The sequence below is a fragment of the Nycticebus coucang genome, chromosome 18 (assembly GCF_027406575.1).
Source record: "Nycticebus coucang isolate mNycCou1 chromosome 18, mNycCou1.pri, whole genome shotgun sequence".
NCBI lineage: Eukaryota > Metazoa > Chordata > Mammalia > Primates > Lorisidae > Nycticebus > Nycticebus coucang.
The window spans coordinates 56,254,004-56,324,174 of NC_069797.1; the positions used below are offsets into that span (position 1 = coordinate 56,254,004).

Here is a 70,171-nt window from a genome sequence, read left to right on the forward strand (position 1 = left end):
TGGGGAGCTGTCAAGCACCAGAGAACAGAGGATGTGCACTTTGAGGAAGAACTCCACATCCTGAAGGAACATTGTCCCTACCTTGGCCACTTACCCACCCTTGGATTGGTGGGAATAACCTTGAAAACCCCCATTGCCACAGGGGTGTTAGGACTTCTGGCAAAGATGGGAGGGAGGTAGTGAGGACCTTGTGTCCGGCTGCGTCTCCCAGACCTGGGTGAACTTGAGAATCCAAGTCTTGAGTGCCCTGCCTTTCCAAGAAATATCATTCCCTCCCATGGCTTGGCTTGGAGCAGGGGACCAGATGGGGGCACTCTGCTTGCCCTGATCCCCAAGCTCAGTGGTGCTGATCTGCGTCAAGCATTTGGTTTCCATTTCCCAGCTCATTAGTGGAGATCAAGCCCTGATGTCCACTGAGGGTTGGGGGCTGGGTTTTCCACTGGCACGAAGGCAGAGTGGGGGTAGGGACTAAAGAGAGAGGGTTGGGGAGACTCCAGCCTTGTGGTGGGTCTCTGGAGAGCTGGTTCCAGCCACTGTTGTCCTTTAGTTCCTTCCAGGAAAAGTCCCCTTGTCAAAACCCCTCTGCCCTGTGGGTCCCATTCTGCCACCAGGCTGCTCCAGGAATGTTGCGAGGTTGTGCAGGACTTGGGGCGCCTGCTCAGACTTCCTTCAGGGTGGGGGGTTATATGGTATGTGGTAAATGATCCTGAAACACTGCCCTGAATTCCAGGCAGAGAAAGTCAAGGTGATGTGGTGAGATGGGGCTGGGAGGCAGGCTGGCTGCTGGGTCTCTAGGGTGGGGGAGAATGGGGCAATTTGCAAGTCAGGGGAGGATGACGGTGAGCAGACCTCTGGGCACACCCAAGGGGAGCAGACACGGGCTGGAGCCAATGAAGGTTCTAATTAGAGCCTCTCGAGTGACCTGTCCCCTCTGTTCTGAGGCCCCAGGGGCTGGGGAAGGCAGAGGTCAGGGAGTAGACATGGGAGGGGTGGCTGCAGATAATTAGAAACATGCTCCGTTGAGTGAGCAGGCGCCACCAGGACCGCTCCTCCCCTATCCTCCCCCCTCTTTTCCTCAGGTCCCAACCCCCTTCCCCACCACCTGGACAATTCCAGCCAGGCTGGGGAAGCCTGGCAGAGCCTGGGAGCAGCAATGGCTTCCCAGGCCCTCTCTCAAAGTGCAAACAACATATTTTCGCCATGCCATGGTATTTAATTACACATAAAAACAGAGCCATTAAACTGAAATTAAACCCTTGTTGGAATCACTTAATTCAGGGCATGACAAATTGCTTTCAGTGGAGGCGGCAGCAGCAGTCTCCTGGGGGGAAAGATGGAGATTAGCAGCTTCCATGCCTGGCTGGGTCCCTCTGTCCTCCCAGCCCCCTTGCCAGCTCTAAATTCTGAAATTGGGGTCAAAACCCTCTTCCTGAAGACCACTCAAGCCAAGGGGAGGTCTCTAGATCTGTTCAGGGTGACCATTACAAAAGGTTGGAGAATTACAGAATCACTATCCAACCCAGTTGTTGACAACTCAGTCTATTTTGTTGATGGGTAAGCTGAGGCCCAAATACCAAGGTAACCCAGAGTCAGGATTAGAACTCTGGCATCAAGCTATGAACAGAGGGGCTGTTTTTTCAGGGTTGTATCCACTCTGCCTGAAGACAGAGGTTGGGGCTGGGCATGTGAGGGTTGGGAACCAAAGTAGACCCCACATGGTGAGGGCAGGGTTCTCCGGAACCAGATTCCCACCTGGTGAAAGTCTGGAGACAGCTGGGCAGGCAACATGGCCTCAAGGCCTGGGAATCTGATGAACCCAGGTAAGACCTTTGTCTCCCAGGAGCCTCAGTTTTCCTTCTGTCAAGTGGGGATGGCAATTCCTACCCACAGTGTTGTGAAGACCAGTGGACACAATGTGTGGGCAGGGCTTGGAGTTGAGTTCAGTAATTTCTGTTAGACTTTCTTCTCTGGATTTCAGTTTCCCCATTGATAATAAGATCCAGCTGGGACTTGATGGTTTCTAGAAACTTCTCTTGATATCTTTATGTTTGCAGCCCTTTCTCTCCCTTGCAGCTCCTTCCTTTCCTTTAGTTTTCTTTTCTTCTTTCCTCTGTGGTTTGAATGTCTAACTATGGACAGAGGTCTGGGGTCTGCGGTCAGACTACCATTTGCCTGCCTCACTTGGTCTACCAGGGGCTGTGCGTGAGGTGGGAGGAGACCAAACGGGACAGGGCTGTGCTCTAGGGGAGGGGCGTGGGTGGCGGCCATGGTGAAGTCGAGCTGCTTGTTGTCCGTGGCCTCCCTGCCCCTGTCCTCTGTGATCTGGGAACCTGTTCTCCTGATTGGAACCAGATGGGTCTGCTGTGGCCAGAGGACTAAGCAGTCCACTCACTCAGTGTCCCCCACTAGGAGGGGAGAAGAGGGAATGACAGGGCAAGTGGAGGTATGTGTGGGGGCCCCTCTTCACTGGGGCTGGGAAGGACAGCCCTTCTTCCCTTTTCCCTACTTTCCAGGCTTGTGGCCTGGAGAATTTTGTGTTAGCCCATGGCGGTGGCCAGCTGAGGACCAATCTCACACAGGCTCAGGTGGGCAGTCTCTACCTTAGGATGATAACCTGTGGGAGCAAACACCTCCCTTCCCCCACCTCCCTACCCCCATCCTCGAAGCTCAGCTCAGCTGCGGGTTGCCAAGTGGGGGCTGACCATGCCTGTCCTCTGGTTTCCTGGAGTAGCCTCAAGGTCATCCACCCCCAGCCCCTCCTTAGCATCATAGAGGTTCCTGCACTGGTCGCTGGGTGCTGGGGTGGGAGGGCTGGGGCCCAGGGTTCCTGTCATTTTAGGACTGACAGCTACTGGATTGCAAATGGCTCCCCAGCCAATTGGCATCTTGCACAAATGTTCTGTAGCAACCCCAGCTCTATTGGCTTGTCCCAGAGAGCCTTGAGACAGAGGCGGGGAATCTAGAAGACACAGGGATGGGGGGTGGGGGGACACACGATGGAGGGCCAGGATGGGTAGGTGATGGGCCAAGACCGCAGTCCAGCAAACCCAGGGTGCTGAGAGTGAGAAGGACAAGGAAGCTTAAGCTCTAGAATAAGCTTCCAACTTGCAGGGGATGGGGAGGGGGCTTCTTGAGGAGGATAGCTGGGGGCTGCCAGGGTTTCTGCCTCCCTTCCTGGTCCTGATCTCTGAGCACAGCCAGAAACTTCCAAGTTGGGGCTGTAGGGAGGGGAGTTCAGCCTTGTCCCACCCAGGGGAAATTAGAACGGACTGCTCAGGGAATAAATTCAATTTTCCAGCATCATGGAAGGTTAGTCAGACAATAGAGGAGAAGAAAAAAAAAAACACAAAAAAACACATAAGAACAACAACATAAAAAGTCCAATTGCCTTTGGCTGAGCTTTTTCCCACCTTCATTTCTCAGATGCAGTTAACCCTAACTTCATTTCTCAGCCACAGTTTCAGGCTTCTCATTCAAAGTGACATGTGACTGTTGGGTGACCCTGGCCTGGTCAGCCGGCCTGGGAGGGGTCAGGCCAGGCCAGCACAGAACCAGTGCCAATCCCAAGGCCTGGGGCCACCCCCACTCTCAAAAGTTCTCTGGAGTGTGCTCTGGAGAAAAGCAAGGCCTACAAGGACCCTCTCTGGGCAGCCCAGCCAGCCCCTCACAACAGGGAGGGGCTGTGGTAGAAACAGAAACTTCCCCCAAAAGAGAGCAGGAATGCAGGGGCGATGATTCCTAAATCCCAAGCAGTGGGCCCAGAGGGGTTTATGTGCAAATATAAACTGGGGCCTTAAAAGCTTTGAAATTTTTCCTTACTTTTTGGGGAGGGAAGAGAGATTTGCTGTTAGGATGCAAACAGGCCTTGTAAATCCCTGCATGGGGAGGTTCTTGGGGCTCTAAGGAGGGGAGTGCTAAAGCCTGCCTCCAGTCGCATCCTTTCTGCAGATGGTGGCTGCAGAGGAAGGGAGGTCTGCACAATCTAAAGTGCAGGGTGGGTAGTGGTGTGTGTGTGTGGGGGTGAAGAACAGAGTATGCCAGGAGGCAGATCTGGAGGTTCTCGGCTGGGAGGTGAGAGAGGGAGGAAGACCACACAGGAGGCTCTGGGGAGAGCAGGGCAGGGTCAGACTGGAGAGGAGAGGAGAGAGTGTGTGTGTGGCGTGCGCACACATATACTCATGCCAGGGTGGAAAGGAGAGGAGAGCTCTAGTCTGGTGGCCAGGAAAGGCCATTCACAAGAAGACGAGGGCTGGGAACAGCAAGTTCTCCTCCTCTAGCAGACACAATATGAAGATGAGACACCAAGGCCAGGATGGGTCTGTGACTTGCTTGTCTGAAGGCCTTAAAGGAGCTGGTGGCAGAAGAAGGGCAATATTCTTTCCCCAACATTTCCTAGCAGGATTAGAGAAGGTCTTTGGGCACCCAACTAGGAAGGGACATTTTAGCTGCCAGAAAGGTGCAGCTAAGCCAGGGCTATCGTTTGGGAGGAAGGAAGGGGGGGTGCAATTTCTGGTGAGAAGAGCCATGATCCTATGTCAGGGGCATGGATGTGTGTGAGCACCAAGGGGCTAGGGAGTCAGGGTGGAGCGTGTGTGTGTGTGTGTGTGTGTGTGTGTGTGTGTACTCACCTGAGCGCAGGGCTAGAGGGAGGCAGCAGGAAGGAGTAGTCCAGAGGTTTCCCTTTGCCTATAAGGTTCGCTCTTCTCCAGCCCTTTATTAGGCCTCATGCCAGCCTCAGGGCCTTTGCACGTACTGTTCCTTCAGCCACAATCCCTCTTGTCCCTGCTCTTCCCAAGCCTTCAGGCAGTGTCACCTCCTATGAGGTGACAGAGAATCTTTTCCCTGACCATCCCAGGTAAAGTATCTCCCTCAATCTTACTTTTCTATTACACTTGTTTAATTTCTGGATTATGTTTTTCACAATTATTATTTTTTTCTGTTTTTCTAAAATACATGCCTGTCTCATTTCATTCCACTTGAATCTCCAGAGCCCAGCACACAGTAGGTGCTTAATGAGTGTTCGTTGAAGGAATAAATGAATGAAAAAGGAAACAGGAAGCAGCTGGGTAGAGGCAGTACTGGGTGGTTGCTGAAAGCCTCTGGTAAGGGGACTGGGGATCCTCTGCCCAGTGAAGTCTTTCTCCTCACTCTTTCTGTCCTGGCCTCGTGGGTCCTAAAGACAGCTGCAGTGGAAGGGCTCTGTGAGTCGGGAGATCTCAGTGAGGCAGGAAAGTCAACACGTAGACATCCTTCTCTCTGCCTCTTTCTGTGGGTTCCTAGGGCTCTGGTTCCATTTCTCTTATTTGGTCTCTATCTTTCAGTTCCCTCTGTCTTTCTGGCTTCTGCTCCCCTCTCTTTTCTTTTTCCCTCTCCATCTCCCTTTCTTACTATGTCATAAAAATGCCCCATATCAGGGTCTTCCACATACTCCTACCCGCCTGCTGTGAAGCCTCCGCCTGCTGCTCAGAACCTCAAGGTGCACCCTCCACTGCCACTACCATGGACCCTCTGCAGTGTAATAAGGGCTCTGTTACAAGTCCAAGGCTGCCTGGCTTTAGGGAGGAGAAGGGGTGGAGGAAGTAATGTTAGGTGCCAGTGATCTTCCCACACCCCTGCTCCCAACCAGATTGTCTGAAGGCTCAGGGACCACCAAAGCAAGGGCAGAGGTATGTGGTTTTCCATTCAACTTCTCTTTTCTGCCATGTTTGGTTTCCAGCTCAGTGGAAAGCATGATTGGTTGCCTCTGTCTGGGAGGATGGTCCTCATGAGTGTATCTCAGAGTCCTGCCTGGCTGGTGGGAGGGTTGGGTGGGGGTGGATGCAGGATCTAGACTCAGAACTCAGGATTCTCATCCCCATCCCAAGCTGGGTCCTTCTGGCTGTGCGCATTCCAGGAAAGGCATCCGGCATCATTCCTGTGGGCTGGAAACGCAGAGTCCTTCTAGATACCCTTCTCCCTCCCTTCTCACCCCCATTCTGTCTCCAAGTCCTGTTGATTTCATTCTCAGTATCATTCCCCTCAATCCTCTGCCCCCACTGTTTCCACTTTGCTCCCAGCCAGGTTCTAGCCCCAGCCTCCACCTTTGCTCCCCTTGCCTTCCCCCCTCCCCTTTCCTGTGGCCAATCTCAGCTTAGTCCCCAAGAAGTTCTTCCCAAAATACCAGGTAAGCTGGTTCCTATCAGCCTATTGCCTCCCTGGCCTCCCAGCTGTTCTTAGGGTAAAAACCAAAATCCTCAACGTGGGCTGGTGGCCCTGGTAGTCCTAGCCCCTTCTGTCTTCACCAGCCCTACTGCCCCTCACATCCCATTGCTCTCTGGGCCACCAGCCACACTGATTGCATTGTGCTCCTTCCCACCACTGGGCCTTTGCACATGCTGTCTCTTCTGCCTTTAATGTTCACAATGCCCTTCTCCACCACACATCTCTGACAATGGAATTTTCTTTGGTTCTCTTCTTAACCATCATCACCTCCTCAGGGAAGCCCTCTCTGACTTCCTTGAGTAGGTAAATTCTCCCCATTTTAGAGCTGTGTATCTTCTCAGCAGTAGAGCATTCAGTTAGGCACGCACAGGGCAATTATTCTGTATCTTTGTCCTTCATTTTTATAAGCTCCTGGAGGTCAGGAACCATGTCTGTTTTATTCCTCACTAGCTCTAGGCAGGGTTGTAAATAAAAACGCAGGTCATCCACAATTGCAAGAGGGACTTTACCTAACAAATGCAACCAGTGTAACCTGGCTTATTGTACCCTCAATGAATCCCCAACAATAAAAACAAACAAACAAACAAACAAACAAACAAACACACAGGTCATCTAATTACATGGGAATTTTGCATAAATGACAAATAATTTGTTAGCATAAGTATGTCTCACCCCTATCTCCAAGGCCTAGCACTGTGCTAGGTACACAGTAGGCCATCAGCAAATATTGAATGATTACTGAGTAAATACAGAAAGGGGCTTTCTGCCCTTCTTTTTGTGCTGACTACCCACAGATGCTTTTTTTCTGGGCTTGTGTGGGTGGGATCTAGTAGCCCCATTTCTCTGCTTTGGAAGAGAGAATATGTCTCTCTAGATTTGCCCTGGTTTGGGTCTCTCATCTCTTTCTCTGGGTTTCCCTCTTCTTGGATACTTCTTCTCCAATCTGTTTTTCCACGCTCTGTCAGTCTCTTTTTGTCTTCTCTTCCTTCTCCCTCTATTTCTCTGCCTTTCCTTCCCCCCCACCCCATCTATCCACAGCTGGGGGTTCCTTGGGGTTCCCTGTCCTTTCCAAGAAGGCTTCTCAGGTCTGCAAAGGAGGCTTGCCCTGGCAGGGCTAGTCGATAGACCCTGCAGGAGAAAGGAAATTTGCTTGGAGCATTTGGTTTTGATCCTTGGTCCTGATGGAAGATTCTGGGTGGGAGGTTACCAGGTTTCAGAGAGGAAGGTAGAAGGGTGACTTTTTCAATATCTTGAGCATTCTGGTCTAGGGATTCAGGTGGAGGGCAGGGGACCAAATCCCTGATGTGAAAAGATGGGTTTGGCAGAGATTCCAGAAGGAGGGACAGATAGCCCTGTCCTAGTGTGTATGGAGGCAGGGGATTGGATTTGATGATCTCTGGATTGGTAAACTCCAAATGTCTGCTACCACCTTCATCATCATCACCTTTATGGTGTGGGGTCCAAGTTGTTTGGGTTTAAATCCTACAGGACTGTGGGAAATTAACCTAATCTTCTCATCAATGGTTCTATATTCATTAAATGAGGATAAATAATAGTACTTAACACAGGGGCCAGGAGTGAGGGCTCATGCCTATAGTCCTAGCACTCTCGGAGGCCGAGGTAGATGGATCACTTGAGCTCAGGAGTTTGAGAGCAGCCTGAGCAAGAGTGAGAACCTATCTCCACTAAAAAAAAAAAAATCTGGCCAGGCGTTGTGGTGGGCACCTGTAGTTTTAGCTACTCAGGAGGCTGAGGCAAGAGGATCTCCAATGCCTAAGAATTTGAGGTTGCTGTGAACTATGATACCATGTCACTCATAGGGCAATAGAGTGAGACTCTATCTCAAAAAAAAAAAAAAAAAAAAAGTAGCACTTATAGTGTTGGTGTCAAGATTAAATAAGGTAACATGGGCCGGGTATAGTATAATTTCAGCCCTTTAGGAGGCTGAGGTGGGAGGATCACTTGAGGCCAGGAGTTTGAGGCCAGCCTGTCTAATATATGAGACCCTTTCTCTACATAAAAAAAATTAGTGGTGCGTGCCTCTAGTCCTAGCTATTTGGGAGGCCAAAGCAGGAGGATTGCTTGAGTCCAGGAGTTCAAGGCTACAGTGAGCTATGATGACACCACTGCTGTCCACCCTGGGTCTCTTAAAAATTAAAAGATATTGGCTCAGTGCCTGTAGCTCAGCAGCTAGGGTGCCAGCCATATACACCGAAGCTGGTGGGTTCGAATCCAGCCTGGACCTGACAAACAACGACAACTGCAACCAACAAATAGCCGGGCATTGTGGCGGGTGCCTGTAGTCTCAGCTACTTGGGAAGCTGAGGCAACAGAATTGCTTAAGCCCAAGAGTTTGAGATTGCTGTGAGCCGTGGTGCTACGGCACTCTACCCAGGGCAACATAGTGAGACTCTGTCTCAAAAAAAAGATATTATATGGTAACACTCCAAGCAGATCTTTGCTGCAGCCTAACCTTGTGCACCAGGGACTGTTCTAGGTGTTGGGGATTTGGAGGTGAATCTCATGGAGCTCTCATTCTGATGGTGCAGTGCTTGACATATGCTGTCCTTGTCCTGAGGAACATTTGTGCAGTGCTCCACAGGCTGTGAGGTGCATTCATGTTGGGTATACTTTTTAGGCTCTCTACAACCTTAATTTTGAGAGGTAGGTGTTATGATTGAGGAAACCGAGGCTCAGTGCCCAGAGAAGTGATTTGCCCCTAACTGTACAGCTAGCCGGTGGCTGAAGGAACCTGACACCCCAATCATCTGACCACACAGCCATCTAATTCTTGATACAGAAGAAGGAAGTTAAGTGTGTGTGTGTGTGTGTGTGTGTGTGTGTGTAGGAGTGGGGTGAACTGAGGACGCGTCCCATTTCAGTGTTCACAGAGCATCGAGTCTGACGTGGAGGAGAGAACATTGCTTCCTGGGGCACATGCAGGTCCCCTCCCCCGCCCAACCCCTGTCTGCCTCATTTTGCACGGGTCACATGGAGCTCAGCACGTATTTGTGGAACGCGTGAACAAGCGAGTGTGTGTCATTCCCCTTCTTCATCCTCCCCCTTCTTGTTCTCCCTCTTTGGTTCCCTTCTCCTGGCTTGTCTCCCCACCCCCAGGTCTGCTCCAAGCCAAGCTCTACTTGCCTCCCTTGGCTGGATCCAGTTGGGGAGAGGTGAACGGCTGAGATGCCTTCCAGGAACCAGAGAGTTACAAAACAAGCCCCTGGCTGGCCCCAAGAGTGTGAGTCGGGAAGAGGAGGGTCTGCAGGCTCCAGCCTGGCCAAGACTTGGGGTGGGGGTGGGGGCAGGGGAACATGGCTGGAGTAGGCCTTGTACAGAGGGGTTCTATGGATTGAATTGTGTCCCCCCAAATCCACATCCCATCCACATGTTGAAGCCTTTACCCCCAATGCGACTGTATTTGGAGATAGGACTTTTCTGAGGTAATTAAGGTTAAATGAGTTTATGAAGGTAGGCCTGATGGCTTTAGAAGAAGAGAAAGAGGGGGATATTTCTGTCTGTCTCTCTCTCTTGGCATACACACAGGGGAAAGCCCACATGGACACACAGTGAGAAGGCAGCTGTCTGGAAGCCAGTCCTCACCAGAACCCAGCCATGATGGCACCCAGTCTTGGATGTCCAGCTTCCAGAACTGTGAGAAAATAAATTTCTGTCATTTAAGCCACCCAGTCTACGGGATTTGGTTATGGCTGCCCAAGAAGGCTAATGAATACAAAGGGGAATGGGGACCCCTGGTTGTGCTCTTTCCTACATGGTCCTTCCAAGTTCAGAAAGAACCAGGGACTTAGGCCCAGGTCAGGCAGACTCCTGCGCAAGACTATACCAGGCTGAAAGCCCTTCTTCTTAGACTCTTATCCTTTCTCAGGGTCTGTACTGCCAAGTCCTCATCCCTGTACCCTTCTCTCCACTCAACCTAGATCTCAGATCTTGTTTCCTGCCTCAACAGCCATATTTCTTTTCTTTTTTTTTTTTTTTTTTTGTAGAGACAGAGTCTCACTGTACTGCACTCGGTAGAGTGCCATGACATCACACAGCTCACAGCAACCTCCAGCTCTTGGGCTTACGTGATTCTCTTGCCTCAGCCTCCCGAGTAGCTATTTTTTTGTTGCAGTTTGGCTGGGGCTGGGCTTGAACCCACCACCCTTGGTATATGGGGCCAGCGCCCTACTCACTGAGCCACAGGCGCCGCCCACACAGCCATATTTCTAAAGCATAGATCTCGTCAACTCCTCAGCTGAAAAGCTTCTGATGTCTCCCCATCACTTACAGGGTGAAACCCAAGCAGGTTGCCGGGTATGACTGTGCATTGTGCAGCCTGAACAACTATACACAGTGGTCCTCAATTCAACCTCATTCATTGATTGATTGATACCTTTAACAGGTATTCATTTCTAGATATTCTCAGCTGGCACCCAGGGGTCTTTTTTTTTTTGCAGTTTTTGGCCAGGGCTGGGTTTGAACCCACCACCTTCGGCATATGGGGCTGGAGCCTTACTCCGTTGAGCCACAGGCACCAGCCCCCAAGGGTCTTCATGATCTTGCTCCTGCCTCTTTCTCCCTCCTGCTTCCTAGGGTACTATGTACTGTAGCCACACCAAACATGGTACCCCTTTTTATGCCAGTGTGTTTCACGTACACATTTTTCCTTCTGTTTTCTGTGAACGTTGGAGTAGTAAGATGGGGGTGGACTTGAAATCTTGTTTTTCTGCCATTTACTAGCTAGGTGAGTATGGGCAAGTTAACCCTCTGAACTTCAGCTTTCTAATCTGTAAAATGGGATTAGACACATATAATGTGCTTCACATTGCACTTAGCACACAGGAACCCCTTCGATAAAAGCTGGTTTTTCTTTTCTTTTTTTTTGAGACAGAGCTTCAAGCTGTTGCATTGGGTAGAGTACCATGGCATCACAGCTGACAGCAACCTCCAACTCCTGGGCTCAAGCGATTCTCCTGCCTCTGCCTCCCAAGTAGCTAGGACTACAGGCGCCTGCCACAACGCCCAGCTATTTTTTGGTTGTAGCCGTCATTGTTGTTCGGCAGGCCTGGGCTGGAGTTGAACCCGCCAGCTCAGTTGTATGTGGCTGGCACCTTTGCTGCTTGAGCCATAGGCGCCGAGCCTGGTTTCTCTTTTTCTTTGCATGCTAAATTCCTATTCACCCGCGAGAACCCAAATCAAATGTTACCTCCTTGGGAACACAGCCCTCGTTTCTTTCAAGTGGGTAAAGTTGATCTGTCCCTGTTTTTATTCTTCCTGTCACCTCTGCATGGCATTTACAAACTTCTGTTATAACACTATCATAGTTAGACATTTTCCAGTCTCACACAAAGCATGAGGCCAAAAAACGTTTGCTGCATGAGTCAAGGCATCAGCCTCTGGATTGGAAGCCCTTGACCCCCACCCCTTGCCCTGGTTCTAAGCCCTCAGATGATTGGATGGCACAAGAATTAAGGACCAGAGGCCAAAGACTAAACACCAGAGACAGTAGCCTCCGGGTCTCAGCGGGAGTGAGTGTGGGAGAGGTGGCTGGTCCGAAAGGGGCAGGGGCCAGGGCGCTTCAGCCTCCCGGGAAGGGCTTTATTGCCAGAGAGGAGGCAGGGCCTAAGAGTGTGGGAATCTGAGTTTGGAAAATGGTTGGCAGTGCAGGGGGCTGCCCTCCTCCTTTGCATCAGCTCCAGCAGCAGCTGGGCCTTGTGTCCAGCCCCCTGGGGCAAAGGGACAAAGGAATTAAATTGGAAAAGAGCAAGAGGGAGGGAAGGTTTCTCAGTAAAGAGAGACAGGGTGGACATGATGAGGAGAAGGGGAAAAGGAAGAAGGGGGAGGGGAGGGAGGTAGGTGGTAGGGGTGTACAGGGATACAGCAATGGAGAAATGGACAGGGAGGGACGGGAAGATTGGTGGGTGGAGATCCTGGAGCAGGGCCTGGGGCAGGGGTTCAGACCTGGAATCTGCTGGAGGGAAAACTCCTCAGGTATCCCGGTGTGGGTGTGAAGACCCCTCCCTTCCTGGGTCCTGGCTCTGCAGCCATCCTTCCTCTTCTCTGTCCTCCAGCCCTCCTACCTCTGCTGGGCCAGCTGCTCTGACCATCAGCAAAAGCCCAAGTCAACTTCTCTGCTAAATCTTACAGGAAAGATGAGCTGTGGCAAATGAAGCTGAGATAATTGCCTTCTATAGACTCTGTTGGGGGCCAGGGCAGGGGACCGAGAGGAGTACCAGTCTGGAACTGCAATTGGGCAGTGGGAGGGGATGCAGGGGTTACCCAACAGGGGCCCAAGGCCACTGGGGAGGTCTCTCCTCTGGTTCAGCTCCTGCCCCTGGGTCAAATGGCTCAGCCCAGGCAGAAGGAGGGTCCTTCACACTCCCTCTAAGAAGGACGACGGAGAGGGGCAGCGCCTGTGGCTCAGTGAATAGGGCGCTGGCCCCATATGCCGAGGGTGGTGGGTTCAAACCCAGCCCCGGCCAAACTGCAACAGAAAAATAGCCGGGCGTGTGGCGGGCGCCTGTAGTCCCAGCTACTTGGGAGGCTGAGGCAAGAGAATTGCGTAAGCCCAAGAGTTAGAGGTTGCTGTGAGCTGTGTGACGTCATGGCACTCTACCCAAGGGCGGTACAGTGAGACTCTGTCTCTACAAAAGAAAAAAAAATAGAAGGATGACGGAGAGCCCTGCAGCCCCTCCTGCAGCACTTGGTGAGACTGTCTTGCTTGGGGCAGGTCTGGAGGGGCATTACCCTGAGACTGGAGGGAGTGAGGAGTAGCCAGGGCTAGAACTCCCCAGGCCCAGGGTGGGATGAAGAGGACATTGTCCAATTGTTCAGGGCTGAGCTGGCATCTTGGGAGTTATTTTGGTGCAGGGACTCCTGTGGACTCCTCTGGAGCTGCTCAGGGAGGCTGAATTAGACCTTGGAACCCAGCAGGGGTGCAGGGATTCCACTGCTCAGGGAGGCTGAGCTAGACCTTGGAACCCAGCAGGGGTACAGGGATTTCACTGCTCAGGGAGGCTGAACTAGACCCTTGGAACCCAGCAGGGGTACAAGGATTTCACTGCTCAGGAAGGCTGAGCTAGACCCTTGGAACCCAGCAGGGGTACAAGGATTTCACTGCTCAGGGAGGCTGAGCTAGACCTTGGAACCCAGCAGGGGTACATGGAGACTACACACCTTCTCCTTAGGCCTCAGGACACAGGGAAACCCTACCCTTCTGTTTTCCTGGCAAAGTGGCAGGAAAGTGGTCCTGAAGAAAGAAAAATGGGTGTGTTAAGTACATGGGGACACAGCAGGTTATGCCCTGGAGGTTGTGAAGTGGAAGCCGCTGAGGACAGTAGAGTTCTGCTGTCTTCTCTAAGAGACACCCCTCTCCCCGCCGTCAGGTCTCTGTCTCTGAGGTGACAGCCCAGAAGGCCTCAGAACCAATTGCTATGCAAAGACAGACACTTTATTTTTTGTGATGGGAACTGCCTGGGCACTGTGACCTTGGGGACCCAATCTAAGGTTCTGCAGACTTCGGGGGTGGGGCAGTGCCTGACTACAGGCTGAGCAGACTGATCTCAGCCTCTCCCACCAGTTGGGGGACACTCCAGTCCAGTTTGGTTTCCTGGGTTGAAATGGTAACCTGTCAGGCCCAACCTTGACAATGCTGCTTTGGCAGGGCTAGCCTCTGGGAGAGGGCAAACACTTGCTCCTCAGAGAGCAGGAGTGGGCTTTTTTTCTGAGCCTCCCTTTCCACCTTCAGCGGGTGGTTTCCTTAGGTACACAGACTTGCTAGACACTGGGTTACAGCTTCTGGGGGCTGGGCAGGGGTTGAGATTCCCCAGTTTCTTGGAGGAGGCCACCTCTTCGCATTCTTGACTCTCTGCTGCCCCTGTGTGGCTATGAGGACAGTTGACACCACACAGTGGTGGAGGGGCCTCCGTGTGTGTGTGTGTGTGTGTGTGTGTGTGTGTGTGTGTGTGTTGGGGTGGCGGGGACTCAGCAAGATTGGAGCTGAGGCAGAACCACAGAGAGATGACCCTTATGTCTGCTCTGGAGAACTGGGTTCTCTCTGCCCCCAAGTCCCAGATGTGCAACACTAGGGCAACTGTAACACCAGCTATGGGACAGGAACTTACCAAGAAATTGAACAGGATGATACTCACTTGCAAGTGGGGGAGGGGACTAGCCATCAAAAATTGGAGGACAGCTGGGTCTTCTCTGACCATGGGTGCTAGGTACCCCTCTCTGAGCTGTCCCAGCAACCACAGCCACATTGGCCTGCAGAATCCTGGGCAAGTGGGCCCAAAAGTCATCAGGAATTTGGGAAATGGGCTGGGTGATGTGGCTCATGCTTGTAATCCCAGCACTCTGGGAGGCTGAGGCAGGTGGATTGCTTGAGCTCAGGAGTTCAAGAACAGCCTGAACAAGTTTGAGAACCATCTCTAAAAATAGCCGGGCATTGTGGCGGGCGCCTGTAGTCCCAGCTTCTTGGGAGGCTGAGGCAAGAGGATTGATTGAGCCCAAGAGTTTAAGGTTGCTGTGAGCTATGACGCCATGATACTCAACCTTTGGGCAACTGGGTGAGACTCTGTCTCAAAAAAAAAAAAAATAAATTAAAGAACAGATATAGAGGGAGATATAGAGGGAAATAGAATATGTCCATCCCTTGTTCTGTCCTCAGTCCTTAACTATCACCAGCCTCGGGCCAGGAACCCTGTGGATCTTGACATAGCACCTGCTATCTGCCACAAAATGACAGGTGTCTCTGTCAGACTGTTATGTTGGTAGTGTCCATAGAGTCCAGGTTGATGGGGTCAGAGGGTTTTCAGACATTATTTTGAGGCAGGGATCCTTGAACGTTGAATGTGGGCATCCTTCAGAATCATGGAGGGGCATGTTCAAGTGCCCACCAAAGTCTGAGAAGAACAGGTGATCTTGTCCTTTGGGTTCCGTTTATAGTTGGGGAAACTGAGGTCCAGGGATCTGGATGAAGGTTACTGCTGAAGGTCACAGTGGGTTCAAGGGTTTCAAATTGATACTGTTCAGTATCAAATTGATACTGATAGACCAACAGACTGATCTGCGGTCTGCCACAAGCCACACGTGTTTGGGGAGCCGAGGTGGGCTCTCGGGCAAGCCTTGGAGATGTCGGGAAAGGTGCACAAGCAGCTCCCTCCCCTACATCCTTTCTGTGTCCTGCAGCAGGGCAGCCACCAGGCTGATGACCTGTGAGGCTGGCTGGACTGTGTCATACTCTGCGAAGAGGTGGCACACATTCTCCTGGGGCTCCATCTGGCTCTTGGCCACAAACCCAAAGATCCTGGTGGGGGAGGGCAGTCTGAGTGAGGGGGGATGGACCCAGGGAAGTGTCAGGCTGATGGAAGTGAAGTGGGGGCCCTCAGGCTGTACCACAATCCTCCCTACCTCTCCCCCTGCCAGTACCTCCAGCACCTCCTTTGACAGGGGGTCCCTAAGGAAGAAGATGCCTCCCTGCCAGGCTGTGAGATCCCTGAGTTCATGCTCTTGGTTTCTTTCCTTTTTTTTTTTTTGAGACAGAGCCTCAAGCTGTCACTCTGGGTAGAGTGCCGTGGCATCACAGCTCAACAGCAACCTCCAACTCCTGGGCTCAAGCGATTCTCCTGCCTCTGCCTCCCAAGTAGCTGGGACTACAGGTGCCCACTACAATGCTTGGCTATTTTTTGGTTGCAACCATCATTGTTGTTTGGCGGGCCAGGGCTAGATTCGAACTCGCCAGCTCAGGTGTATGTGGCTGGCACCTTAGCTGCTTGAGGCACAGGTGCCGAGCCATGCTCTCGGTTTCTTTTGTTTTGAATGGGGGCTCCCCAAGGACAGAACCTCCTACTCATTAGAGTAGAAGCTTCCTGAGGACAAGGCGGTATCTTGACTAGGGTGCTCACACAGACCGAGGCTCCTTGAGGTTAGAGCCTGTGCCTTTTGTGTAAGACTGAAGGCTCCTGGCTGCATGTCTCTCCCATCAGACTGCAGGCTCTGTGGGTACAGAGTCACAATCTCTCCCATCAGAAAAGGAGTTCCCAGGCCAGGTGCTGTGGCTCACGCCTGTAATCCTACCCTCTGGGAGGTGGAGGCAGGTGGATTACCTGAGCTCAGGAGTTTGAGAACAGCCTGAGCAAGAGTGAGACCCCGTTCTCTAAAAATAGCTGGGCATTGTGGCAGGTGCCTGTAGTCCCAGCTACCCGGGAGGCTGAGACAAGAAAATCACTGGAGCCCAAGAGTTTGAAGTTGCTGTGAGCTGTGACGCCAGAGCACTCTATCCAGGGCAACAAGTGAGACTCTGTCTCAACATAAAAAAAAGGAAAAAAGAAAAGGAGCTCCCTGAGGACCAGGGCATGCACCCCCTCAACATTACAAGCCATCGAGGTCAGGATGGGCCTCCCTCCTCCCTCTGGTGGGTCTGGGGCCCTGCCACGGGGACACTTCTTATGATGACTGTGTGGATGGGAGGTCCTTACCAGGAAGGCTTGCAGTACTTCTGCCACCTGTGGGAAAAGAACACAGTGGGTGCTGTCATGAGGCTTTGCTCCATGACATAGGGCTTGTGAGGAGCATGAGGGGGGACTGGCCAGTTGCATCCCCACCCTCATTCTGCAGCCCCAACCCCTTGGGGCTCCTGGGCTCTCTTTGAGATCTCAGCCCCAGAGTTGGCAGGACATCTGGTGGGCAGCCAGACCCTGAATGGCCTTCTTAGTTTGGCCCAGCCTTGAACTTACTTCCGTTGCTCAGGGTCCATGCCACAGAAGCGGAGGGTGGTGAGGGGGTAGTGGCGCCGGAAAAACACCCTGGGAGGAGGAAGGGAGAGAAGGGAAGCTGGTGAGAGCCTGATCCAGCATCATGCCCTGACTCCAAGAAGCCTCCACAGTAGACCTCCTATGACCTGCTGTGACCTTCCTGCAGCTGGGCCCGGGGCCTACTTGTGCATTTTCCTCTCCAGAGTGCATCTGCCTCATGTCCTACATGTCCCCCCACCATGGCATTTAACTTCTTGAGGATAGGAATGATGTCATGGTCCTCTCTTGTTTCTCTTAGCCCAGGATCAGGTTCCTGCTAGACTGTGAGTCCCTGTGCCCGGGGAAGGCATGATCCTTTTCCACTCTGCATCCCAGTGGTCAGCCAGAGTCTGGCCCATGGAAGACCTTCTATCAAAGGGTGCAGACATAATTGGTACCCAGTGAATACAAGTTAATTCCATCTCTACCAGTCGTGATGCAGGGGAGCTTGGGCAGGAGGTCATCAGAGTGAGGCCCAGGGAAGGCAGGGAACTTGCCTGGGGTTGTCCAGCACATCACTACTCCCACTACTCCCACTGGGTCCAGGACCTGAACTCAACCTTCATCACTGATCCACACTGTCCCAGCCACCCTCTCCAGCTCTGCTCTGCCCTCCCTACAGCCCCAGGGCAAGGGAAGGTCCTTACTTCCTCTGGACATCGGTCAGGGTGATGCCCTGCTCGGTGACTTTGAAGTGGACCACGGTGGGTGTGGGCAGGACATCCCTCTCGAAAGTGGTGGAGATGGCCTTCTGCACGGCTAGGGCGCCGGTCAGGGTCTCTATACTCACAGAGCTCAGGTATAGGGCGTGGCAGCCTGTGGGATGGAGACACTGCTCTGGGGCTGCTGCCAGAGCCCAAGGACTAGGTGGGGACCACCCTTCTTCTAGGTCTTCCGTCTGCCCTCTGCCTGGGGACTTTCTTCTTCAGGAATCCTGTGGGGCTCCTCTTTGAGCTACCAAACTGGAAGGGAGTTCCTGGGCAACTACAATTTGAGGCCAACCCCAGAGGTTTTGGGGAGCTTCTGTTGCCTTGCATTGCCCTGGCAAGGACTTTCAGCATGGGGCCAAGCAGGGATGGTGCCCGGGTGTAGGGGTAGCCAAGAAAACTTCCTTCTGTCCAGATCTATGGCTGCCGCCTCCCCACACCTCCACTCTCAGGTTCTTTGGCAAGAGTGTGGGAGGGGAGCCACCGTGCTGGGGGCACAGAGTAGGAGCTGTGACTGACATAAGTACTGATCTTGCCTGGCCTCTGGGAGAGTCAGGGAGGGGCCTCTTCTGTGTTGGAGCCCCTCCGGGACTCAGATCTGACACACCACAGAGGATCCCAGGCCCAGCGACCACCTCTGGGGCAGGCACCTCAGGCCCAAGGAGACCCGAGCACGTACATGTGTGCCTGTGCATGTGAGCTCTGCCAGCACCCCCCTGCCCCCACTTCCCCGCTGGCCCAGTGCCTATAGCCTCTCATCTCCCAGTTTACAGGGGTGGGAGGGGTGTGGCACCTTGTTAAAGATGAAGAAACAAAGCTGGGATGGGAAACATGTGTGAGCCTGTGTGTGCGTGCGTGCACACAGTGCTGGGAGGTGCCTTCCTAGGGGCATAGCCTGGCACCTCCCCTGTGCCACTTACCAGCAGATTTCTTCAGGCAGGAGGCCGGGCTGTCTGTGGAGGGGGCAGAGGCCCCGGCTGCACCTCCCAGTTCTGAGCCAAGGCAAAGGAACAGGCCCCCAAGGGGGAAGGGGGTGGAGTGAATGGACCCCTCTCATAGGAACAGGCCTCATTAATCCCTTTGAACATCTCCCACCTCCACCCCCACCTCCAGGAAGTGACTTGGCTGAGAAACCAGGTGTGATTACGGTAATTAGGCAAACAGGGCCTGCTTTGGGTTCTCCAAGTATCCAGCTTGCAAGCCTTTGATCCCTACCCCCAACCCCCACCCCCAGATGGCTGCTGTGACCTCATCCTCACAGGCCCTGACCCCTCACTTCTTTTGGATCTCATTCCAACCCCAGGCCTTTCTTTGCAGAAAGTGAGGGGGGTCTTGCCATCACTCCACTAGGGCTCCCCTGCCCTGACTCCTTTCCCAGAAACAGCCCTTCTCAAGCTTCTTCTGTGATCCCAAGGCATCTGGGGTGCAACTGGACACCCTGGGCAGGGCTTGCTGATCTGGGTTCAAGGTCTGCCTCTATGGGCCTTTGGGAAAGTTAACAGCTAGAAGCTTCACTTTCTTATCTGTGAAATGGGAATAATAACAGCAAAATCTACTCCACAAGGTTGTGCCAGGAGGCATGAATGAGGGAGTGAGTGCTCAAGAAATGTTGGCCTTGGGGGTGGGGGTTGGGGCCTCTACAACTATTTGGTATGGACTCTTTTATCTTGCAAAGAAGGCTACTATTTACCAAACGTCTATTCTGTGCCAGGCATCGTGCTAAAAGCCTTGCCTGAGCTGTCTCATTCAATCTGCACACAATTTTATAAGTAGAAATGACAATGATTGTTCCCATTTCACAGATGAGGAAACTGAGGCTCAGAGAGGTTAACATTCTCATATTCTCACACCTAGGAAGCGGCGATGTTGATTAACTTTTGAGTGTGTTAACTGCGACACTAAAATAATCCATAAACAAGGTAGAAGTGACCACCAAGGGCCTTTCTGGTGAGAACAAACAGACAGGCCCAGTGGCCCGACATTGCCTTCCTGGGGCCCAGACCCACCTTTCTGAGGGATGGTGAGTTTGCAGGGCAGGGCCAGGGCCATGATGGAATGCTGGCACACAAAGGCAGAGAGGCTCCCTGAAGGGAAATGGGTAGGTCTGTGTGAGTAGGCTTCCCGAGTACACCCTCACAGCCTCTGCTGTCCCCTCCCTGCAGGGGGAGGCCTGGAGTCTGGGAAGGTCCCCTGAGGGCCTGGAGGCTGAAAAGGCTTACCAAAGTAGGGCTCTTCATCTGCTCCTTTGAGGTGCACTCCTTTGGCGGAAGACTCGATGAGGAAGTGCCGGATAAGGTCACTGCTGTCCTCACCTGGACAGAAAAAGAATGAGTGACTGCAGATGGGAGCTTCAGAGCCCCTCGCCAGCTAAACATTAACCAGCTCGTTCCCTGAGACACCTGCTAGGGCGCATCTGAAGTTTTTTTTGTCCATCCGCTGACTCTGGGTGGAACTGCAGGGAGGAATCCTATTTTCCAGGCCTCCCACAGGGGAGGTGTCAAGACATTCGTTCAGAGGCTTTAGAAAACCTTTCCCTCAGTCCAGAGTTATCAGGGATGGTTCTTAGTTACTGTTTGGTAGATCAAAACATTCAGCCTGGTTTTCCCCTCCCTTTGCCCACCACAGCCCAGGAGCTATTATTCTGCACCAGATCACTGAAGGAGCTGAGTGGGCCCTGGGAGGGCAGACACGCCCTTCTGATGAAGCTTCCTCCTTGATTTGGGCACATTGCCTCTCTAGATGCTTCCTTGACCATTATCACCCACCCCAGAGGCCACTTTCTTATTTCCACAGGAAGGCCTGAAGAAGATAAGGTTGGGGTTTCCAGCCCAGCTTTATCACTTAATTGCTCTGGAGTCATTAACTGACTCTTGGGGTCTCAGTTACCTCATCCATTAAATGTGAGGTGTGATCCTGGGGTTTAGGTGAGGGACTGCGACCTAGCTACCTTGCCCTGTAATTATCTGTTTCCATCTATCTGGTCAGTGAGGTGGTACTGGGCTATGATTCCTCTGTATCCCTGGTGTGAGGACACAGTGCCCAGTATGTGGTGGATGCCCCATAAACGTGTGCTGAGTTACCAGATGAGCAGGGGAGATCCCGGGAAAGTGCGTGATAAGCTATTACACGTGTGATAAGCTAGTGCACATGCGATAAGCTAGCACACAAGTGTTACTACACATTAGGTTCCCTGGAGATAAATCCCATCTGACCCAGAAGACAGCAGCCTTAGAGAGGGTTGGAAGCTTCCTCTTTCTCTTCCCACCATGAGGGTAGAGCATGGAATTTGGGGCACTTGGGGAGGCAGAGGCAACTCAGGCTTGCCTCAGTGCTGGAGAGCATCTGAGGGGGTGCTGAGGTAAACCCTCCTGCCAGGAGTCCTTATGAGACTGGCCTGAGGTCACCCTGAGAGCTAGTGTCAGAGCTGGGACTAGAACCCACCACATCCTTCAGCCCCAGTGAGGTCTTGAGCGAATACAGAAACGGATGCCTACCTGATTGGTTCTGAGCAGATGCGGGGGCCTCCTGCACCTTCAAGGCTAGGCCAAAGGAGCCTCGGTATGAAGAACTGTCCCTTATGACAAAAGCCCCTGGCTCTTCCTTCCTCAGCAGCTCAATTGCTGAAACAATCCTTGAGTCAGAGACGGATACTACCCACCTGGATACCTTCTGTCCCCAGCACCCTAAGGCCTTCACGGAGCAGACATGACTGCCTAATCTCTGCCATTCTCACAGTAGTTAGTTTCTATTTCTTCACGAGGTCAGCAGGACACTCCCCCTTCCCTGGACCTGCTATTTGCCATTCCTCCTTTACCATGACCTAGGCCTCCGTCTGCCTGATGTGAGGTGCAGGACCGGGACTGATTCCAGGGTCACCTGCTCTTCCCTTTACCTTGCTCTCGGGTGATGCTTGGCTTAAACCAGTATTTAGATGTGTCCATCACGAACTTCATAGTGGGCTGCATGTCCCTGGTGGGACCTGGAGACAGAGAGAGAAGGGGGGCCCTATAGGCTGGATAGAGGGGAGTTGAGTCCCATTCCATCACCAGCTGGGACCCACCCCCATTGTGTCCTCAAACTGCCTACAAGGCGACCCTGGGGGGTGTGAAGGATTCACAGGGCTTGGCCCATCTAGGACTTAGAAGTGCCTGTGTATCATTGGTAATGAATAATGAGCAAATGGATAAAACCTCAGTTTGATGAGAAACAGTTTTTCAGATCTACTGTTGCCTAGTGGGGACTGAAATAAAGGAAAAATAAGGAATTCTCAGATGCGTCATGTTTGATTTCATATCCTCCCCCACTTCCCTGTTAATAATCCTAATAGTTCCTTAGGGGTCTATTCAGCTTGGAAAAGAAAATGGAAAAAAAGGTGAAGGAGAGGAAACAGCAGATCTGGGCAGAAGAATAAGCCCTCAGAATTGAGAGCCTGGGTTCTTGACTCTGATTTGGGACAACTGAAGCCCAGAGGGGACCAACCAGACTAAACAGCCCCTGAGGCTCTTTAATGCTCCCATAGCTTATGAAATGAATTTTATTTTGAGAATATTTTGCAGAATTTGACAAGATCCCAGGGTATGATTAGAGCTGTCCTAGAGGGCATCACCAAAGCAAGATGGGAACATTATTGGGCTAAGTAAATGGGCTCTTTGAGATGCCAAAGTGCCCATTTTCTTGGGTCCCTAAGGCGGAGAGCAGTGTTTTTTAATTTCGAAATCTTGAAATGAAGGGTTGTGACCAGTTATATTCAAATAACTTCTAACAAAACACTAAAATCTGCAAATGATTTGTCCTGGGAAAGCAATCACAGCAGACTCAAAAGCATACCTGACATGCCATTTTCTCCTGCTTGCAATTGGCATGGCTCTGTGAGTGGGAGTGAGCTTTTCACACCCCCAGCGTCGCCTTGGTGCCTGAGTGAGGGCTGAGAGTTGGCCACTGGAGGGGGAGCACAGACAGTGTTGGCAGGGGGCTCTGCTCATGGGAGATGCCCACCCAAAGGGTGCCAAGGCTTAGCTTCTGTGTTTATTGCTGTGGGCCCTGGTTGATTTTGTTCTTTTTGGACGCCTATAGCCGCAGACTCCAGGAAGGAGGGTGTTTGCTCTTTTGTGGTTTTCAGCTGTCTGAACTGGAATGCATTGTCTCCATTACCCCGTCCACCCCCTCTGCGTTCTCGTCATTCACCTACGTCAGAGATGGGACTGACTCGCCCTCTCTCTCTCTCCGTGGGTCAGTCATCAAGGCTGCTGCTTCCACAGCCCTACGGGGTTGCCTGGCTCTGTCCTCTCTCCTCCACCCTCACTGCCCCACCCTGGCTCAGGCCTCTGCAATCCATCTGCCTGCAGCTGCCAGAGTGGCCCATTGAGCCTCCTGCCCCCGGCCCCAGTTCTCCCCTGTTTGAGATTCTCTGATGGTCCCTGGGTGCCTAAAGGGTAAACAGCTACTTTATTAATTAATTTATTTATTTTTGGAGAAAGTCTCACCCTGTTGTTCTGGCTAGAGTGCACTGGTATCATCATAGCTCACAAGCAATCTCAAACTCCCGACTAGCTGGGACTATAGATAGATGCCTGCCACCACGCACAGCTAATTTTTTTATTTTTAGTAGAGACAGAGTCTCACACCTATTCAAGTTGGTCTTAAATTTCTGGCTTCAAGAGATCCTCCTGCCTTGACCTCCCAGGGTGCTGGGATTATAGGAGTGAACCACATTCCTGACCGACATCCACTTTTTAACTTGGCGTTCAAGGCCTTTCACAATCTGACTCCAGCCTCTCAGTGACCTAACACTATACCCAACATTTCAGGCATTTCCAAAACATGCCATGGTCTTCTCCTCTGACCATGAACTTCTGTTCTGCTTTCCAGATTCAGCTTGGATGTTGCTCCCTCTGTTCTCCAGACTGAAAGAACACTCTCTCCTCTGTGGCTCCATGAGACTCAGAACATCTTTCTACCTCTGTGTTTACCTTACTCGATAGTGATGCTTGACTTTTGTCTCTTTCTAGACTGTTCCCCATGTGTCTTCATTACCTGGGTAAGTGCCGGGCACACAGTAAATGTGTTGACTGGCTGTGGCAGACACCCGTGGTACTTTGTCTTTTCTCCCAGCCAAACCTTATAATGTTTGAGGTACTGGTTTACAACATACCCTCTGGGCACACAGTGAAGGGGGCATCTGGCGGGGTCTGGTTGTGGCGTCTGGTGGCTGGACAGGGGTTGCTGGGAGAAGCAGCTCCAGGTAGGTTGGAGCCCTGGTGTCTTGGGGTCCGCTGGGGTGGGGAAGACCCTGGATCTGGGCAGCCATTGATCAGCACAATAGGTATGTCCACCATGGAGTTGTTGATCGATGGGGGACAGCTGCTGGCATGCTCTTTGGCCAGTGGTGAAGAGTGGGGTGCTCTGGGCTGGCCCATGTTCTGGTTGAGGTTGCTGGGAGCCTGGAAGTCACTGGGTCTTGTACACAGGGACGCTGAGCCAAGGCTGTGGAGGCTGGAGGAAGAGCTGGCCGGACTTTCCAAGGATCTAGAAGATGACTGATGGCTGGAGATGCTGGAGTGGAGGAGAGACTGGTTGCTGTAGGGGCAGAGAGCACCATATAGGGTGTTAGGATGTGGGAGTGACACTCAGGAACCAGAGTAGGCTCTGGGTCTAATAATCTAATAATCTGCCCATGGCTTTGGCCAAATAGAGGTCTACATACTCCACCGTTCCATAGCCCATAGCAAAGGGCAGGCCCACGTGATCCTCAAAGGATAGAGAAACGTCTCTGGATGGTAGGGTCTTTGGTTATGTATAGTAGCCAATGGGCTGAACCCTGCCGGCCTGTGGACACGGGCTGGCTCTGATTCTCTCTGCCTTCTAAGCCAGGCAGGTCTTGACAGAGCTTCCACACCAGGCCCCCACTCTCCTTTACTTCCCCATCACTTTGAAGGACTCTGCAGATGGGCTGGACCTCGTCTAGACCATGCCCAAGGCTGATGCAGAGGGAATCCCCCAGCCAGAGAAGGAGAAGGAGGCCAGCTCCAAGTCTAGCCAGACTTCCCCTGAGTGCAGAGGCCCATGCCAATGGGCACAGCTGTGGAATCCCCGGTCTCTTTGCCAGGGACTGCCTTGGCCAGTGGCTTTGGAGGTGGTGTGGGAGACAGAGGTCCTGTGGTTTGGTCTTCTTGGGGCAGGATATGTGTGTGTGTGTGTGTGTGTGTGTGTGTGTGCATGCGCACACACACGAGCATGCACAGTTCTATCGTGAGACTTACAGAGAACTGAGCTAGGACAGTTGTAAATAATGCGTCGGCAGGTTAGCCTCCTTTTTTTTCAGCAACAAAGAAGGAACCTTTTCATTCCTAAATGGTACACTTCAGGCTTCCAAATTCTATTTATGCCTTTGTGTTTTAGGGTTTAAAAAAACCCTCCCTTGGCTGGGTGCGGTGGCTCATGCCTGTAATCCTAGCACTCTGGAAGGCCAAGGGTGCATGGATTGCTTGAGCTCACGAGTTTGAGACCAGCCTGAGCAAGAGCAAGATCCCTATCTTTACTAGAAATAGAAAAATTAGCCAGGCATAGTGGCAGGTGCCTGTAGTCCCAGCTATTCAGGAGGCTGAGGCAGGAGGATCACTTGAGCCCTGGAGTCTGAGGTTGCTGTGAGTGAGGCTGATGTCATCACACCCTACCCAGGGTGATAGAGTGAGGCTCTGGCTCGAAAACAAAACAAAGCAAAGCAAAAAAAACCAAAACAAAAAAACCCTCCCTTGAGATGCGTTGAATGAGGATGGAAGTGATATAGGTGAACCTCATTAATGCAATAGCTCTTTCCCCAAAAGGTAGATAACAAATATAAGTCAAGATTTTTATATATTAAATTATATTCTAAGCTTGAAGACAGCCTGAGATCTGAATGGCTGTGGTGGCATAAAAGATGATATTCACTCTTTCAGCTTTGGTACATGCGCAGATTTTGATAAGACTGAGCAGGAAGCTGCTCTGTGTGTACGTGTGTGGAGGCTGAGTCAGAAGCTGTGGAACCTACCTTCCAAACATGTAGCTGATGTCAGATGCTGGGCTAGCTGACAGCACAGAGACCTGGCTGCCCCGCTGTGGGGCCTGGTCCCCTAGCCCCTTCTCTAGGCCTGAAGGAGACACTAACAGAGAGCTCAGGCCATGGGGGCCTGAGGCCTTGCTCCCCATGCAAGGGATGGAGATGCTGTGGGAGTGTGGAGAGTGGGGGGAGGAGTCCCTGGAAGGAGGAAGGGGGCGCTGGTGCCCCCTGCCCTGGCTCCCAGAGAAGATGAGGCTCTCACTGCTGCTTCGGGTCTCTCGGGGGACATCTCTGGAAGAAAGGAGGCCATCACTGCGTGGAGAGCCAAAGGGTGGGGTGGCAGATGGGCTGCAGCAGCGCTGGGGGCCATCGTAGCACCGTGATCTGGTGGAGGTCACCTCGATGTACTTTATATCTTTGGAGAGAGAAGCAGAGCATTGGTGAGAGCAAAGAGCCTAGACCATAGAATGGAAATGGTGGAAGGGTCCTTAAGACTACCTGGTTCTCAAATGCAATCAGTGTAACCTGGCTTATTGTACCCTCAATGAATCCCCAACAATAAAAAAAAAAAAAATGGAAAAAAGGAAATAAACAAATAAAGCAAATGAACGAAGAAGAAAGAAAACAACACATTGTACCCCACATATGCATAAATGTATTCATGATCTATGTGTATACGACTTAATAAAAATAAATAAATGAATAAATAAATAAATAAAAAAGACAAAGAGAAAAAGAAAAGACTATCTGGTTCTCTCCCTTTTACTCAGATGAGGAAACTGAGGCCCAGATAGGAGAAACTCTTCAGAAACTCTTCAACTGCCCCTTCAGGGCCCAGGTCCAAAGTCACCCTTTCTTGTGATGTATTCCCTTGGGTAGGGAGATGCCATGCAATGAACATGGGCCTTGGAATCAGACAAACCCGGGTTTGAGATCTGGCTGTGTCACCTACCAGCTGTGAGAGCTTGGACAAATGATCTTCCCCATTCAGAGCCTCAGCGACACCTGTGACAGGGGGCGACTTTACACAGCCTCTCAGTGTTACGTAAGGATGAAATGAGATTAATGTGGGAGGCACAGCACAGTGCCTGGCACATACCCTGTTTTCCCGAAAATAAGACATCCTCCAAAAATAAGACCTACTTACAGGAAAGATAAGACGTCCCCTGAAAATAAGACCTAGTGCATCTTTGGAAGCACACCTTAAAATAAGACACTGTCTTATTTTCGGGTAAACAGGGTAGTAGGGGCTTAAAAACTGGGGAATCCTCTCCTTTGTATTTGCCCCACCCCCCAGCTTGGTGGCCCTCACCAGTGACACTAAGACACCTGTGGCTTGGGGCATGTGGAAACTGTTTCTCTGCACGTACAGTGAAGGCAGGAGTTCTCGAGCGATACACAAGAAGCACCCGGAGATAGAGTCTCAATGCCTAGGCTGCACCTCGGGCCAGTTAAATGGAATCTGCAGAGCGGGGGCCAAGCCTCAGGTTTGTTTGCTTGTTTTTGGTTCCCCAGGAGATTTGGGAATGCCTGGAGCCTCGCCACTGTGACATGGCTGGCAGCACCACATTACCTGGGCTCCACCCCAGGCCTATGGAGTCAGAGTTGACGTTGTGGCGAGACGCCCAGGGATCTGGGCACAGGGTAGAGTTGAGAGCTCTGCTTCCGAGTGGGTGCTCCCTGAGTGCAGGGCTTTCTCATTCCTGAGCTGTGGACCTCTAGCAGCTCTTAGCTCTTAGGAGTGGAGCACTGGTCAGCCAGCACTGCCCAGGCTGTCGGCTCTCCCCAGTGCTCTTTCCTTTGCCCAGATGGGGCATCCAGGACTCCTGGGTTCTGAGACGTTGTTCCTCCTCAGAGATCATCCCTGAGCGGGGTGTCCTGGGGTGCTCCCCATGGTGAAGATAGACACCCTCTCCTGGCCTGGGGGAGGGGAAATGTCCTCAGTGCTGTTCCAACAAACATGGTGGCAGGCGGCAGTTAGGCAGGTGTTCCCTCCTGGAGGAGGTGAGTCCTGGCTGCCGTCCCAGGATGGAAGCTGAGGCAGGCAGGGAGAACCCTCGGCTCCTGTCCGCTGACCTCCCACCCACCCTGGGTTCTGACGCCTGTACCATTCCCCCGTGGTGACTGTGAGGTCCCAGCCGGCCCCAGCTGGCTGCTCACGGATACTGCCTCTGTCTGAGCCTGGCTGGGTGAGGAGGGGTGCGCCCTGCATCAGATCAGTGGAGGCTGGCACACTGACTGGGGCTTACTGCTCAGGTGGAGGAGGAAGAGGCTGGCTTTGTAGTCAGACAAACCTGGGATGAGCCCTGGCTTTGCCGCTTTCCAGTCAGGAGGCATCAGGTAACTTTCCTGACCTCTCTGAGCCTCAGTTTCCAAATCGGCAAAGTGAAGCTCTGAAGCCAACCTCCCAAGGTTGTGATGAGGATTAAATACAATGATGAGTAGAGCCTGGAGCTCAGTCCATGGTGGGCCTCGAGGAAAGAGCCTTTCCTCCCTGCCTGCTTTTGTGGGGCAGCACTGGCCAGATGGAGCCCTGTCTCTGGCTAACGCGGGCTTTCTCTGCTTAGATGATGGAGGCAAGAAGAGACTACCTAGGGTGCTGTACTGTAGGCTCTGAAACAAAACAGATCTTGGAATGGGGTGGATTTTTCTGGAAGACTGGCAAGCACAGCCTCTATTTTTAAAGGACTTTATAGTGTTTTCACCCACAATCTCCTCTGCACCTCGTAACAGCCCTTAGGCAGGGCAGGCATATTTTTATAGAGGAGGAAACTGAGGCTTGGAGAAAAGTGGGGATGGAGCTCACACTTACCGTATAACAATTTTTAATAATGGCTGGTATTTATTGAGTGCTATGTGCCAGCACCACTATGCATGTGTTAACTGTGTTAGCTTCTTTAACCCTCATGAGTCTATTGAAATAGGGAGTATGGGAACTCACATGTGACAGATGAGAAAGCAAGGCTCAGAAAGGTTGAGTGAGTTATCTGACGCCGCACAGCCAGGGAGCCTCAGTTTCCAACTCGGCAAAGTGAAGCTCTGAAGCCAACCTCCCAAGGTTGTGATGAGGATTAAATACAACGATGAGTAGAGCCTGGAGCTCCTGAGCTCTGTTTAGGAGCCCCTTCCAGGGCAAGGAGGGGTTCCTTGGGACCCTGCCCCAAGGCCTCACCCTGTGTGGCTACTTTGGGGAGGGTTTCAGTCTGGTGAAGCTCTGGGCCCCCTACTCACTGGGTCACCCAAACGCCCACCTGAGACATTTCAGGGGCTGAGGTAGCAGCAGGAGGAGGAATGGGGAGCCCAGGTGTGAGTCACCCCCCTGCTGTCCTGAGGTGGATGTGGCTGCCGGAGGTGGAGCCCCCCTGATCACCGGGGTGAAGTCACTGTTTACTGGCCTGTGGGGCAAGCCTGAGCAGTTCTGGGAGGATGCTGGTGCCAGCCCTGGCAGGGCCTGTGGGCGGGGGGCAGAGAGACAGTTAGTTATTAAACACCCTTTACTGGCAGATTGCCTTGCCTGACAGAAACTGCTGGAAAATGAAATGTGGGGGCCTATTCCAAAGGCAGGGTAGGGGTGGCCAAGAGATAAAGACAGGGAGATGGCTCAGCGCCCGTAGCTCAGTGGTTAGGGCACTGGTCACATGCACCGGGGCTGGTGGGTTCAAAACTGGCCTGGGCCTGCTAAACAACAATGACAAAATAGCCAGGCATTGCGGCGGGTGCCTGTAGTCCCAGCTACTTGGGAGGCTGAGGCAAGAGAATCACTTAGCCCAAGAGTTAGAGGTTGCTGTGAGCTGTGATGCTACAAGAAGTCTACCGAGGGCGACATAGTGAGACTCTGTCTCAAAAAGAAAAAAAGACAGGGAGCTGGTGTTTGCTTTCCCTGTGCCTGGGGGCCCCCTAGGGCAAGCCCAAAGGCAAGTGAACAAGAGGTAGGGGCAGGGAACCCAAGGAAGGTTTGGCAGGCACTGGGAGAGAAAGAAGAACAAAGAGGTGCACTCTGATGCCCCAGAGGGGAGAAACACAAGAGAACAGACTTTGGATCCAGATACCCGGAGTTTGAGGCCTGATCTACCCTTCACTGGCTGTGTGACTATAGGCCAACACTACACTTCCCTGAGCCCCAGCTTTTTAATCTGTAAAATAAGGTTTCCACTATTTTCTTCATAGGGTAGACACTGGGATCATGCATTACACAGGCCAGTTAAAAAAATTCTATCTATATATATTTAGGGGAGGAGCCAATATAGGATTGCCAATGTTTAATTTTTTTATTTTGCTAAATAAGGACAAACAGGGCGAACATCTTTAAACATGATGATTTTAGAATGTCATTCCTTCAATGTCCCAAAAGTAGGAAGGATGAGATTGCAAAATAGTGGGGGTTCTTCACGCTGAATGCGTTTAGACACAATGGAACGCATCACCATGCCCAGAGTTAGTTGCACTGCCATAAGCTATGCCTGGGTCTGTAGAGAGGTTTTGGGAGGCTGCGATGCTCACATGGCTGGTTCTACCCAGGGCATTGAGGATGCTGTCCATTGCCCATCTGCCCCATTCTGGTCCTCAGCCCTTTCCATGGAGGAAGGGCCCAATTATCATCAACACTCACATCACGTCTGTGGATGTTCCACAGGGACTGGTTTCGCCCCAGCTGGCCTTGAACATGTGGAAATCCTGCCACAGGGCATGAACATTAAAACCCCGGGATTGCTTCTGCCAACAGTAATTAGGCCTAAGACGCCTTTCCTGCGGAGACGTGCCCATGACTGGCCCTGAAAAGCAGGAAGACTCTTGAGGGATGGAGGCGTCTCCTGCACCAGCCTGGCAGGCAATTTTTGGTGGTAGGAGGGAGAGCAGGCAGGACACCAGGAGCCTGGGGCACCAGAGGACCTGGGCGCTCGGCTGGCCTCCACCCCAGAGCCCAAACCTACCCTGGGGCTGGTCCTGCGTGCAACCCTGATGTTTAATGAAAACGGCTACCATTTGTAATGACTTACAGCATGCCGGCATTTATAATAAACAGCCAGCCAGTGCTATTTCTTTTAATCCCCACAGCACCGCTTGAGGTAAGAACTCTTATTACCTCCACTTTACAGAGGAGCAATCTGGGACACAAAGCAGTAAACAGCTTGCCTAAGGTTTGCCTGACTCCAGCGATTAGGCTAGACCAGCCTTACTCAATCCCATCAACACCAGTTTTTTCATCTGTAAAATGGGTATAAAATTCTTAACTCCTGGGGCTGGATTGGGAGGATTGCAGATTCTGTATAAAAAGCTCAGCACAGTGCCCTGAATATAATAAGTGTTCAATAATTGGAAGTTCTCATGGCTCCTGTCTCTAATCCTAACTGTACCTCCTCCAACTCAGCTGATTGTTAACCTTTGGAGGTCTCAGTCTTCCAAACTGGCAAATGGGGCTGCTGCTCCTTGATCCTCATCCTCAAAATATACTTGAAACTCTTTGTTTGGGAAACTGAAGGCAGATGAAGAGATTTCCAGATTTCCTTGGACTTGGTGGTGCACTGGAGTTGGCTTGTACCAGCTTGTTAAGAGCTGATGTTAAATTTTTTAGGGTTTTGTCCAGCTGGTTGCTAAACTCAGCCATTATAAAAAGTTACATTATATAAATTTACAATGAAGTGACTTATATTAAAAACAAAGGTAGTAAATACTCAAAATTCATTACATCCTAATTATTTTACTCCATTTTACTATTATCTAGTAATAGATTATTTGTTTATTGTTATTTATGCCTATTGTGTTGGTATAGTGGGAATGCTATGTAACGTGTTTCCAATTCCACACTCAGTGACATCATGTTGGGAGCTGGGAACTGGCCACAGTGGGAGAATTTACACTGTGGAAATGGGCAGATGCTTCAAATTATGGCTGTTTCTGTCCCTGCCTGCAACCAGGGAGCCAGTTGTTAGAGATTTACTAGTGAACCACTGCTTGAACACAACAGGGTTGCCATCCTAACCAGACTGAATTCTGTGTTTCTCCAACCCCATTATTCTCAGCTTGGGCATCAGGAGAGAAACATTCCCCTAAACAGGAACACGGCCCAGAGAGCCATCCTATAAAAATTTCAGGTGGCCAACATTAGAATATAAAGAGAGAAACCATAGCACAGTGGGGTTCAGGGACTCCACATGTATTGAGCTCTTATATGCATGGCACTGTACAAAATTTTTATAGGTATTATCTCATTTAACTTCTCATAAAAATCATATAAAACAACACAATAACTAAGAAAATGCAGTGAAGGCTATGTTAACCAGTTTGATGAAAATATTTCAAATGGTATATAAAATCAGCACATTGTACCCCATAATTGCATTAATGTACACAGCTATGATTTAATAAAAAAAAAATCATATAAAACAGGTATCCATCACTTTCCAAACTCAGGAATGAAACAGAATTGAAAAGTGAGGGAAACTTGTATTTATCCTTTTTGCATAGCAGAAGAAATAGAGAGGTTAGTAACTTGTTTAGGGTTGCACCACGCCTCCCAACAGGACAGTGTCCCCTTCTCTGATTCCATAGGAAGGTCCTTTTTCCTCGTGAGGTCTGGTCCCAAGCCCCCCTCCTGGCACTGCCCCTGTCCTTACCTAAGGCTTCAGGTTCCTCCTTCTTTCTCCTTGAGGTGGTGCTCTGGGAAGATTTGGCCTGGGGGCTACCAGCCCCTGCAGGAAGCAGCTGGAAGGTAGGGTCCAGTTCCAGGATCATCTGGTTGAGAGTCTCCAGCGAGAAGTCAATGTAGGAGTCAAGGTCCTCCAGGGTCCCAGAGGCCTGCTCCCCAGGGGACTGCAGGAGGCAGTTGGCGTTGGCCTCAGCCTGTGTGGCCTGCTGGAGCCTGTTGGGGGGCCCCTTGCAGGGTGTGGGGGCCCCCAGGGCCTGCGCTCCCCAGCCTTCCATGGTGTAGTAAGAACACTGGGGCAGCAGGCTGGGGCTGGGTGCTGGGTGCAGAATCCTTCTGGGTTCTTCACAGGGAGCCAAGCTGACTGAGTGGCCTCCTGCCAGCAGGGGGCTGGACATCACCTGGGACATGGTAGGGTTGGTGACCCAGCAGTTTACCTCTGGCTTCCAGCTAGCCCCGCTGACATCCCACAGATGGCACTTGCCAACCAGGAGCTCCAGGACCTGAAAGAGGTGGGGAGTGGGAACTGAGGGTGAAGCCCCTGCCCCCAGGCAGGGGCATATCTTTAATTTATTCATATAAAAGCATGAATGCTGGAGCCAGACTGCCTGAGTTTGCAGTCTGGCATACACTTGTATGAAGCTTGTCTGGGCAAGTTAATTACCTTCTCTGAGCCTCAGTTTCCTTATCTATAAAATAAGTTACTATTTATAATGTGCTTAGAACAGTGCCTGATGGCATAATAAGTATTATGCAAGTGATCATTAAACAAAATAACTTCAGCAGATATTCATTGAATATCTACTATGTCCCAGGAATATTATTAAATAAATACTACCTACTGTTTATTGAGTAATTACTATGCACATAGGCACTGGTATTTATACATAAAGCCCTTTTTAGAGTGCTGTGGCATCATAGCTCACAGCAACCTCAAACTTTAGGGCTCAAACTATCCTCTTGCCTCAGCCTCCCCAGTAGCTGGGACTATAGGCGCCTGCTACAACATCTGGCTATTTTTTTAGAGATGGGGTCTCGCACTTTCTAGGCTGATCTCGAACTCCTGAGCTTAGGCGATACACCTGCTTCGGCTTCCCAGAGTGCTGGGATTACAAGTGTGAACTGAGACTACATGTGCATGCCACCAGGCCTTTTAAAATTCTCATAACAGCCCCAGGAGGTAAGTACTGTCACTGTCCCATTTTATAGCCAGAGAGGTAAGTAACTTGCACAACGGTCATACTGTCATACTGCCACTGAGTGTCAGAGTAGGACTGACTCTGGCCTCCCTGATGCTCAGGTCCTTGCCCTTAGGCTGGTTAGTGAAGTGGGCAGGTGAGCAACTGTAAACAGTGTCACCAGGGGGGAGGGGAAGTGGAGGGGCTGTAGGTGCTGGTGGGGAGGTCAGGTAGGAGGAAGGGACGTACAGAGGAGACCAGAAGGAAAAACAAGAGGTAGCTGGATAAGGGAAGTAGGGAGGAGGCGGCAGGGGAGAACTTATAGTAGGGAGGACTGTTTGTGCAGAGGCCTGGGAGACAGGGAAGGCATTCAGGAGACAGAGCAGCACCTAGGAGGCTGGAGGAGGAGATGGGGCAGGGGAGGCAGGCCCTGCAGAGCCTTGCAGACTGGACTGTTGACTCAACCCTGAGGCTAATGGGAAGCCACAGGGAAAAAAAAATTATTTGTCTTTTCAGAGACAGAGTCTTGCTCTATCACCCAGGCTAGAGTGCAGTGACATGATCATAGCTCACTGCAATCTTGAATGCCTGGGCTGAGGCAATCCTCTTGCTTCAGCCCCTTGAGTAGCTATGCCACCACACCTGGATAAATTTGTTATTTTTATTTTTGTAGAGATAGGGTCTTGCTGTGTTGCCCAGGCTGGTCTCAGACTCCCGGGCTCAAGGAATCTTCCTGCCTTGGCCTCCCAAAGTGCTGCGATTATAGGCTTGAGCCACTGCACCCAGACCAGAAAAATGTTGTGCTGGGGAGTGACATCATCAGATGCCATTCGTTTCCTGGGGGAATGAATCTCATTGGGAAAGAGGTATCCCAACCTTCTCATTTTCCTTACTATGAAAAGTTCTTCCTGTTGTCTAACCTTAATGCCACTTGCTGGTTTCTTTTTTTTTCCTTTTTAAATTCAAGGTCTCACACTCTGTCACCCAGGCTGCAGTGCAGTGGCATGGTCATAGCTCATTACAGCCGAATTCCTGGGCTCGGGCAATCCTGTCTCAGCTTCTCAAGAAGCTGGAACTATAGGTGCCTGACACCATGACTGGCTATTTTATAAAATTTTCATTTTTGTTGAGTGGAGGAGGGGTCTTGCTATAATGCCTAGATCGGTTTCAAACTCCTGGCCTCAAGTGATCCTCCTGCCTTGGCCTTCCGAAGTGCTGGGATTATAGGTGTGAGCCACTGTGACCAGCCCCAATGTGCTAGTTTCTCATAGGTGTGGCTTGGGAGGAGGTAAGAGGTTCTGGGGCTGAGGCTGCCAAGAAAACTGCATGGAGCTGGGACATGCTGGTTACAATCCCATTGCTTGCTCTGATCCTTGCTTCCCACTCCCCACATCACTTCCCAACTCTTGTTTACCTGCTTTTCCAAGATGCCTGCTCTAAAGCTTGCTATGGAGTCAGACCTTAGTACTGGAAAAGGCATTTGAGACCAGCCTGGGGCAAGTGAAGAGAAAGCGGACTCTGGAATCTGAATATTTAGATTTGAACCCAGCTCACGCAGCTCCTCGTGGTGTGACTCTGACCCTCAGTTTCTTCATCTGTGAGATGAGAATAATATTTCCTGCCCTGGACCCTCCCAGAGAGTGCTATGGAATCAATGAGGTGCTGCTTGCGAAGGCAGTTAGAGAATTCTAAACAGTACTCAGAAATAAGGACTTATTGAATCTAACGCCCTCCTACTAGTGGCTCCCACTTACTGAGCACTGACCACGTGCCAGACCCTGAGCCTTGTGGTTTACATGTTACATTTGGTGACTCCCTCTCTCCTCTCATAACCCTGGGGAGTTTCACACCCCTGTTATCAGTCCACTTTAAAGATGAAGATACTGAGACTCAGGTTAAGAAAACTGCAAAGGCTGCACACCCAGAAAACCTTGATGGAGCTGGGATTCAAACCCAGGCTGTGGGACTCCGGGATCTTAACTCCTTACGCCACATGGACGTATGATGTGGAGCAAGGTCGCTCAGTAGTTTAATGAGAAAGTCCAGGCCCTCTTTCTTCCCCTCGCCCCCTCTCCCCTCACCACTGCTTCTGTAGGCCCAATGCCAGGCTTCTCCTTGGCCGGGTCCCAGAGGGCGGTGCATGCTGGGCATGGGAAGCGTGTCTATAAATGGCCATGGAAGGGAGCTGGCCTCTGAGCTTCTTCCCAGGGCAGCCGAGGACACAGGGCCAGAGCTGTGGCTTTTTCCACACAGGCTCCAAGTGGCCTGGGTTTCTTGGGACAGTATCTGGGTGCACCCTGCAGGGCTTTCTGGCCGGGCCCAACAGAGGATGCTGGGGGGGTTGGGGTTACTGACTGGGCAGAGCTCACTGAGGGGCTGGGTGTCTGTCACACGACCAGAACCTGGGATGTCTGCCTACCCATTTGGACACAGCTTTTGTGCCACCCTGGGCAAGTGTCCTTTCCTCTTTGGGCAGACCTCAGTTGTCCCATCTGTATAACGGCAATACAATAATAATAGGCACTTAAAATTGAATTCATTACATTTTCTCAGTAGTTCTCGGAGAGAGGCTGCTATTACTGTAGGGCTGGAGAGGTTGAGGGATTTGCCCAAGGTTATATAATAGAAGTGGTGGACCCGGGGTTTGAACCCCAGTGGTCTACACAGTCCCACACTCTTACCCTGTGCTGCTACTTCACAGATTTAAGACCCTTCTGGGATTCTGGAACTGCATGGGACACACCTGGTGCTGAGCAGGGCAGGCAGCCCTTCTCTCAGAGTCTCCTCACTCTTACCATGCCCTGGAGTCACCCCTGGACATCCCAGTGCAGGGGCTGTGTCTTACTCCTTCATTTCTGGACACTGCCCCCTCCTCCGCCCCCTTCAGCACTCCTCTTACTTTTTTCCCTGTGATAAGGAGAAGTGGGGAGGCCCTGTGTTTGTGTGTTGGAGTGGACAGGGGCGTGGAGGGGCCGGATCTTCCCTATTTGTGGGTGCCTCCCGCACCCTCCGCCTTCCCACTTCTCTTTCTTTGTTCCTGAGGACACAAGAGGCAGGGGGATCCTGGTACTTCGGCATCTGCCCTTTTCCGCTTCTTTGCCAAAGTCTTCTCCTGACTTACTCTCTCCCTCCTCCTAGCCAGGTCAGTGAAGGGAGAGGGTGGGGCCAGAGAGAACACTTTGCCTTGAAGACCAGCTCCTGATCTTCCGGCCCTGACCACCAGACCCAGTGAGGAAGGACGTGGCTGGCAAGCAAGGACCCGCCAGACCAGCGAAGGGCCTCAGAAGGCCCCAGTGCTCTGGGCTGGGAGGCAGGAGGCCTGGATTCAGTGTCCAGTTCCTTCCCACATCTCCATGACCTCGGGCGAGTCTCTTCTCCTCCCTGGACCTCAGTTTTCCCTACACTGAGGCTACAGATTTGGTTCCCTTAAAGTGCTGAACTCCTGGGTCTGTGATGTTGAGATCATCTCTCTTTCATCCACAATCTCCTCCACTTTTCTTTTTGCCTTCACTCTAAGCCCCCAGGAGAAGTGGAGAACCTGAGGACAGCAGGTTGGTAAAGGTGCTGAGTGTCTCTCTCTTCTCCTTAAAGAGTAAAGGCACCTACCTGGTGTCCACACGTGGGCAGGCTGCTGCGTTCACTACCAACTGGTCGGCTGGAGCCTAGGTGAGGAGTACAGCAGAGAGGTGCCAGCTCACCTCCAGACCCGCCTTAAGAGCGGCTTGTCTGCCCTCCCTTCCTCCGCCCTCTGGGCCCTGCACGTGGCCCTGACAGCAGCAGGCCCTGCCCCTACCGTGTCCAATGAGCTCAGGTGGGGCTGGCTCTGGCAGGGGGAAGGGAAGCATTGGCTGGCAGCCTGCCTGGCTGGCACTAGGGCTCCTAAGCTCCCTGCTCAGCCCTCTTGCTGTACCACAGGGACAGGGAAGTCCTGGCTGGGACCAAGATATGCTGCCAGTGTTCCTCTCACCTGGGTACCCGCTGGAGGATAGGTCTTGCATGGTCAGAGCCTGTGGAGAGTGAGGGGCTTGGCCATGGCAAAGCAGGGTGCCAGCGGGCAGGAGACCCTCCTGTGTGCCCGGGTGGGGTCGTGCTGGAACGAGCACAGGGTGGCTTTGCTTCTTTCTCTCCTTTTACAGTAACGTCTGTGGCCTGGGAACGGGGCTTCTAACCCCAGGGGAGGCAGCTGGGGTCTCTGGAGGGCTCTGAGTGTGGGCTCGTCGCTCTGCTGCTCTCATTTGTTCACTCATGAGCAGCCCCTCTTCCCGGTCTGGCCTGTGCCCCAGGGTGGAGGATGGTGGCAGGACATCCAGGAGTCCAGTCGCTCCCTCTGTATGGCTCCAGGTCCCTCCCTGTTCTGGGCCAGGGGTCCCAGAAGAGACATGGTGGGGGGAGGAAACTGGTGGGGGTAGAGCTGGCTGGGCTGAGGTCAGGGAGCTGGCAGGGTGTCAGGCCAGGGACTCACCTCAGGGGTGGGTCGCCCCCTGTCCCCACTATGATCGGTGGAAGGGCTTCTGGACTTATAGTTTCGGTGCCCTGTTGTTTTGCTGAGCCATGAAGAGCTAGGGCCAGGGGAGGCTGGTGAGCAAAGCTATGCCAAGTTGTACAAGATGGTCAAAGGCATCCCCGGGTGTCCCTGCAGTCCTGCTGGCACATGGCTTGGTGAGCAGTTATGAGGTAGGACAGTGAAGTTCACAAACTCATCCTAGAAACCATGCTCCTCACCTCATTGCCGAATATCTCTATAGTGTTAAGTATCTTCAAGATATTTAATTCCCCTTGGGAAGCTATGCCTCGATGCCAGGGCCTGGTTCACCCTTCAAAGCAATTTTGGAACTCTTTTTCTGGAATGGCTATCAGAGCTGTCATGGCATGTGGAGATCTGACAATATAGTTCATTTCACTACTGTCACCAGATGCCAAGGGTGACTATAGTGAGATTCAGCAATGAGGTATGTGTGTGGTTTTGTAGGTGTTGGGTTAAATAAAACATATTAAAATTAATTTCATTTGCTTCTTTTCACTTTTTGAGATGTGTTTTATTAGTTTCCCGAGGCTGCTATAACGAATTCCCACAAACCTGGTACTTTAAAACAACTGAAATTTATTCTCTCACAGTCAGGAGCCTTAAATCTTGACGGGGCCACATTCCTTTCCTTTCAGGAATGATAGGGCAGAATCCATTCCCTGCCTTTTCTTTTTTCTTTTATTTTTTTCTTTTTTTTGAGAGAGGGTCTACCCAGGCTAGAATGCAGTGTGGCATCAGAGCTCACTGCAGTCTTAAACTCTTGGGCTCAAGCGATCCTCATGCCTCAACCTCCCAAGTAGCTGGGATGACAGATTTATACCACCACACCTGGGTAATGTTTTAATTTTTTTTTTTTATAGAGATGGGGGTCTCAGTCTTGTTCAGGCTGGCCTTGAACTCGTGGCCTCAAGTAATCCTCTCATCTGGGCTTCCCCAAGTGCTGGGGGCCCATTCTTTGCCTTTTCTGGTTTCTCGCGGCTGCCCCTGAGCACTGGGCTTGTGGTTGCATTGCTCTCATCTCTGTCTCTACCTTCATGTCTGTCTCCTTCTCCTCTTCTGTCCTCTAATCTCCCTTTGCCCGTCTTTTTTTTTTTTTTAGAGACAGAGTCTCACTTTGTCACTGTCAGTAGAGTGCTGTGGCATCACAGCTCACAGCAACCTCCAGCTCTTGGGCTAGAGGCGATTCTCAGCCTCAGCCTCCCGAGTGCTGGGACCACAAGCGCCCACCACAACCCCCGGCTATTTTTTTGTTGCAGTTTGGCCGGGGCTGGGTTTGAACCCGCCACCCTCGGTATATGGGGCTGGCACCCTGCTCACTGAGCCACAGGTGCTGCCCCCTTTGCCCGTCTTTTATAAGGACATTTATGACTGCATTTAGGGCCTACCTGGATCTTACCACATCTCAAAATCCTTAATTGAATTACCTCTACAAAGATCCTTTTTTTCCAAATAAGGTAATATTTAAAGTTGCTGAGATTAGGAAGTGATATTTTTGGGTGGTCATTATCAGACTTGCTACATGTGGCTATTAGAAAACTTAGAATTACATAGGGGCTTGCATTTTACTTCTGGACAGCTTTGGGCCATAGTAACTCTTGTCTGAGGGAGCTAGAGGAAGGATCTTAGGTTCAGGAAGGGCATTTTTAAGATTTTTTTTTTTTGGCAGTTTTTGGCGGGGCTGGGTTTGAACCCACCACCTCCAGCATATGGGGCCGGCGCCCTACTCCTTTGAGCCACAGGCGCCGCCCATGATTTTTTTTATTTATTTTTATTTTTATTTTTATTTTTTATTTATTTTAAACTTTTTTTTTTTTTTTTTTTTTTTTTTTTATTGTTGGGGATTCATTGAGGGTACAATAAGCCAGGTTACACTGATTGCAATTGTTAGGTAAAGTCCCTCTTGCAATCATGTCTTGCCCCCATAAAGTGTGACACACACCAAGGCCCCACCCCCCTCCCTCCTTCCCTCTTTCTGTTTTTTTTTTTTAAACAGAGTCGTACTCTGTCACCCTAGGTAGAGTGTTGTTGGTGTCATAGCTCACAGCAACCTCAAACTCTTGGGCTCAAGCAATCCTCTTGCCTTAGACTCCCAAGTTGCTGGGACTACAGGAACCTGACACAACACCCAGCTAGTTTTTCTATTTTTAGTAGAGATGGGGGTATCGCTCTTGCTCAGGCTGGTCTTGAACTCCTGAGCTCAGGTGATCCATTTGCCTTGGCCTCCTAGTGTGCTAGGATTACAGCAGGCATGAGCCATAGCACCTGGCCTCAGAAGGACATTTTAAACGAGTTAGGGGAGAAACATGGGCAAGGTCAGAGAGGTGAGAGGCTGAGGTGGTCCTGGGACCCTTGGAGTGGTCTCTGTAGCTGGAACTCAGGGTGTGTGTGGGAAGGGTGCTGAAGGGAGAATCTGGAGAGACAGTGTCTGTATAGCATTGGCTTCCCCCTAACTTTTGCCCAGTGAGTCCCTTTAAGAGGAAGAAGATTGCGCCAGACACTGCATTCGCCAGACTCTCTTGCTGCTAGAATCCTAGTGATGCACCAGGTTCTGTGCCCGCAATGGACTTGGGCTGGTGATTTAGATGGTGGAACTTCTTCCTCCTGCCATATGGCTTGTGGTAGACATTGGGTTATGTTTTAAGCAGCTGCCGTCTAGTATCCAGTATCCAATTTCTTGGGTGTCTTGCCAAAACAGCTTCCTGATCCCTGATCAGTGGTGGTGATGGTTCCTGAAGTCAGCAGACCCTGAGCCGCTCCTGATTTTTTACTTTCCTGACAGCCCAGAGGGGCGCTCGGCGCTTCCACAGTGAGTCATTTGGCCCATGTGTTTCTGGGAGCCACTTCTGCAGTGTAGCTTGCCCCTCTAGACTTCTGATGATTTTGTAAGGACGGAACCCCAGTGTGAAATTCTTCTCTGCTCCAATTAGCTGGTATGGCTTCTGTTTCCTGCTGGTGACCGATGCAGGTGGGTTGGGCTGGTGTAAAGGGCCATGTAGATTGGCCTAAGCAGCCTGGATTTTCTTGTGGGCAGTGGAGAGGCAGGAAAGCCTCCATGAAGGGCAAGAACTGGGAGGGAATGAGAGGAACCTCTCATTTGTACCTCGGGAAGGTCCTGTGGCTTTAGGGAGGTGCCAAGCTCCCCAGAGGGTGCCAGAAGTGCCTGGGACTCTCTTTTCTTTGGACTGAAAACAGTCATCAGAGCTTTGCTACAGTGGGCAGGGAATGGACCTGGGTGTTTCACCTCCTGAACATTCTAGGCTTTTTCTGTTTTGCAGGATGCAAGTCTGAGATTAATAGCAGGGAGGACTTTCCAGCAGAGATGACAGTGAGACTTCTGGTAAGCAAAAGCAGGTTCTACATCAAGGTCCAGAGAGAGCACAGCAGGTCAGAGATCAGATATGGCCCTCTGCATGTCTGCATTCACACCTGGTCTTCATGGCCAATGTGCTGTGATGCTCCAGGAAAGGCATTTACCCTTTCAGGGCCCCTGAAGTCCTTCTGAGCAGGAGGAAAGTTGTTTTCCTTCTGGTGAGTGGAAGAGGTGGGGAGGAGTGGAGGAGTGGAGAGAGATTCTCCTTATTCCCTAGGAAGAGGTGATGATCTTTATAATGGACCTGCTCTCAGGTCTCTTTTTTTATTCTTTTGGACATATTACTTTTTTTTTTTTTGCAGTTTTGGCTGGGGCCGGGCTTGAACCTGCCATCCTCGGTATATGGGGCCGGTGCCCTACTCCAGGAGCCACAGGCACCGCCCGAACATATGACTCTTTTAACTATAAAACACACATGCCTGAAACTCTGGTGGCCACCTTGCCCCTGCATGGCAGGTGAGGTCCAATCCAGGAACATCTTTATTATGAATGCTCATACCCAGGGTGGTCAACTCCAGGGAATCTCCAATGCCAGACTTGAGGGGCCCTTAGGAACTGCTGACACACTTGAACTCAAACTTTATTGCTCACACATCCCAAACTGTTTGGCAGGCATCTTGGTAACTATTTATAAATGACACATATGTAACTTTATAAATGACATGTATTATATACATAAATATATATTACTATTCAGATTTAAAAATATATGTATATTATAAGATACATTATGCTATTATGCATGTATGTGTAAACTGTATACCACGTATGTTATACAACTATAACAAAAATGAAGAAAAGTATAATAAATATAAAAAATGATATTTAAAAGTAATTTTTATGGCATTTCATCTAATAAAAATCCCTTTTTGTTCTCACAATAAGAGCAGTGCGATTGAATATGCTTGTTTATTTTTGAAAGTCCTGGTTTGTGAAATCTGAGAACACTTCATGGAACAGTGATTTGTGTGTCTCGTTCTAAATTCAGTTTATTTCAATATTCAGTTTTAATGGCTGTCACAGCTGAAAAGAAGGCCTCGTGAAGGCACCTAGATCCAGATGGACGGAATGCATTGTGGGCTCAGCTCATTAAATCATGACATTAATTTTCAATTTTCAAATCCATCCACCAATTATGCAAAGGTTTTGTTCAAAATTGGCTTGCAAATTTCCTTCTTTTCTCATGTCAATCAGTTGTTCTTGCAAAGAAATTGGAATATGTTGCATTTTAATACTTTCAGCAAATGGATTTTAAACCCACTCACACTCTTCATTTAGAAGATTTTAACGCAAATTAAACATTTCTTTTTTGGTTCGTTGTTTGAAGGGCAGATATGAAAGATCTTGGGAATACACAAGGTTTCAGCCACAAAATATGTAACAATGGGAACACTTTCAAACTTTCCTTCCATATAATCTATCATATTATTTTCCTTCCCCCAAAGTTGCTTCCTTGATAACTGTTTAAACTTCACCTTTATCCTGATGAAAAGAGGTTTAATTTTTGGAAATCTTTATTATAGCACTCAACAGACAACACTTGTTTTTTCTTTATGATATGGCAGATGAAACCATGTGTTTGGATGTCTGCTATTTTCTTGCTGTTTCTTTGCAGCAATCTTTTTAGGCCATTTGTCCTTTTTTTAGGAGGGTTAATTTAGTTTGAATCAGACAGCATAAACTGGGCATATGTAGACGTCAATATATCACACTACGTTGAAAAGTGAGCAAGCCCTCAAGTTCTCTGCCTGGCAGAGCACCCTTACCTTTCTCCAGTCACTGATTAATTTGGGGGACACAGGTGGCCAACAAGCAGACCATGTGAGGGTGCCTAGGCCAATCTGTATGTTAAATATTAACTGACCTGAATTTCCTTCTTACTTTTAGGTAGAAATACATATACATTAAATTATAAGATTTTCTTCCCACATTCTGTGCTACCCTGGAGATCAGATCTCACTGGACTGATGGGTCAGCTGTGGCCCAGGGTGGGCATTGTTTAAGGGCCTCATTGCTAGCAGATGACAGAGACAGGCTGGAACTCAGGTTCCTGCCTTCCAGGTTCCTTTTGCCACCCTGACAGGGTGCAGAGGTGATGTGGGGTTGTCAATGTGCCCCCCATCTTCACTGCACAGGGTCCATTTCTTCTGCTGTGCACTCTCTGGGGAGTAGCACCAGGTGGGTCCCCAGAGCAGGGGTGGACACCCTTCTGATCAGATGCACTTTTCCTTTCCCCTTCTTCCCTCTTGATGGACAGTCCGGCCTCTTAATCAGTCTGAATTACTGTGACCATGTGTAAGTTGTATGGCCTCTCAGAATCAAAGAATTTGTGTTTGCCTTGGGACGTAATTTTCAGATTCTTACACCTCGGAGTTAGATCTGAAAAGAAAGTCAGCTATCTGTGCCCAAAAAGAGACAGTCCAGGGATCCAGCCCTGCCACCCTGGGGCCTGCCCTGCTTGGGCCTCTCATTCTCCCTGGGGAAGGGAGGTATAGGGCCACTTTTGGAGACGTCAGTACCTGTGCCCTCTCCCTGGCCAGGAGCAGCAGTGACCCAAGGTGTTGGACCGTCTGCCCTAGGGGATGGCCAAGAGAAGGGGATCCCTGGCCAGCTCGTGTGCAGTCCTGCATGGCCCCAAGCCCAAGGTGAGCTCATGGATGAGTAAGGCCTCCGGCTGAGGCTGGCGGTTGAGTAAGAGGACGCGCTGTGCTCTCACACCTCCTCGGCCCCCACCCCTGTCTTCCTTCTGGAGCTCAGCTCCGCTGTCATACTCTACAGAGGAGCCTTCCACACACAGCACCCCTGCAGCCACATGTGGCCGCAGTGCGTGGCAACCAGCCGTGTGCTCCCCAAATTCAAATTCTTTGTCCTCTTGGGCAAAGAGTGAGACTACATTTCCCAGCCTCCCCTGCAGGTGGGGTCTTGGATTGAGTCCTGGCCAGTGGAATGTGGCCAAAGGCCATACCGCATCAGGTCTGGCTCTTGAAAAACTTGCCTTGGCTCTCTCTTCCCTATTAGATGGCCAGATGCAAGTGTAGGTGCATCCCAGGGTGTTTGGAAGGCATGTGGGCACACACTAAACTTTCAATAAATGTTTATTATTGATTGCTAGATTCATTAGTCCTGCGGGATGTGAAGTTGTCCTCAAAGGCAGGAATTGCATTCTGTTCATCTCTCGGATCCCTGCTGGGATGGATACCGTATGCAATGACAGGTGGTCCCCTACCCCAGCTTGTCCTGGCCTAGGTGGAGAGACTCAAGAGTTCTTGGCTATAACTCAAGGCAGTCTGGGACATGCCCCAGAGGAGGGGTATCAGTAAAACACTCTTTGGGGGAGACTAATTCTGCCTAGGTGGAGAGACTCAGAGTTCTTGGCTATAACTCAAGGCAGTCTAGGACATGCCCCAGAGGAGGGGTATCAGTAAAACACTCTTTGGGGGAGACTAATTCTGCCTAGAAGTCAGGCAGAAGGCTTCATGGAGAAGCTGGCATGTCAGCAGGCTCTTGAAGAAGAAAGGGCAGCATTTGAACCACTGAGGAGGACACAGTTTACTGTAGGTTCAGCAAAGTTTCCATGAATCAAATTCTGAGATGGTGAAGAGAGCTGGATATGCCTGGCTGGGGCAGGTGCCCTCTAACATTTTCAAGGCCTGGGCAAAGGTTATAAATGGAGGCAGCGGTAGGCAGAATTTTAAAGGTGCTTCCTACCTCCCCTGGTTACTCAATCAAATACAAATCTAAGTACTGCTGTGAAGAGATTGTGCAGAGGTAGTTTTAGGTAAGTCCCGAGTCAGTTGATTTTAGAACCTGGAGATGATCCAGGTGGGCCTGACAATCAGGTGAGCTCTTTGTAAGTAGTTTTGTCTCATCTGGTAGCAGAATAGGGAATTAGAAAGATTTGAAGCATAAGAAATATTTGATTCGACTTTACCTAACAATTGCAATCAGTGTAACTGGCTTATTGTACCCTCAATGAATCCCCAACAATAAAAAAAAAAAACAAAAGAAATATTTGATTCAAGGGCAACTCTCAGCTTACAGCTAGCAAGGAAATGGGGACCTCAGTCCCACAACCACATGGGATTGAATTCTGCCCCAACAACTCAAATGACTCTGGAAGTAGATTCTTCCCCGGAGCCTCCAAATAAGAGCCCAGCCTAGCTGACACAGTGATTTTGGTCTTCTGAGACTCCAAGGAAAGAACCCAGTTGAGGCCACACAGACTTCTGACCTATGGAACTGTAACAAATGGGTGTTGTTTTAAGCCGCTGTGTTTGTGGTCATTTGTTACCCAGGAATAGAAGATGAATACATATCACAAATCCAAATATTCGAGGGTCATAAGTCAAGCTTACAAACTATTAATAAAATATGTTCTATTCATTTATCTTGATGTGTATATTTTTATAATGACCACAAAGGCCAGGATCAAATTCATAATTCTTTGATGACGTGGAGTTCTGAGATGGGAGGTAGCTGCCTGGGGAGGGCTGGCCCCTGGGTCCCAGTTCCTATTCTGTTATCTGACCCTTCTTATCTTCGCATGCCTGGCTCCGTCCTGCCCCAGAAGGGGTGATCAGTCCAGCCCGGACAAGCCAAGTTCCATTCACTCCCCCTGCAAGCAACTGTCCCTTGAGCCCAGGGTGCAGTTTGCCTTCTGGGAAAGGGACCTGGGGAAGAAACTGAGGGCTGTTTGGGCAGGAATATCATGGTCCTCCACGTGCAAGATGTGGTCTAGAGGGGAGACCGTGGCTCTGGTGGTCTGTCTACTTGGACCTGCAGACTCTTCCTTCCACTGGAACAGCTGGAGCAGGACCTTTCTACAACTGGGAACCCAGGACAGGGGCCTTTCATTTTTTCCTTTTATTGTAATAAAATACACATGACATGAAATTCACTGTTAGCAACATTTAATACTTTCACAACATTGTGCTACTCCCACCTCAATTTACTTCCAGAACATTTTTATCACCCCAAAAGGAAACTTCATACCCATTAAGCGGTCCCTCCCATCTCACTCTCCCCCAGGCCCTGACAACCACTGATCTGTGTTCTGTCTTTATGGCTTCTGGGTATTTGATGTAAGTGGAATCATACGCTATGTGGCTTTTTGTGTCTGTTTTTTTCCCTTAGCGCATGACTTTAGGTTTCTCCATGTTGTGACATGTATCAGGACGTCATTCCTTTTTGTGGCTGAATGGCATTCCACTGCCTGTGACTACGTGTGTCGGGGCCTTTCCAGCCAGGATCTAAGATGGTGTTAGGCTGGAGGTGGGGCAGTCAGCTGGCAGCTTTGTCTCTTTGTCCTTTTCTCCTTTGTGTCTCTTGGGTTTTGTCACTGGAGACTATGCTGCTGAGGCCTGGGGCCCAGGGAGACAGCCAGTTTCACTACAGTCCCTACTGTTTGCAATCTGATCCTGCATCCTACCCAGAAGTGGCAGCAACCCCAGAAAGAGCTGGTGTGAACCCACCCTGGGAGGACGCTCCTGTGTCAGGGTTCCCAGCAGGCTTTGGTCAGGGTGCCCCAGCCGAGGCCCGGAAAAGCCAGAGCCCATCTCTGGTGACAGTTCTGAGGTCACATGTGGGAGAGGTGGGTGGGAGAAGGAATACATGGCCTCAGGATTTGGGATTGCTCAACTGCTGAGCCTGGGAGGCAGAGGGAGTCCAGCCTGGCACTGGGCAGAGCTTCGGCCCGGTGCCCAAGGAGATGTTTAGATCTTCCCTTGCAGAGCCTATTTTCCAGAGAAACTTGATTCCACATTGTTTTTTCTCTGCTCCGCAGACGCCTTGGAGTTCTGTGCCAGGAACTGAGCTGAGGAACTCAGCTGAGGAAACCACGGGAATCTCATTTGAAGAGGAATTTGGCCTCTAGAGCCCCCTCCCCACATGCTGGGGGGAAGGTGCCAAGTCTTCAGTCGCCGACACCACACCAGCAAACCCCAAACCGCAGGAACGCAATGGGGTCACCTGGGGACAGAGGGAGGTGGCTGGACAGTGAAGTGGGCAGCAAGCCCAGAAGCCTGTTTCACAGGAGGGTCTGCTGTTGTCGTAAGAGCCCCTAGACCTCAGTGTGGATTCAGGGTCCACCACTTTCTGGTCATGGGATCTTGGGTGGTTAAATCTGTGGCCACCCATGTGCTCACCTGGCCACTCAGGGCTTTGGCTAGACTCGGGCGAGGAGCTGAGCTTGGCAGGTGAGAAGCCACAGATGGGTCAGGACAGGAGGCGGTGAGTGAGGATAAAATGTTCTCATCTCTGAGCCCTGCAGGCTGGGCTGGGGAGGCATCCTGTGCTCACTATCAGGGAAAAGGAACCACCCCATTACTGGTCAAGTGCTGCTCCAGGCACCTAACGTAGTTCATCACCTTGCTCTTCACAGTAAGCCTCTGGGGTGGCTGGCATTGTTCGCTCTCACAGGTGAGGAAACTGAGGAAGGCGAAGAGATCCCCCTAGAATAACAGGTGCTAAGGGCTGAGGCTGGGCAGAGGACAGCTGTCCCTGAATGCTGCTCTCCGTTTGCACCATGCCACTGGTCCCTCACTTGGCACTTCAGACTTGTTTCTTGGTGGGGTTACAGTCAGGATCATAGTAATTTTGATACTGGTAGAAGTTGTCATTATAGGTGGGAGAAACTGAGGCTCAAAGAGGGGAAGTGGCTTGTTCAGAGTCACCCTGGAAGATAACAAACCTATTCTTAGGTGATTTCTGACCATTTGGCTCTCACGGGTGGAGCCCAGAGCCCTGAAATCAAGGTTGTCTGTAGTGCCCGGTGGGAAAGAATCTCCTTGCTCTTCCTAGGTGCACAGCCCCCCTGCTGGCCTGATCCTGTGAGTCCTGAGAGATGCTGATGGTTTGGTGCACCCTGTCTCCACTGTGCTCACATCTGCGGGTCCTGTTGGCAGATCACATGTGCTATCTCCATCTCTCATCTTAGCAGGCATGTGTCACCTGTATTGGGTGGTTCCATTCCACGGTAGAGAGTGCAGGAAGGAGTTCCATCTTGGCTTGACACTGTCTGGTGGTGTCACCTTAGCTTAGTCACTTCATATATGGAAGGTCTCCCAAGAGCAGTGTCTGTATGCTGGGTGCTGAGGAAACAAACACGGAACCATGTCCTCAAGGAGCTCAGGGTCTAATGGGGAACGCAGGTCTGCAGTCAAACAGTAACTATTTCATGATGTCCTTGTTCCACCGGAGGACGTGTGCCTCACAGAGCAGCGGGGATGGAATCAGGTAGGGGGGAGTCAGGGTGGGCTTTCCAGAGAAGGCTTGAGCCAAGACAGAAAGGTTATTGGCCAGGTGGACACAGCCAGGGTCATTGGGTTTAGAGAGAGGGTTCAGCAAGTGCAATGGAATGGACATGTGCAGGGAATTTGGAATAAGTTGGAGTAGTTGGGGTGCACAAAGTGGGGTGGTGGTAATGATGGTGTGGGGACGTTGGGCTGGCTGGGGTGATGCCAGAGGCAAAAGTCTTTATGTGCCATACCCTGTGCTTGGACTTCATCTTCAGAGGAGTGGGAGGCATGAACCATCACATTTACTCACTGCTGTCTCCCCAGGGCATTGTACAGTGCCCAGCACCCAGAAAGATCTCAACCAATATTTGTTGAATGACCGTATGCTGCACACAAATATGTATGAACAAGTGAATGAATTGCCTACCCCACCCAGACAGGAAAGTGTGGCTTTGATCAGATTCTTCCATTACTGAAAAAACCAGCCCACTTCCTGTGGCTTTGATCTGCAGCCTTAATTCTAAACAGCTCTGCCTCAGCCAACAGCTGTCTGCAGTTCATTTCCTGCTTTCTGGCCGCCTTATCTCTCTCTCCAAATATTCCTCAGCTTTCACTTTCCAGGTAAGTATCCCCCTCTCCAAGTTCTTCCTCTCCATATCTTTGGCACAAGGTGGGGCTGCCCTCTTGGGTCAAGTGCTTCCCAGATCTGAGCCCCCTGGAGGGCAGGGCCTCTCTGGGTCAGGTGTGTCCTTCTGGCTCCAATCTCCTGTAGGGGAGGGGCTGGGGCTGGGCATGGTCTACATCCTGCTGATGGTCTTTGGGGCAGGAGGGGGATGGGGATAGAGCACAGTGATTGATGAAATAAATGCAAATATGTAATTGCAGACCGTGAAGGACACCATGAAATAAAAGTCAAGGTTACCTTGAGAATATCTAACAGAGACCTGCCTCTGAGGGGTTAGGGAGTGCTTCCCTAATTAACTCAAGACCTGAATATAATACGAGTTAGCCAGGAAAATAGGGTGCAAGAGAGAGAAAGAGCTCACTGGTGGAAGAAGCCATAAGTGCAAAGGTCCTGAGGTAGGAGCAGTAGTGTCCACTCCAGCAGCTGAGTGAAACTCTGGGCAGCTGCTACACAAAGAAAGATGGGATTGCACCAATGAGGCTACAGAGGCAAGCCAGGCCAGCCCTCATGTGCCAGACGAGAGTTTTTAGATTTATTCTGAGAGCAGTGGGAAGCAACAACATGTTTGATGAAGCGAGATGACACCATTCTTTTTTTTTTTTTTCCAAGCCAGGGTCTTACTCTGTCTCCTAGGCAAGAGTGCTGTGGTGTCACAGTTTATATACAGCAACCTCAAACTCCTGAGCTCAAGTAATCCTCTCATCTCAGTCTCCCGAGTAGCTGGGACTACAGGTTTCCACCACAATGCCTGGCTGGTTTTTCTATTTTTGGCAGAGATGGGGTCTTGCTCTTGCTCAGGTCAGTCTCGAACTCCTGAGCTCAAGCAATCCACCTACTTCAGCCTCCTAGAATGTTAGGATTACAGGCATGAGCCATCACCGGCCTGACACTGTGTTTTGAACAACTCTGCAGCTATAGTAAAGTTATGGCGGGGAGGCAGTCAAGTGGGAAGGCAGGAGCCCAGTTACAATGGGGAGCAGCTAAGGGGGTGGTGGAGGAGAGAAAGGCAGGAGCATGGCTTGCTTTGATAAATACAGTACGTGGTAGGTAATTTGTCCTTTTGACGTTTTTTTTAAACACCATGGCTGGGCCCCAGGGAGCCAGGGAGCCAGGCTGGACTCTGCCTTGAGGCAACTCACAGTCTTCTTGGGAGGACAAGGTAGAGGCAGATTAGCCAGAGTGAAAGTGCAAAGGCCTGGGGGAGGGTCAGATGGCATGTGTCCCCTGGCACAGGCCCATCCACATTCAGTGGATGCTTTCCTGCAAAAACTGTTTGAGCTCCAGGCAGAACAGAAGATCTGGGAGAGGATTCCTGAAGGTCTCCCCACCACCCACCATCATTTATTGGACTCTTGGCTCCAGGGATCTTCCTTGGACCCCACTGGGGCCTGCAGTAGGCTGAGGCTGCGAGAGACCAGGTGAGGCCAGTGCGGGTTCTGATTCCCTTCTTCCGGCCTCTGACTCACTTTCCTTGGAAGTGCCTTCCTTCATAAGCCTGTTTACTCATGGTGCCACCACCCTCCAGATGAAGGTCTGCACCCTTCCCTGGGGGAGGGAGCTGAGGAAGGGCCCTGAGGTGTCTCTGAGCAAGCTGTCCTCCACCTCAGGGGATGCCTGGGTCTCCTCCTTGATAAGGATCTCCCTGGGGGCAGGGATGTTTCTTTACTAAGGGACTGGGGCATCTAAGGCCTTGGGGAGTGTTTCCCTCCCAGAGGCTTGCTGCCAGCAACCTCCTGCCACCCACGTGCCCCTCACAGGGCTCTGATGGACCCTCCTGATATGTGGGATGGGGGTTGTTGAGTGAGTTTGTGGAGCTTCAGCTCCTGCCTTCCCACCTTGGCTGTGACAGGCATAGATAGCCTCTGAGGATGCTTTCTGCAGAGACCTCTCTGCCTGGTTCACTCAAAGAGCCCCAGGGTCTGCGAAGTGGGGAGGGATTTATGGGGCTGTGGTGCTCTGGGCTAACTCTCCTGACTCCCTGGGATGCTGACAACAGTGCCTGTTCCCTGGCATCTGGCTTCTTCTCTGCCCTGCCTGGCCTGGGGTGGGGGTGTGGTGGGGCTGCTTTACAGACCAGCAGACAAACCTGCCCAGGGCGGTGAGAGCTGCCTTCTAGAGACTCCCAACTGGCAGCTCCACAGGCTCCGAGGTACAGGTGAAGCAAAAAGACCACGTAGGACACAGGGCTACATGAGGGCTGTGGGGAGCCTGACTCTGAGGGCCTCAGAATCAACCCACAGGGCAGGCCCGGTGGCTCACACCTGTAATCCTAGCACTCTGGGAGGCCAAAGAGGATGGATTTCTTGAGGTCAGGAGTTGAGACCAGCCTGAGCAAGAGTGAGACCCGGTCTCTAAAAAAATATAGGTGGGCGTTATGGCAGGTGCCTGTAGTCTCAGCTACTCAGGAGGGTGAGGCAAGAGGATAGCTTGAGCCCAGAAGTTTGAGGTTGCTGTGAGCTATGATGTGACAGCACTCTACTCAGGGTGACAAAGAAAAAAAATTAAATTAAATTAAAAAAAATCAACAAACGTCACACACAAATTTCCCTCTAGGACTGAGGAGAAAGATCTTGGGAGTTGTTATCCAACTTGGACAGTGCAGACCCACTTGGAGAGAGAAAACTCAGAAGGTCTAGATATTGGGGTGAGGGGGCGGGGCGAGGGAGAGGTCCCAGGAGGTAGCCTCAAAGAGAGGCCATGTTTTTAACACTTCCAGTATTAGCAGTCAAGGTGGGCAGGGAAGGCCCAAAACTCCCCTGGCCCATTCCCAGCCCCCTACCTAGGGACTTCCTTCTAAATGTACAGGAAAATCCTTATTTAAACACAAGCCACAAAACAGGATTGTGAACAAATGCTGTACAAAGATATCTGTGGGATATTCATTCATTCATTCATTCATTTATTTATTTCGAGACAGAGTCTCACTATGTCACCTTCAGTAGAGTACCGTGGCATCGCAGCTCACAGCAACCTCAAACTCTTGGGCTTAAGTGATTCTCTTGACTCAGCCTCCCGAGTAGCTGGGACTACAGGTGCTCGCCACAACGCCCAGTTACTTTTTTTGTTGTAGTTGTCTTTAGCCAGTCAGGCTGGGTTTGAACCCACCAGCCTTGGTGTGTAAGGCCAGTGCCCTAGCCACTGATCTATGGGCACCAAGCCTCTGTGTGGAGATATTTCTTCAAACAGAAGCTTACTAGGACGTGTAGACTAATAGGTAAGTTGAAACCAACCCAGTCCAGCTGGGCACTGGGGAAAGGGGAGAGCACCCCAGCTACTCAGCCCCCTCCATCCTCCTCCACACACCCCTGGGTGCTCTGCAGCCTGACAGTCCCATCCCTCCTGTACAGTGGAGGACGGCAGTATGGGGGTGGTGGCTGGCCTGTCCTGGGCTGCCCAGGGTGTTGGTTCATGGTATGGCAGTCCATGGCAGGGGTCCATGAACTCCTGTCAGTGCTCCATTCTTACTCCAGCCTGACCGTCATCACTCATATTCCTCCATCCACTGAAAGTCTTCATCTGCCAGACCCTGAGGACGCACCCACCAGGACAGGTTCCCCGGGAACTACCCAAGGAGCCCAGAGAAGTGTCAAAGCCCCATTTTGGGTGGGCTTGGGAAGTGGGGGTGGGATGTAGAGCTGTCTGCTCCTCCTGTGGGCTGACTGCGGGGTGTGGTGGGAAGTCTGCACTTAGGCTGAGCCCCGACTCCTCCTCATTTGTATAATGGAGCCCCACTCTCTGCCCTCAAAACCTCGTGTTGTCCAAGGGAGGCTCAAAGGAGGCAGAACCTTCATGTTCTGTAACAAGGTGCCTGTGAGTGGATTATGCTCTCAGCCTGCCTCCAGGAGTCCCCACCTCCTGGCTCTGAGAGTTCCTAGGCACCTTCCTCCCTGTTGGGCCTGCCCTCATGGTCCTCCCCGAGCCTCCTCAGGATGAGTGGCCCCACACGGAATGTCCTCCCACAGTGTGAGCTGCAGGAAGTGCAACATGGCCGAAGGGGAACTCCCTGGGTCAGGTCAGACGCAGACCCAAATGCGTACATATCCTGAGGTGTTGAAGAATTCACCACACCCTGGAGAACGCTTTCCACAAAGCATTCCCGCTAAGCCCTGAGTCACCCAACGCCTTCACTCTGGCATCCCGCTAGGAGCAAGGCTATCTGTCCTTTGGGGAACATCTCCCTCTGCACAGGAGCCAGCAGACATGGGTTCTAATCCCCGTTCTCTTGCACACTAATGGTGTGCCCTTGGTCAAGCTAAGCTTAGTTTTTTTTGTTTCTAGAATAGGGATACTAGCATCCAGTATACATGGCCATTGTGAGAATCAAAGGAGATAAATAGGTGTGTGGCAGAAGGGAAGTCGTGAGTGCCCGAGGCAACATTTGGTCATTCCCTTCTTTCTGCTCATTGGAGAAAATCCTGAGTTGGCTTTTGGCTTTTTCCTTTTTTTTTTTCTTGGCCTACTTTGCCCTCTAAGGAGAGTGCTGGTTTAATGGATCAGTCCTTAGGCATATGTGATAGAATTGGGAGGTAAGAAGGGTCAAGAGAAGACACAGAGGAGGGAGGTTTGAGGAGCAGCCATGTGTGAGGCAGAGAGAGGGTGGGAGAAAGGGGATGGGAGAAGCATTGCCGCGTCATCGGGGTTAAGGAAAACAAGTAAACTGAGTTATTTTGAAATTGTTCTTTTTTAGTTGGCTTCCTTGATGCTAACACTCCTTGGGGCCTGGACCACTTGGGTGGCGGCTCTTCTAAGTGATACGGGTGCAGCGTTGTGGGTGCACAGGAGGGACCCAGCAGGCACAGTGATGGTGCTATATCTTCTGGATTTGGGTGAAGTTTGTGTGCATGTGTCCTATCTCCCAGACTGGACCGTGCATTTCCTGAGTGTGGGTGGGAGTGATTCTACCAGCCTGAGAACCACTTGAAGGCTGGGACCATACTTTGTTTCCATACTCCTGTCCCCCATTAGGTTGGGGGCTCCTTGAGGACAGGGGCTTTGCATTCTTCCTAAGAATGTGACTCCCAGTGTAGGTGGTGTTCTTCTTCCCTTTGGCTCTGCTGGAGGCCCTGGTGCAAGGTCCTTTTCACAGCCTGTGTGGTAGCTCTGCATTGGCTTGACTAAGGGCTTACCTCTGCCTGCTGGGAGGGGAAGGTAGAGGGAGGAAGAGGAGAGAGCTTAGGCCCCAAGGTGTTTTCTTTGTCATGTGCTGCCCAAGGAGGTAAAGAGGAGGCTAACAGAGAAAGCACCCTGCCCCAGCCCTGCCCCAGAGCTAAACGTGTCATTCTAGAGAATGAAGAATCCCATCTCCACCCAGTGGGTTCTCAGAATTCCAGGTGAGCTCTGTCTGGCCCAACTGTCTTTCCTCCTCTGACTCTGCCTCATGGGGTGGGGTAAGGGCCAAGCTATACCTCTGTCTCGTGGAGCTAAACGTGTTTACTTGTGTTTGGCAAAGTGGCAGGGTCGGGGGTGGAGGTCATTATGACACCAGCTCAGAAGCAGCTCGGAAGCTCCTGCAAGAAAGGAACAAAGTGTTTGCATTGTGGGCAAGTTGGAATCTGTCTGTCTGGGTCATAGCTTAGTTTTGTATCTCAACCTGGCAGTGGGCTAAGGCGCTCCGTCATCTGGTTTAGTTTATTGCAAATCAATTAGATTTCAACACTGATTGAGGGCCAGCTACAGGACGGGGTGCTAAGGTAATATGAGGAATATGATTGGGACCCTGCCTTGAAGTGAACCTCTCTCTACTGGAGCCATAGGGGTGTGCATAGCTCTCTCTGTGGCAGAGAGACTGGAGCTATAATAGAGGTGTGAACAGGTGTCAGGGGCTCAGAATGTAACAGTTAATCTTCTGGAAGATTGGAGAAGGCTTTGTAAATGTGGGGATGTTTGATCTGAACCTTGAAGAACAAGTAGGGACCCAAAATGAGGAGAAGGGAGGAGGTGGAAATAGCATGAACAAAGTGGTGCGTGGTGAGTAGTCCAGTCTGGAGTGTTTACTGAGCACCTACTAAATGCCAAGTTCTGCGTGGGGGGCTTTGCATGTATATTATCTCATTTAATCACCCCATCAATCTAAGGAGGTAGGTCCTGGATGAAGGAACTAACATTTGGAGAGAGCAGATGGTTGAACCAGGATTTGAATTGGGTTTGTTTGACTCCAAATTTCATGCTCTTTTTACCATGCCAGTGGTTTCTCGAGTATATTCTACAAAATTTTTAGGGCTTTGAGGAGGTGCTTTAGGGATATGTCTAATCTTAGTCTTATATTTAAAATATAATCAACAGACACTGAAATGTATTATGTAACAAAAAAAGCCTTCCATCTCTGTGCATATTTTTGAGTTTCTTGTACATGTGTCATTGATCGGAAGGTCTGCTCGGGTCTGTCAGTGTAAAATTGTAAAGGAGAGTGTACTCTCATGGCCGTCGACCTCCACTGCAGGGCAGGTAGGAATTCCAATCCAAAGGGTTGACTAAATGTACCTAGGCTTATCTCCCCTTCTTCCAGAAATGTGTTCGTAATAAATTATAAACATATAAACACTCCCACAGAGGAGAATGGGGGACATCTGTGGATAAGAGAAATATCAACAAATTTCTAGAGGTTTGATTTGATGGAGAATGACTGAGTGAGCAGGGCAGAGGAGGCTGCAGTCTGGAATGCACATGGCTGGGTTTGCAGTCAAAGAGGGAGCTGACCTTCCTGCAGAAGCCTGAAGAAGCTCAGGACTTAGGTATGCTGGGTATAACGGAGGGTAGGGAGGGGACGTATGGCTGCAAAGAGGGCAGGCTTGATGGAAAGTCTATAAATGGAACAAGTAACTTCCCTTATATGCAGATGGCTCTGCCAGCCAGATGTTTGCTCTGCCCCCCATTTTACCCCTTCCCCTCAAATGGAGGGTCGTCTTTAAAGAAATTAAACTGTCTGAGGAAGACTAGGACAGCTGGGTTTTTAGGTGGCATCTCAGAGCAAAGCATATTGTGGGCTGACATTTAGAAATCTCAAGGCATAAAGACCAGTTCACTCTCAAACAAAGCCTGCCATTCATCTCCTCTTATCCATGTACACAGAGCTTCCAGGAAACTTTTCTACTGCTTCATTCTTAAATATGAATGGACAACCATAAGCCCGAAGCTATTTGAGGAAGTCTGAAATATGAAATAGAAAGACTAAGATAAACAAAATGAAAATAAGACCTCTGAGGAAACAAAGACAATTCATACGTAGAACAGAACTTACAAAAAGAATTCAAGAAGACACTGTATCTTTAAAACATGAGTACTCCTACAAAAAAGGAACAATTAGAGAACACAAAAGGCCCTGGATATTAAAAATATATCATTACAATTCAGTGGAAATGTTGAAGTTAAGTTCAAGTTAGTCTTTCAGAAAATAATGCAAAAAGGGAAAATACCAATTTTATCAGAGAAAATATATGAGACATTAAAAAAGAAAAACCCCAAGGCTGGAAGTCCACATTTGGTGAATATGTATTTCAGAAAGAGAAAAAAGCAGGGGAGGGAATTTTGAAATAAATGATTGAATAGAATTTTGAAGACCCCAAAGATTCAAGACTTTAGACTAATAGGGCTCAGCAAACCCCTAGCATAAAGAACACACAAGATTTTGAAATTTCAGAATACTTAGGAAAATGAGAAGATGCTAAAAGTTTTCAGAGAGAGAAAAAGCCACCTATAAAGGAATAAAAGTTAGAAAGGCACCAGATTTCTAACTAGCAGCATTGGATGACAAAAGGTAATGGAGCACTGTCTTCAAAGTTCTGAGAGAAAGTGACTTTCAATTTAGAGTTCAATACCCAGCTGAACTATCTATTGGGTAAGAGGGCAGATCAAAGACATTTTAAGACATATGAGGATGAAGAAACTTTGTTTCCAATAAATTCCTTGTGGGAATGCTGTTGCAATAAAACAGCAATAACGGATAGGCCGTAGTCAAACAAGAGAGAAACCAAAAAACAGGAAAACATGGATTTTTGTCAGTTTGTAAGTTAGCTTTGTATGTAGTTTAATTAATTAGTTTATTTAGTATGTGTTTTTTCTTTATCAGGTTTAGGTATCAGGGTTATTCTAGCCTTGTAAGATGAACTAAGTTTTCTATCTTTTTATGTTCTGAAAGTGTTTGTACGGGGGAATAATCTTTTTTGAATGTTTGCAAAAAAAAAAAGAAAGAAAGAGGGCGGCGCCTGTGGCTCAGTGAGCAGGGCGCCAGCCCCATATGCCGAGGGTGGCGGGTTCAAACCCAGCCCCTGCCAAACTGCAACAACAACAAAAATAGCCGGGCGTTGTGGCGGGTGCCTGTAGTCCCAGCTACTCGGGAGGCTGAGGCAGGAGAATCGCCTAAGCCCAGGAGTTGGAGGTTGCTGTGAGCTGTGTGAGGCCACGGCACTCTACCGAGGGCCATAAAGTGAGACTCTGTCCCTACAAAAAAAAAAAAAAGAAAGAAAGAAAAACTATCTTTTTTTGAAAGCACTCCTTTGACAATATTTTGTATTTTTTTTTTTTTTTTTTTTGCAGTTTTTGGCCAGGGCTGGGTTTGAACCCGCCACCTCCGGCATATGGGGCCGGGGCCCTACTCTGTTGAGCCACAGGTGCCACCTATTTTGTATGTTTTCTTTCATTGTTTTGTGCCTGTTGTGGCAGATCATTCTTTTAACCAATATTCATTCTTCTTCCTTTACTAAAAATAATCCAATTTTGCCAAGTCAAAAATTAAATTTCATAGACTGCCTTTTGGGGCGGGGGGACTCTTGAGATGAAAAATACACAGTCAATGGAGATTTTAGAAAAGCTGTTGTTTTTCTTGTAAAAACTGTCCCTTTATCCTTCCTTTCTCTTGTCTGGAATGTAGAAAGGATGCTGAGATGTGGAGGAGCAATCCTGTGAGTTTGAGAACAAAGGCTACTTTCTGAGAATGGTGGAGCAGAGAGACAGAAGGAGCCCTGGTTCCTGGTGTCATCATGGAGCATCACCCAACCTAGAACCTGGCACCTCTGCGCTGACTATTAGAAATAAATATCCCTTTATTGCTTAAGTTACTGATTATTCACTCTTCTGTTATTTGTTTCCTGGAACACAGAAATTTTCAGATTCTATGGAAAAGTATTGAGTGAATTGAAGGCTGTCATTAGGTGGGAGACAACTTTCTCCCCTCCCTATTCTCCTACTAGCCCATAAAACAGGAACTGACATTCTCTTGGAAGTACTGGAAATAAACTTTTTGACTTTCTTGGTACCCGCTTCACTGGGAGAGGAGGAGGGATCCCTGGGGTTGGTGAGGTTGAGAAAGGGATATCAAGTGTGCATTGCTTAGCCTGTTCCTGGCTCGCTCTCTGGGGGTGACCTGACTGCAAGTAGCATGTTCTCTCTCTGTTCCTGCCTCCTCCAGGCAGTGAGCACCAGGGCCAGCCCAGCCCCTGCCTGGGAGGACTTCAATAGTCCAGCTGCTGTGCTGTGAGTGGGTGGTGAGTTCAAGTCAGGGGAGAAGACATAGAAAGCCCATTTGGGCCTTGGGTCTCAGCCACATCCTCTAGTCCATCTGGACCAGCAATAAAGCTGACATTTTAATTCCTACTTATCTCCTGTGACTATTTTTCAACTGGATCAGAACTTGGAGAATTGAGGGGTGTGATTTATTAACACCTGCAAACCCTAACATCTGTTGAATGTTTGGCCCCGGTGGGAAAAGCCTAGCCTAGATGAAAACATTGGTTTAGATTTCTGATAATTATCAGACAGTACTTCTCCATGCTTAATTGTTTCTCTGTCTTTTAATCATCACTATGAAATGTGTTTCACTTTTTTATTTTTGAAGGTAAGCACCTGGATTAGAAGAATGCTCTTCTAGCCTTGGCTACCACTAACTCGCTTGGTAGGTTGACTCTTCTGGGCGTCAGTGTTGCCAATTATAAAATGAAGAGTTAGATTAGATGATCAAAAAGAGCCATTCCAAGCTTTGATTGATGGTTCTTCCTTCATCCAACACCTTTTTACTAAGTATGCATTGAGCACTGTGCTGGTCATTGGTTACACGATGTAAAAAACCAACATGGTCCCCACCATCTCAGAAGGGGTCTAGCAGGAGAGAGAGACATAAAACACACACACAAATAAGCGAATAATTATAAGCATTTCATTCTTTTAGTCAATAAAATTCTAATACATGAGCAACTGGATTGTGTACAAGATTCCTACTAGTTGTCACTTATCCACACTCAGGAAAAACCTTGCTGGTTGGCCAATAGCTACACACAGTGGTGCCACTTCTTATGCAGCTGTGTCCCAGCCATGGTGCTCAGGAACATAACAAAGGAGCTTCCAAAGGGCTGGCCTTTTGGATTAAAAAAAGTGAAGTGTTTTTTTAAATGGAAAATTAATAACTCTTCTAAAAATTAAAGCAATACAGAAAAAAAATTAAAAGGAAAACAATCTTTCCTTTTTCTCCCTCCAAGCTCACTTGGAAATAGAAATAATCAGTGGATGTGGGTTGTTGCTGCATGCTGCATACTTAACTGTAGGCTCTAGGAGGGCAGGGATGGGCTCGGTCTTATTCCCTGATGGATGCCTGGTGGGTACCTAGGAAATATTTGCTGACCAAATTCATGAATAAGTAGTAATTACCCATAAAGTCTCATACGAGGTCAAACAATTAAGTTCTTGAATTCATCCCAGAGAAAGTCCTACATACCCCATTGTTGATGATCATGACCATTACCTTCCAAATACTTCCTTTGGGAAGCTGTGCACTGATGTCACCTATGCCTTAGTCCACCCTTCAAAGCCCTTTTTCTAGGATGAATTTTTGAACTTAATTGTCAGACTTCATCTAATGACAGCTCTGATAGGCATTCCAGAAAAAGAGCTCCACAATTGCTTTGAAGTGTAGACTAGGCACTGACATTGCAGTATAGTTTCCCAAGGGGAGTATTTCGAAGGTGACCATAGTGATATTCAGCAATGAGGGATGCAGCACTTTTTCTAGGATGAGTTTGCAAACTTAATTGTCCAACCTCATGTATAGTTTTTTTTTTTAAGATTAAAAAAAGGATCATGTTACATGTGTTTTTTTATTGTACTGTGCTGGTTTTTTTTTTTTTTTAACTCAAAAATCCATAATGGAACTCTTCCATGCATTGATTCCTAATTTTTCTGTTCCCTTTGTCATGAGTTGAATGGTGTCCTGCCGAAAGCTATGTTAAAGTCCTAATCCCTGGTACCTGTGAACGTCACCTTGTCAATAGAACTAGGGAATTTGGGGGCGGCGCCTGTGGCTCAGTCGGTAAGGCACCGGCCCCATATACCGAGGGTGGTGGGTTCAAACCCAGCCCCGGCCAAACTGCAAACCAAAAAATAGCCGGGCGTTGTGGCGGGCGCCTGTAGTCCCAGCTACTCGGGAGGCTGAGGCAAGAGAATCGCTTAAGCCCAGGAGTTGGAGGTTGCTGTGAGCTGTGTGAGGCCACGGCACTCTACCGAGGGCCACAAAGTGAGACTCTGTCTCTACAAAAAAAAAAAAAAAAAAAAAAAGAACTAGGGAATTTGTAGATGTATTCAAGTTAAGATGAGGTTACACTTGATTATCGTGGGCCCTAATCCAATATAGCTGTTGCGTGTGTGAGAAGAGGAGGGGCAGAGACAGACACAGAGAGGAAGCCATGTGATGATAGGGACAGAGATTGGAGTGATGTCGCAGCAAGCCAAGGAACATCGACGACTTGACAGCCAGCAGTCAGGAGCCAGACGAGATGAGGAAGGATTCTTCCCACAGCCGCAAAGTGAACATGGCCCTCCCAACACCTTGATTTTGGATTTCCAGCCTCCAGAATGGGGAAACAATACATTTCTGTTGTTTTAAGCCACTAGGTTTATGGTCCTTTGTCCTAGCAGCCCTGGGAAATGAATATGCTCCTCTTAAAAGTGTATGTAGGTTGCTTCTAGTGTTGAGCTGTAATAATGGAGAAAACTGATACAATTTTCTTTCTTTCTTTCTTTTTTTTGAGACAGAGCCTCAACTGTTGCCCTGGGTAGAGTACTGTGGCATCACAGCTCACAGCAACCTCCAACTCCTGGGCTCAAGCGATTGTCCTGCCTCTGCCTCCCAAGTAGCTGGGACTACAGGTGCCCACTACAACATCTGGTTATTTTTTTTTTCTTTTTGGTTGCAGCTGTCATTGTTGTTTGGCGGGCCCAGGCTGGATTCGAACCCACCAGCTCAGGTGTATGTAGCTGGCGCCATAGCCACTTGAGCCACAGGCGCGGAGCCTGATCAATTTTCTGAGCCTTGTGTTTGGAAGCTGTTTGGAGAAGGGCCAATTACAGACCCTTGTCATGGGGCCTCAGCCTCAACTCTATAACTTTGGCAGTGTTGCCAGCTGAAATACAGGAAGGGCACGCATGTCATACTTGAGATATACCTATACTAAAAAAACTGTTTGTTGCTTCTTTGAAATTCAAGTTTAACTGGGCTTTTGTATTTTTATTTGCTAGATCTGGCAACCCTAAATCTTACACTTCCCTGGCATAATCCTGAGCAGTGGGGCTGAAGGCCACCCACACTCCCAGAAGGAGCCCAGCGATTCTGGTTTTCCTCCTGATGACTGTGAGAACTGCAAAAGATTCTTCTCCTAGTCTTAGATCTCTGACTGTCCTTGAGCAGTGTCCTCACTGGGATGTTCTCAGCGGAGCCTGGAAGTCCTGCAGCACGCGGCAGATCCTCTCCTGTTCTCCAGCATTGTGTCCTGGCAGTGCCCATCCATCTCCCTCCAGCCTTCCCTCCCACTCTCCCCTTTCAGGCTTGGGAGACACATGTGGGGTCCACAGGACAGAACTATCTTGTTGGTGCCAGGTGTCCTGAGTGGGAGGGATGTCATGAGAGCCTCTGATGGCAGTGGACAGCACCTCCCAGACTTGCCCTATTTTCAAAATTGCCTAGAGGCTTATTGAACATGCTATTCCTGGTTGCAGTCTGAGGTCTCAGGGAGGAGATCACTGTACTGAGGGACCTGGCCTAGTCTAGAGGCTTGGTGCAGGGAGTTGGGGTCCTTGAAAGGAAGAGCTGTCCATGCTGAGGTCTGAAGGCTCAACAGGAGTCCTGAGGGTGAGGCAGTGGGGACTGGGCTGGGAGATCCAGGAGATGACAGAGTATAGCAAATGCCTTGGCAGGGGACAAAGAGCCTGATCCATCTAAGGCCAGAGAAGAGGCTACTGTGCTTGGACCGTGGAGAACTAAGAGAAGAAGGGTGAGTTGAGCTCAGAGAAAGTAGGTGAAGCCATATACGGCCAGGCCTTATGGGGCTGGTTAAGAATTCAACTTCCAAGCAGTAAAAATGTCCTTGGGGCAGTGGCCAACTGACCCTTTTTCAAAGGTGAGTCCAGAGTTGCTTCCCTCTTCTGACATTAGGCTTCTAGAAGTGTCCACACTGTCCCCTTCCTACCCTCATCTTGACCCCAAATCTGGCAAAGAGTCACTTCCTTTGCAGGGGCTTCCTGCTAAGTCTGGTGGGAATTCATTAGCTCCCCAGGGGTAGGGGACAGGGGGTGTTGTCCTATGTCAGAAATGGGTATGGGTGTTCACCAAGAGATTTAGAAAGTTTCCATATTAGACAAATGACTTGAGAAAAATACTACTTTTGTTACTGAGAAGATGCTGTTACTGTTCCAGTATGTGGTAGGCATACCCTCCCTTGAGTGTAGGCTGGACCTAGTGACTTGCTTTCAAGGAATAAAATACGGCAAAAGTGAGGGGCTATCACTACTGAGATTTGTCAATGAAAAGCCGGCCCCCTCCTGCTCACACTTGCTCTCTAAGACTCTTCTTCCTTACTTGTTGTGACGAAGCCAGCTGCCGTGTGGGGGGCTGCCTCATGGAGGGGCTGATGTGCCAAGGAATTGAGGGAACAGGCAGTGAGGAAATTGGGGCCTTCAGTCCCCAGCAGCTCACGAGGAGCTGAATCCTGCCAGCAGCCACGTGAGTGAGCTTGGCGGTGGCTCCTTCCCCAGCTGAGCCTTGAGGCGGCTCCAGCTCAGCTGACATCTTGCTTGCACCTGTAGTGACATGGAGGTAGAGGACGCAGCCAGGTGGCACCCCGACCCAGGACCTGCAGAGACTGGCAGATAATCAAAGTAGTGGTTTAGGATACCAAGCTTGGGACATACCTATACTAAAAAAAAAATTGTTGCTTTGAATTGGAGTTTAACAGGGCTTTTGCATTTTTATTTGCTAGATCTGGCAACCCTAAACCTCAGGCTTCCCAGGCATAATCCTGAGCAGTAGCATGAGGGTAGAATGGGGGCAACGTGGACACTTCTAGGAGCCTAATGTCAGAGGAGGGAGGCAACTCAGGGGTCACCTTTGAAAAAGGCTCAGTTGGTCCCTGTCCTGAGGGCATTTTCGTTGCTTGGAGGCTTTAGGGCACTTTATTATCCAGTGATAGGTGACCACACAAAGTATGATTTGGGAAGGGCCAGTCGTGTCTGTACCATCCTGACATATATATTGACATAAGTTTTTTTTTTTTTTTTTTGCGTTTTTTTTTTTTTTTTTTTGGCCAGGGCTGGGTTTGAACCCACCACCTCCGGCATATGGGGCCAGCGCCCTATCCCTTTGAGCCACAGGCACTGCCCCGACATAAGTTTTTTTAAATTTCAAAATATTAAGGGGTTACAAATGTTTTTGTTACATGGACAACTTTTATAACGCCTAAGTCAGGCCTATTAGTGTGCCCATCAACCAAATCACGTAAGTTGAAATCATGGCGAGTGCATTCATTTTGAATTCTTTTTTAAAAAGTTACTTATTCTGGGGGAGATATCATTCACTAGGGCCTGTGGTCTGTTTGTGCGTCTCCTAGGATCCAGTGAGAAAACAGAAAACATCAGTTATCTTACCAGAATTAATACAAAGAATTATATGGCTTAATTACCAACATAGTGTGAAAGATGAATCACCAATAACCAATGCTCAAAGTCACTCTCGGAATATATTGTACATCATCAGGACCTGGGGCCTTGGAAACTTGAAAGCCAAGAATTATTTAGGCTAAAAAAAAAGATTTATTTAGGCCATTGTTGTTGCATTTCAGCTTCTCTTCCATTTCTTTGGGGCATTGGAGGCTGAGTTTGTTTGGAACATGGCCAGAGAGATTTTCTGACTCCTTTTTGTTGATGAGCATGATTTGTTGAATTAGGTGGGAGTGTGGTGGTGATCCACGGTATAGCAAAAGCATTTTCCACATTCTCTGCCACATTCAAGACAGCTGTGATTTTCCAGACCTGACTACCCATTGTTTTGAGATCCCGGTTTACTAAACCACTTCCCTATTGTGGTTCCCAGATTTTGACCTTTAAAGAAAGACTCCAGTGTACACACACATGCAGATAACACTTGGCTTCCATTTGGATAATTTCCTTGGAATAAATTCCTGGGAATGAGATTATTGGGCTAAAGGGAAAGGAAGAGTTTTATGCCTTTTGCTAGTAATTGCTTTATTGCTTTCCAAAGACACTATGCCAACTCAACATCTACTGTTTATAGTGTATGAGGGTTAGCTCTGAGGCAATGAGTTATTCACTCTTAGGAAATCAGCTTCCATGACCTTCAAAACCTACCCAAAAGGGCCTAGAGATACGGGAAGTGGAGTCCAGTGCAGAGAATCCTAGGCTGAGAAGTAGCCCATCTGAAAGTCTAACCCTGAGGCAGCAAAATAAGCAGTGAACAGCATGAACTATAAGCAAATGGTTCTGAGTTCAAAACTGACTTTACTGTGGAATGACCCTGGGCAAGTTATATAATCTTTTTGATTAGTTTTTTATCTATGAAGCAGGAATCAGAGTAATGCTAAACCTCGAAGAGGTGAGAAGAGGATTAAATGAGTGATTACATGTTAAATGATCAGACTAGGAATTAGCATGTGGTAATTTTTTTTTTTTTGAGATTAGTCTCACTTTGTCGCCTTTGATAGAGTGCCGTATCATCATAGCTCACAGCAACCTCAAACTCTTGGGTTCAAGAGATTCTCTGTGTAGCTGGGATTATAGGCACCCACCACAACACACAGCTATTTTTTAGAGACGGGGTCTCGCTCTTGCTGAGACTGGTCTCGAACTCCTGACCTTAGGCAATCCACCTGCCTTGGCCTCCCAGAGTGCTCGGATTACAGGCACGAGCACATGGTAAATGGTCAGTAAAATGCATAGCAATTATTATTACCACGTCTGTTGTTTAGATGGAGCCTCAGTTTCCCTCTCCCAGCCCTGTTTCTCCAGTGGCTGACCACCTGTCCTGTGAGTTTCCACACAAAACCCCATCCGGCTCTCCCATTTTTCTTGGGGATCTCCTTGTCTCTCTCTGAGGTCAAATAAGTAGTAATCTTGGCTTTGAGGCATTGAGTGTGATGGTCTTTGGATGCCCCCTTGTGGACAGCTGGCTCTCTTTTGCTCTCCCCTATCTAAAGGGAAAACCAGCCCTGTATTCGGTGTGTGTGTGTGTATGAGAGAGAGAGAGAGAGAGAGAGAGAGAGAGAGAAAGGGATGGGGGGAGAGTGTCTCGGGTGGAAAAGAAGGTGGGGGCAGGACATGGTTTTGCAGATAAAACAGGAAATATCACGTCATGGTTTCTTCCTCACTGACTAGGAAGGGATGAGTCTACAGGTCTCTATACACTTAACACACATGAGAGCTGCATGTGCTGGTTTGCATGTGTGTACATGTGCATGTGTGTGCATGTGAGCACGCACTTGATGTCACAGGGGCCTCATGGGGCTCCACTGAGTTCATGCGATTTGGAAAAATGAAAGCCCTATGAGATGTGAGACCGCGATTATGCAGAATAGCACGGATGATCATTCGGTTCATCTGCTCACTCATTTGGACGTTCAGTCCCACAGATATTTATTGAGTACCTACTATGTCCCAGGCCTTCTGAGGTCTGGGGAGGCAGCAGGGACCAAGACAGAATCTGTTTCTGCCCTTGCGTAGTACAGGGACAGACAGGTAAGTAGACCACTGCATTGCAGAGGAGTGGTAGAGATGGCGTGGAGAGGGAAGGCCTGCTGCTCAGAGGAGGTGACATCCGAGCTGAACCCTGACACTACCAGGGCCCTAGTCTTTCTCCAGCTTTGGGGCAGAGGATTTGCCACAAAGAGCACCAGTGGGGTTTTGGAAGTTCAGGTCCTCACCCCAACTCACTGAACAAGTCCCTTTCTGTGGTCCCTTTCCTCCTGTCTTAAGCTGGGGGTTTGGCCACAACATCCACAGTTTCTACTGAGACTTTGATGTTTGCTCATGTTTTACTCTCTCAGCCTGAGGAATTCTCTTTTCTCACTCATCTGTCATGCTCCATCCCTTCCCTGAAGAAATGAAAACCAGACTGAGTGATGTAAAGCAGTGGGACATGATATACTCACGTAGGACACACGCACACACACGCATGCACGCACGCACGCACGCGTGCTCCTCCATCCCACCCCTGCCCTGCCAGAAACCTCCAGCTGCCTGCTGGGTCTGAGAGGCCTGACAAAGCGGGACGAGGGGTGGGAGGGCAGTGTGGACATGACAGCTCAACAGACCTTGGTCCTTTTCTGCTTGGCTCCTTGGGCAAGTCACCCTGGGGAGGTCCCTGAGAGTCTGCTTCCAGTGCAGCAAAGCACATACCCACCCGGCAGGACATCTGTAATGGTTAGAGCTGATATATGTGAAGTGCCCAACTCTTTACAGGACCCAGCAAGTGCTCAAAAATGGGACCTAAAAAGCAATTATGTTAAAAAATGCCTAGTGTGGGCCAGATCCTTGTCTCTGTGGGGAGTGTGTGGTGGGTGGTGGGTGATGTGGCCTCTTCCCCCTGACAATAATCTAGGGGAAGAGGTCAATGTGTGCTAAACTCCCAGCAGGTGGCTACGCATTCCGGGACCAGTTAGAATGCAGCTCATCAATGGAGCAGTTACTTAAGTTAAAGTTACTTACCTTTTAAGCCTCAGTTTTCTCATCTGTAAATGGAGACTGAACCATAGCTCCACAGCAGAAGTGCCATGAGGAGGAAGTGAGATGATGGATCTAAATGGGCTTTGTGTAGTTCCTAGTATATAGGAAGTGCTCCATAAATCGGTAGCTACTTGTATTGGTCAGGATAGGCTAAGAAGTATAACAAATAGGCCTGCGAATGTATAATGGTTTAGCGACAATGAAAGTTCGTTTCTTGTCCCTGCCCTGGTCTAAGGAAATACAAGATTGGCAGGGGGGATCATTCAGAAATCAGGTTGCTGACAGCTCTGCCATCTTCTCCCCAGATCACTGTGGCCATCGGCATTTAGCCAGTGGATGGGGAAGAGAACGGAGGAGGCACATCAGCTTTTTAACTGGCTTGGCCCAGAAGTGCCACTTCTGCTCACATTCTGTGGGTGAGAATTAGTCACATGGCCCCATCTTAATGTCATGGGGGCTGGAAACCTCGTCCTCGGCCGGGCAGTGGCTTCGTCTTTGGTAGACAGAGATGTCTATTGCCATGATTGCTGTGCTATTTCCATCTAGGACAGAGTGATGAGCCCCAGGGGGAGGTGAAAGGCTGGAGGGGCCTAGAAAGGGGGGTGGTGCTTTCTGAGCAGGGGTCAGGCAGTGCTGCCTGGGGAGAGTGGAGTCGGGGGGGGCTTGGAGGGAGGCAGGACCTCCATAGGGAGAGATGGAGAGAGCAGGGAGGGAAAGTCATTGTGGGCCAAGGGAATCACGTGACACAGCCAGAGTCAGGAAAGCCCAAGCAGGGAGAGTCTGGGCCGGGAAGGGTGGAGAGGTGTGTTGGCAGCCCTCTAGGAAGGCCTGGAATGTGGAGATAAGGGTGTGGGAATTTGCAGTCATGCAGTCCGCAGCGGAGTCCAGGGGAGTGGGTGGTCGCGGGATAGAAAGGTGTTGGGTGGGGTGAGGAGGTGAGGGAGGAGAAGAGCGGGGAGCTATGGGAGGAGAGTCTGGGGTTCACAGAGGAGAGACTGGAAGGAGCAGAGAGGAAGAGGAGGAGGGAGGCTTTGATACCTCTGCCCTCCCTCCTCCCTGGGGCTGGCTCCCAGCTCCTCCAGGGCCTCACGGTTACCTGGCAGCCTCCTTCCTGGAGGTCTGCCCACTCGGGGCCCAGCCCTCCTTAACTGTCCATGTGGGGAGAGGCTTTATCTCCTCTTTCTGCTTTGTTCTCCTTCCAGGAAGGAAGTGACTCCAGATGCCGTGGGTGGGACATTCCTTGGCTCTGCTCGCTGTTCCCAGATTGCTCATGATTCCCAGTGATAGGGCTGGCATCTCTAACTAGCCTTGGAGAGGGGCAGAGGCTTGCTCAAGAACACCCTGCATCCCAGGAAACTAGAGTCTGTTTTGAGCTGCCCCAGCCCTCTGAGTGCAAGACCCACCTCCAGAGCGATACTCTGGCAGAGCAAGTCCACCCAGGGCAGCTGGGCACCACTGTGCGCCCATCAGCATGACAGGCACTCGGAGACATACCTAGGAACAAGGGGCTCCTGCACTTGGGAGCTTACAATGGGGGTGTGTGTGTGTGAGATAATACTTAGAGAACCGTAAGCCCTGGGATGCACCACCAAGGAGGCACAAGATCTACAGGGACCTGAGGAAGGGAGAGAATTCACATTACAATGTTACTTCAGGGCTCTTGACATGAGATTCTGGCAGGTAGAGATCGCTGGGAGGTTACTGCAGGGGTTGGGAAGGGCACAGGCCGGGGTGGAGACCAAAGAAGGTGCAGGTCTTGATGGGGGACATGGAACAGCCCAGTTTAGCTGAAACAAAGGCAGTGAAGGGAAGCCATGGAGGGTATGGGGGTAGCTGGGATCAGATGGAGGTGTCTCATTGAATAGGCAATGGGGAGCCTTGCAAGGCTTTCAAGCAGGGGAGGGACCTACTCTTTATTTGGGACATACCTGCCCAGCTGCCTCACCCTGCAGGGAGGTCCTGTAACCTTCAGGGCAGTGCAGAATTGGGCCCAGGTGGCACTGACAGCATTCCAGAGTCTAGAGGACTTGGAAGCAGGGAGGCTGTGCTTCTGGCCTCAAGAATCATCAGGTTCACTTTTATTTATTTATTTATTTAATTTTAATTTTAATTTATTTATTTACTTTTGAGACAGAGCCTCAAGCTATTGCCCTGGGTAGAGTGCTGTGGCATCACAGCTGACAGCAACTTCCAGCTCCTAGGCTCAAGCAATTCTCTGGCCTCAGCCCCCAAGTAGCTGGGACTTCAGGCACCCGCCAAATGCCCGGCCATTTTTTGGTTGTAGTTGTTATTGTTGTTTGGCAGGCCCGGGCTAGATTTGAACCTGCCAGCTCAGGTGTATGTGGCTGGTGCCTTAGCCACTTGAGCTATAGGTGCTGAGCCCAGGTTCACTTTTAAAGGACTGTGATGTCCGGAAAGCATCAGCTCAGAGTAGAGGGGAAACTGGAGAGAGATGGACTTGCCTCTCACTTTCATCACCTGCTGGCTGTGAATCTCGGGACACACTGGTAAACCTCTCTGGGCCTTGGTTTCCTTAATGTGACATGCAATAACAGCACTCTCTGCTCATGGTAAAATGAGACAACTGCCCTGGTTTACTTATAGTTATGTTTAATAAATATTAGTTCCCAGTTGGCATGGAGGAGGAGGGTTAGTGATTCCACACTGCTGACAGCTCAGCCTGGGGGGGCTGCCATTTCATCTTGCCTGAAATGTTTGGGAGAAGCAGCTCAGTGGTGGCTGGAAGCCTCACACGCTTCTCAGGCCTAGCTGAGATGGTTGGGGATGGTTAGGGGCAGTGATTTTCAA

The 70,171-nt window shown here is 50.0% G+C and overlaps 1 protein-coding gene across 7 annotated transcripts; it reads right to left on the reverse strand.

Moving 5' to 3' along the window:
• Nucleotides 1-9,452: 9,452 nt before the first annotated feature.
• TNS4 (tensin 4) lies at nucleotides 9,453-37,279 on the reverse strand. Of its 7 annotated transcripts, none has more exons than XM_053568162.1 (15): nucleotides 37,167-37,279; nucleotides 32,354-32,885; nucleotides 25,731-26,154; nucleotides 23,853-24,277; nucleotides 22,529-22,639; nucleotides 21,594-21,680; nucleotides 21,196-21,321; nucleotides 19,921-20,013; nucleotides 19,708-19,785; nucleotides 18,622-18,693; nucleotides 17,642-17,810; nucleotides 16,938-17,006; nucleotides 16,680-16,706; nucleotides 13,378-13,450; nucleotides 9,453-9,853 (listed from the first exon to the last, which is right to left on the reverse strand). In XM_053568162.1, exons 2-15 carry the CDS (start codon nucleotides 32,790-32,792, stop codon nucleotides 9,665-9,667), a joined length of 2,382 nt encoding a protein of 793 aa, XP_053424137.1. In that variant the 5' UTR covers nucleotides 32,793-32,885; nucleotides 37,167-37,279; the 3' UTR covers nucleotides 9,453-9,664. The 7 variants fall into 7 exon arrangements, with proteins under 7 accessions (XP_053424137.1, XP_053424138.1, XP_053424141.1 ...); XM_053568166.1 differs by lacking the exon at nucleotides 9,453-9,853 and adding an exon at nucleotides 12,716-13,119 and having other exon boundaries at nucleotides 13,230-13,450; XM_053568165.1 differs by lacking the exon at nucleotides 9,453-9,853 and adding an exon at nucleotides 12,716-13,119 and having other exon boundaries at nucleotides 13,286-15,185.
• Nucleotides 37,280-70,171: the final 32,892 nt, after the last annotated feature.

Coding starts and splice junctions, on each gene's coding strand:
- TNS4 (XM_053568162.1), bottom strand. CDS start 32,792: ATGTCCCAGGTGATGTCCAGCCCCCTGCTGGCAGGAGGCCACTCAGTC. Junction 24,278..25,730: donor ATCAGCTACATGTTTGGAAG/GTAGGTTCCACA, acceptor CTGCCCCTACAG/CAACCAGTCTCTCCTCCACT. Junction 18,694..19,707: donor ACTCACCATCCCTCAGAAAG/GTGGGTCTGGGC, acceptor GCCTTGGCTCAG/AACTGGGAGGTGCAGCCGGG.